Consider the following 63356-nt stretch of genomic DNA (forward strand, 5'->3'; position numbering starts at 1 on the left):
CATATTAGATATTGGATCTCCATCTAATTATTCCTAACTTAACGAGAATTAGATCTCTATCCAATTATCTACTCTAAGCTCTTATTGAGTCTCACCCAATTGATCCAATAAAACAGGGTCTTATTGGATATTACATATCCAATCCTCTATTCGTCGCATCATCCACCATATGTGTGTGACTCTCTAGGTCCAATACCGAGCTGGCCGTGAGTTTATAGACTAATAAATATCATATTCGCATCATCCACCATAGTCGCATCATCCCCTTCTTGTTAAATATCGGGTCGAAAGGATCGAGTATTGCACCAAGAAAATCAGATGTTGTAGGAGGTCAACATGTCGATAGATCGGGTAATACATCGAAGGAAAGGACGATGCATCGAAGGATCAAACGAAGTGCCAGATGAACAGATGACATCCAGATTCATGAAGGAAAGGACGATGCATCGGAGGTTCAAACGAAGTGCTAGATGAACAGATGACATGCCAGATTCATGATTCATGATTGTATTCTTCATCCATAATTATGGGGAAACAATATGCAACAAACTAGATTATTGTTAGATGGTCAGGATTGGTACAAACTCAATACAAATGACTCCTTCCACGAACCATCACAGGGGAGTGGTAAGGCCACCGAAGGCAAAGGTAGCTACTACAATGATGTAGCTACTAACCGTGAAGGGCTGCTAATCTGCAAGGAACAAGACATATGCTGAATACGTGCTGCATTTGTTGCGTCGTGATTGTGAACCTCCATGGCATGGCATGTTTATAATCTCGTGCAAGACATTCTCACTTTTTTTCCTTTTTTTTTTCAGATATAAAATTTTTCATGATTTTTGCAAAGAAAATATATGTGTTAATTCCTTAAGCATTGGTTTTTTTTTTGTTGCTTAGTGAATTAAAAATTTTCTTTTTGGATAAAAAAAAGTCTCAACCACTCACAAACATACGCACTAAATTTCTTCTTTTTACAAAAAAAAAAAGAGTCCCAACTAACTACTCACAAACATAATCTAAACCAAAGATTTTATAAATCGATGCATTGTTTTGCTATATTTGTCGATTGTTTTGAAGTTCTTTAACACTTAAATTAGGCACAAATAAGCATTAATTTTCAACAAAATATTGAAAACAAAAAGGAACCCACCCTTCGCACAATCATATTTTGTTATTCGAATTGTTGAAACAGATTTAATTAAATCATTAATTAATATTGTGAGCATAAAAAACTGTAATTATGCTAAATCAATTATGCGGAATTAACCTATATGCCAAGATTGAAATTCAATACATAGATCTAATTATACGATGCATACTTTTGATGCCATCCGTTCAGAGATCTTGTTTGATCTGCTCAGCACCGTGATCCAAGATTGTTGCAGGCTCCGTCTTTAATCCGATCGCACTGCGGAATCTGCAGGGAGTGCGAAGAGTAGACCCTTTCTCCTCTCTTCCTATCCTTTCACAGGATCACACAGATTGATGGATTTGGGGAGAGGGTTTTGGGGAGAGAGTCGAGGAGAATAACTAAATTCATACGTGTCAACGTCGAGATCTCAGAAGATTTCCTCCCATCAAAATATCTCCGAGGAATCGTTCCGTAATGGACTTAGTCTATATTGGCTAAAATATCGCAACGGAACCCAATTAGTTATTCTATCTTATTCAATTATAAAGGGCCACATATTCTAACATTCTCCCACTTGGCCCATTAATTGATAAGATATAAAAGAGATACAAAATCAAAACAAACAAAACAAAATTTGTTTGAAAACAATTTTACCTAATTGGATTCCAAAAAAATTTGAAAAAACATTTTATACATGGCCATGTTTTAAAATAAGCCAATAAGTCCAATAATCACAATAATACTATATTAAGTCCAACTATCAATGCGAGTCATAGCGGTTGTATTTCATCAATGTCATACTCCCTTCTATGTACCACAATATTGTTAGTCTTTCCTAACATAGTCCATAATGACCCCTGTAATTTGTCTTGTCAAGACAATCCTGTTATTACATTCAACCATAATATGCATAAACATAAATGTAAACAGGATAGCAGAAACAGATAACTTTAATTAAATAAATGTCAATAATAGCATCCACATAAACATGCATCACCATATCCTTTATGACTTGCTCACAAGCCCCATTCTAAGAACATGTTCTTTGAATATTTTGCACTGTAAGGCTTTTGTCAATGGATCAGCAATCATCATAGTGGTGCTCAAAGTTCTCAATTGACACTTGTTATTTCTGGACTCTTTCTCAAACCACCAAGTACTTTATCTCAATGTGCTTGGAACCACTAGAGTACTTGCCATTCTTAAAGAAGAAAACTGCTGCGGTGTTATCACAAAATATCTTCAGCGGCTTGGCAATTGAGTCGACCACACCAAGTCCTGAGATAAAATTTCGCAGCCATAAAGCTTGATTTGTGGCCTCAAAGCATGCCACAAATTCAGCTTCCATTGTTGATGATGCAATAAGCGATTGCTTTGCACTTTTCCAAGAAATTGCCCCACCAGCTAACATAAATACAAATCCTGAAGTGGACTTCCTGCTGTCGAGGCAATTTGCAAAATCAGCATCTGAATATCCATTTACTTCAAGCTGATCAGATCTCCTATATGTGAGTATATAATCTTTTGTCCCTTGTAGATATCTCATTACTTTCTTTGCAGCTTTCCAATGTTCCATTCCTGGGTTGCTTTGATATCTTCCCAGCATTGCAACTGCAAAACTGATATCTGGTCTTGTACAGGTTTGAGCATATAATAGACTTCCAACTGCGCATCCATAAGGAATATTTTTCATTTGATTCTTTTCTAAGTCATTTCTTGGACACTAGTTTTGACTGAATTTTTCACCTTTAGTAATAGGTACATCATTGGTTGAGCAAAGCTGCATATTAAATCTCTCCAAGATACGATCAATATATCCTTTCTGAGACAATCCTAATAATCCTTGAGATCTATCCCTGAATATCTCAATGCCAATGACGTAGGATGCCTTATTCATATCAACCATCTTAAAGTTCTTGTTGAGAAATATTTTGGTTTCGTGCAATAAACCAAGATCACTATTGGCAAGTAAAATATCATCCACATATAAGCCCAATATAATAAACTTGCTCCCACTTACCTTTAGGTATATACATTGATCAACAGTATTTTCCTTAAATCCGAAGGAAGTAATGGTATTATGAAACTTTATATACCATTGTCTGGAAGCTTGTTTAAGGCCATAAATGGATTTCTTAAGTTTACAAGCCCAACTTTCTTTTCCCTTTTCTATGAATCCTTCAGGTTGTTCCATATAGATTTCCTCATCCAGATCCCCATTCAGAAATGCTGTTTTCACATCCATCTGATGCAACTCAAGATCATAATGAGCTACTAATGCCATAACGATTCTCAATGAGTCCTTTTTAGAAACAGGAGAAAAAGTCTCATTATAATCGATGCCTTCCTTCTGAGAAAAACCTTTGGCCACAAGTATGGCTTTATATCGTTCAATATTCCCCGTTGAGTCACGTTTTGTCTTAAAGACCCATTTACAACCGACTCTTTTACAATCATTGGGCAATTCAACGAGATCCCAGACATCATTCTGTACCATTGATTTTAACTCTTCTTTCATTGCATCATACCATTTTTCAGAATCGTTACTTTCTATGGCTTGTGAAAACGATAAGGGGTCTCTTTTTATTCCTATATCATAATCTGATTCTTGTAGATATACAACATAATCATCAGAAATGGCATGTTTCCTTTTCCTTTGAGATCTTCTCAAATCTGCCAATTGTGATTGTTCTACAAGATCATCAGCGGCGACATCAACATCATGTGAGAGTTCTTGGATGTTATTTTGTTGTTCACCCTCATCAATACGGGAACAACAATCTCTCGGACAGGAGATGATATGGGAGAATTAACCTGAATCTCCTCAATATCAAAATTAACCCTTCGAGATTTTTCACTCCCACTGATTTCGCCATTTTCTAGGAATTTTGCATTACCAGATTCTACTATTCTCATACTATGATTAGGGCAATAAAATCTGTATCCCTTGGATTTTTCTGGATAACCAATAAAATATCCTGAAATAGTTCTTGGCTCCAATTTCTTTTCATGTGGATTGAATACTCTTATCTCTGCAGGACATCCCCAAATATGTAAATGTCTCAGACTGGGCTTCCTACTAGTCCATAACTCAAATGGAGTCGATGAAACTGACTTGCTAGGAACCCTGTTCAAGATGTACATAGCTGTCCTAAGAGCTTCACCCCACATCGACTCAGGTACAGAGGAATAACTCATCATGCTCCTAACCATATCCATCAGAGTACGATTTCGCCTTTCAGCAACACCGTTCTGCTGTGGCACACCTGGTAATGCATATTGAGCACAAATACCCCGTTGTTCTAGGAATCTAGCAAAAGGACCAATATTCTGACTAGATCCATCATATCTGCCATAAAATTCACCACCTCTGTCAGATCTGACAATTTTAACTTTTCTATCTAATTGTCTCTCAACCTCATTTATGTATACTTCAAGAGTATCAACGGCTTGAGACTTTTCATGTATTAGATAAACTTTGCCATATCTGGACAGATCATCTATAAATGTGATGAAATATTTTTCTCCACTAAAACAAGGAATATGGAGTGGTCCGCAGATATCAGTATGAATAATCTCAAGGAGTTCTTTACTTCTTGTGACATTTTTCTTTATTTGTTTAGTTTGCTTTCCCTTAATGCAATCTATACAAATATCAAAATCAGTGAAGTCTAAATGTTTCAAAATATTATCCTTCACTAATCTTTCAATTCTTTCCTTGGAGATATGCCCCAATCGTCTATGCCACAATATAGAAGATCTTTCATTATTGAAACTACGTTTCAATCCAACATTTGATTGTAGGGTCATTAGTGTCTTTGCAAACTCAAGATCCAAATTAATTCTGTACAAACCATCACACAGAATTCCAGAACCAACTTTTATTGAATCATAAAATATGCTAAGTTTGCCACTACCAAAAGAAATACAATATCCCAACTCATCAATTCTAGAAAGAGAAATCAAATTTCTAGAAATTGTAGGGACATAACATGTGTCAACAAGATCCATCAAGTGACCCGTCTTTAAGCGTAGACGATAAGTTCCCATTGATATCACTTTCGCTTTAAGACGATTTCCCATAATGATGAATCTTTCATGTTCTTTTGGTTTCTGAATTGAATGGAATCCCTGCATGTTATTTGTAACATGAGTTGAAGCACCGGAATCAATCCACCAAGTGTTAGAAGGAACTTCTGTAATGTTTGATTCGAAACATACAAAGGTCGAGTTAATACCTTTCTTTTCGAACCAAGTCTTGCGTTTAATGCAATACTTCTTCACATGTCCTTTCTTGCCACAAAAGAAGCACTTTACATAAAGGCTTTCTTTTCATTAGTCTGTTTAACATTTCCAGACTTAGCAAATCTCTTTGATGGATGATGCTTCAACTTTCTTTTCTTATTACCACCTCCTTGAGTAGTCGTCATGACATTATATGAATTTTCCTGCCTTAATCTCAATTCTTCCTGAACACACATGCTAGTCAACTCATTCAAGTCCCACTTATCCTTATTTGTATTGTAATGAATCTTGAATGGGCCAAATTGAGAAGGAAGAGAATTGAGAATAAATTGCACAAGGAAGGATTCATCAACATTCATGCCTAATGTTTTAAGTTTTGCAGCTTTGTCAGCCATATTGAGGATATGATCCTGAATTCCTCGAGTACCATCATATTGAGCCGTAGTCAGTTCTTTCATCAATGTGCCAGCCAATGACTTATCAGCAGATTTAAATCTGTCTTCAATAACCTTTAAATATTCCTTTACGGTAGTTGCAATCGGTAATGAAGTCTTTATGTTATTTGCAATTGTCATTCTTATGAACATTAAACTAAGCCTATTAGATCTTTCCCAAGCCTTCATTTCATTAACTTGTTCTGCAGTACTTTCATCAGTCAAGTCTGCAGGTTTTTCAACAAGTAATGCTAGATCAAGATCTAATACACCCAGTGTGAATTGCACATGCTCTAACCATTCTGAATAATTTGATCCAGAAAGTACAGGGACACTTGAAGCATATGAATGTATATGCGGAAGTACCGCTGCAAAAAGATATATAACAACATTAATGCTTTGAGTTTGTCAAAAATTGATGAACTATTGATATCATCTATATTACACCTTTGGGTGAAATATTGACATATCTAGTGTTCACTCAAGAATATTTTTGGAGGACTGATACCATCCTTGAGGAATAGGTATTGTTACCTTTGGGTATACAACCCTAAACTGCAAAGATATCTAAAATAGTATCATCCTACCCCATCACATAATTATTTGAATTAGATTCTCCTTTGAGATTATCTAAATCTCATAATTATATGTGCCATTATGAATATTATTTCTTTAATATCATTTAGGACTAATTCTTTAATATTATTTTATAAGTCATTAGTCCATGTCACTTTGGTGGCTACAAGACTAATGCCATGATATAAAATAAAATGTCCTATAAATGATAAAACTTTTATTATAATTCATATCACAAAAGTCTATCATCCTAGGCCACTTTGGCAACTACTAGTCAGATAAAACTTAAGGAAATAAATTACAAATAATATTCATCAATATTTCTTTAATTTTGCTAAGCAGTTCAATAATAAAAATAACAATAATAATTATTGAACATTTATGTAAAGCAGTTCAATAATAAATAACCATAACAATTACTGAATATTAATGCAAAGCAATTCAATAATAAATAACAATAATAATTATTGAAATTTAATGCAAAATAGTTCAATAATAAATAACCATAATAATTATTGAACAATAATGCAAAACAGTTCAATAATAAAAATAACAATAATAATTATTGAACATTATGCAAAACAATTCAATAATAAAATAACCATAATAATTATTGAATATTAATACAAAACAGTTCAATAATAAATAACCATAATAATTATTGAACATTAATAAAACTCATATGATAATTTCAAGCATATACATGTGAATAAATAAATAAAAAATTCCAAAAACAATAATTGGATTTTAATTTTATTTACCACATATATAATGAATAATTCATATGAGAAAACCATAAAATAAACCATAATTTATAGTTTTTTTTTAATCAAAATTAAATCCAATCAAATAATCAAAAATTATAATCATGATTAAAATTAATCATAATTATAATAAATGATATTTATCAATTTTATAATTGAGAATTTAACCTAAATTTCTCAATTTTATAATGATAAAAAAAACGGAAATATTTGATAAGATATAAATCGAAAATATGCGAATGGCAGAACTGTAATTTGGCAGAAATTAGACTCGAGGGCAAAACCGTAAATATGTTGATAGAACATAAACTGTAATTACGATATTTGCAAAGCGTAAAACTGTAATTTTCAAAACCCTAGCCTCAATGGTAAAAACGTAAATATGCCAAAACCCTAATCTGCCATCGTCGCCGCCGCCGCCTGCGCGAGCGGCGCTGCCGCTGCTGCCTGCGGCCTGGCCGCCTGTACGCGGCTGCGGGTTGCCGCCTGTGCGCGGCTGCTGCCTGTACGCGGCTGCGGGCTACCGCCTGTGCGCGGCTGCCAGCGATAGATCTAGCCTGCGCATGGCCACTGCCGCCACGGCGCTGCCGCCGCGGGGCATACTGCTCATGCGCGGCCACTGCCGCTGCGGCGGTTCCTGCCCACGGTTGGCTGCTGCCAGCACGCGGCCGTCGCCTGTGCACGGCCTACTCACGCATGGCCGCCTCCTGGGCTGTCTGCCTGCGTGCGGCCGACCGTCGCATGGACAGATTCTGGCTGTGTGCGACCGGGGTTCTGTGATGCCGTCGCACGGACGGGGTTCGGTTATGTGATGCCGTCGCACGGACGGAGTTCTGTGATGCCGTCGCACGGACAGAGTTCTGTGATGCCGTCGCACGGACGGAGTTCTGTGATGCCGTCACGTGGACGGGGTTCTGTGATGTCCACATATGGGACGAGTTCTGTAATGTCCGCATATGGGACGAGTTCTGTAATGCTCGCATATGGGACGAGTTCTGTAATGCCCGCATATGGGACGAGTTCTGTAATGCGTACGCTACTCGGCGTAACCGCAGATTTGCAGCGAGGTCGACGGTGACCATTACTGCTTAGCAGTTCTTGGAAGATAAAGGTAATTATGCATCGTAAATTAATTTACAGATCTAATGCATGATTTCAAAAACTGGGCTCTGATACCAATTGTGAGCATAAAAAACTGTAATTATGCTAAATCAATTATGCGGAATTAACCTATATGCCAGGATTGAAATTCAATACATAGATCTAATTATACGATGCGTACCTTTTGATGCCATCCGTTCAGAGATCTTGTTTGATCTGCTCAGTACCGTGATCCAAGATTGCTGCAGGCTCCGTCTTTAATCCGATCGCGCTGCGGAATCTGTAGGGAGTGCGAAGAGTAGACCCTTTCTCCTCTCTTCCTATCCTTTCACAGGATCACACAGATTGATGGATTTGGGGAGAGGGTTTTGGGGAGAGAGTCGAGGAGAATAACTAAATTCCTCAACGGAGAGATGTCTATACGTGTCAACGTTATGACGCTCTAACACTCTAACACACTGACATACCCTCAAGAGTAGAGGGAGATGAGATCTCCGAGAATCGTTCCGTAGTGGACTTAGTGGCTAAAATATCGCAACGGAACCCAATTAGTTATTCTATCTTATTCAATTATAAAGGACCACATATTCTAACACTTTAACACTTAAATTAGGCACAAATAAGCATTAATTTTCAACAAAATATTGAAAACAAAAAGGAACCCACCCTTTGCACAATCATATTTTGTTATTCGAATTGTTGAAACAGATTTAATTAAATCATTAATTAATATTAGGTCTTGAAACACAAAAGGGTGAGATATCGGTCCTCAAACAAGATTACATGTCTCCTAATTTAATTACGTAGTATGCGTGTTATTTTGATCAATCAGATCTGCATATTTTATGTCGAGTTGGTGGCATGGAAGTCAACGGGGGACGTTCTATCGAATCCCACAAGCAGACTAACATGGAAGCCTACCCTCGTATCTCGAATGTTGACACGCTGCAACTCGTGTTTTCGGAGAACGTTGGCATGCTGCAACTCTGTATCTCGAATGCCCCACCCATCATCAGCCGAGGGAGGACCTTCCCAAGTGCACCTTCCGCTCGACGGAGCTTCACTTCAAGAAATTTGTCATGTACCTACCCGTGGCTCACCACCGCTGAGGAGCTGTCTTAAGGGGGAGATCAATTGGCACATCATTCAACATATTCCAGCCGTCGGTATCATAATCCAAGCCACCGACGGTACCATGCAAGCGTAGCAGGTTCATCATCCCCCTTCCTCTCCTCCAATAGCTTATTGCTGCGGACGCTTTAGCTTCTCCAGCTTCTGCAGCATCAATCAAATTTCTCTGTCGTCAAGTGTTTGTTTTACCTTCGTCGGGCTTGGACTTGGACAGTCAGTCCAAATCTGCTTTATTAAAAAAAAATTAAAAAGAAAGAAAAAGAGACGTGTGCACTTGAGGGCAGCGAGCGAACTGTGCATACAGTGAACGGTGGCGGCGCACAACGAGAGAGAAAAAGAGAGAAAGAAATAGGATTTTAAAGAGACGTGTGCAGTCGACGATGAGTGATCAAATTTGGTCAGTTTTAATTCAAATTATACGTGAAATGTTATTCTTTTAAGTCTTATTATTATTATGATCTTTTTATTATTTTAGAGAAGATTTATTATAAACTTATTATTATTAATAGTGATAGTGAAAGTTTAAGGTAGATTACGGTCCCGTAATTTTTTTCACATTGGGTTTTTCATGTTAAAAATTTGATCTCACTTTGTGATTGATTCATTGTTCTACTGTTTATGTTGTTCTGGTTCATATGTGTTTTTGATATCAAGTTGGTATTTTGATGAGAAATCCATTTTGATATACAAAGAGAGAAAAGAATTATTTCGTTTTAACAGATTTTTCCCAACAGTAGTATCAGAGCTTACAGGTTGTTTGGTGCTAGATTTTCTTATGTAATTGAAATGGATGAGTCAGATGTTATGATTAAATTGAACTCATCAAATTATTCCATTTGAAGGCGTATGATGAAAGATTTACTTTATTACAAAGATTTATATAAGCCCATTAAAATTAAAGATAAACCTTCTACTATGGATGATGAAGAATGAGAAGTTCAATATAGATTTGAATATAAATTTGAATAAGCATATTTCTGATGAAACCAGAGCTGATATTGTTTGGCAAATATTAGAAAACCTCGTTGCGAAAAAGATAGTGGGAAATAGAATTTCTCTCCTCAAAAGACTTGTAAATTTAAAGTATAAAGATTGTGGTAACATTATTGAGCACATAAACATATTTCAGAGTCTTGCAAATAAGTTGGTTGCTATAAAAATGAATATAGATGATGAGATGCAAGGATTATTACTTCTCAACTATTTACTAGAAAGTTGGGAAACGTATGTGATGACAATTTGTAACTCCATGCTAGAGGGAACTTTAACTATAGATATGGTTAAAGAAAATTTGCTAAATGAAGATGCCAGAAGAAAAAAAAAACAGAGAGAATCTTCTTTTGGTGCATTTGTTACTGAAAAATAAGAAAGACATGGAAGAAGTCATAGTAGAAATTTATATAGTTATAGAGGAAAATCCAAATCTAGAAGAGATATCAAATGTTTTCACTATAACGGGCTAGGTCACACGAAGAAAGAGTGAATATTTTAGAAGTGAGAACAGAATGAAAGGAAGAAAAATGAGAAAGAGACCAATACATTTGCTGCTAAAGGTGATATCATTATTGTTTGTGATGACGGTTGTGTTAGTCTTGCAGCTTAGGATAGTAATTGGGTAATTGACTCTGGTGTTTCATTTCATGTCACTTCTTATGGTGATTTCTTCAGATCTTATATTACTGGTGATTTTGGTAATGTTAAAATGAGAAACAGTGATACATCTAAGATTGTGGGTATTAGAGATATTTGCTTGAGATCAGTATTGGGAGTAAATTGATACTAAAGATGTCAAACATGTTCTAGATATTCGTCTTAACTTGATATCTACAAGTAGACTTGATGATAAGATATTTACATACTATTTTGGTGAAAGTAAATGGAAACTCACTAAAGGTTCTCTAATTGTGGTAAGAGGAAAGAAGCTTAACCCTTTTTATATCATGGAAGCTAAGCAACACAAAGGAGAGATTAATGCAATTCAGAATAGCGAAAGTATAGAACTTTAGCATAAGAGGCTTGGTCATATCAGTGAGAATGGACTTCAAACTATTGCTAGAAAGCAATTCTTATAAGAGTTGCAAAGTACATCTCTTAAAACTTGTGATCATTGCTTAGTTGGAAAAACACATAAAGTTGCATTTCATACATATCCATCATCTAGAAGATCAGATATTATTGATTTAGTTCATACTGATATTTGTACTATATAAACTAGAACTCTTGGAGGTGCTTTTTTATTTGTTACTTTTATTGATGACCATTCTAGAAAAGTTTAGGCGTTTGCTTTGAAATCTAAAGACTAGGTACTCGATGTTTTCAAAGAAATTTTGTATCATTGTTAAAAGAGAAACTAGCAAAAAGCTAAAAGTGTATTCGAGCAGATAATGGTGGCGAGTACAAGGGTCCTTTCTAAAACTCCAACGGTGTGCAGAAATGATGAACATAACCATTGAAGAAAGGATTATGTGTATCCTTTCCTACTCCAAGTTACCTAAGTCATTTTAGGGGGAGGCTATGAGAACTACAATAGACTTGATATATCTTTCTTCATCAGTTCCTCTGAAAGGTGATGTTCCAAAGAGAGTTTAGAAAGGAAAAGATATATCTTATAATCACTTGAGAGTCTTTGGGTATAAAGCATTTATTCATATTCCCAAAGATGAGAAGTCCAAGCTTGATAATAAGAGAAAAGCATGTATTTTCTTGGGATATGATCATGAAGAGTTTGAGTATAGATTATGAGATCTAGTGAACAAGAAGATTAATAGAAGCAGAGATGTTATGTTTCTTGAAGATCAATTGTTTGATGATGGTGATAATGTTGAGAAGTCAAAAACCTCTTTTTATATTCCTTAGAGTTTGGGTCCAATTCCTTCACCTGTAGTTCATGATGATCATGGGGAAGATGAACAAAAAGATTATGGTAAGAATGCTAGTGATGATACTCCTACAGTTGATGATATTGAACCAACTGAATAAGTACCTCCACCACCAGTCGAGATTCCATTGAGAATATCCACAAGAGAGCGACAACCATATACTATATATCCTCTATATGAGTATGTTATGCTTACTAACAAGGAAGAACTAAAAACTTACCAAAAAGCTATTCTACATGAGTATAAGAATGAGTGGGTTAAAGCTATATAAGAAAAGATGAGATCCTTCCTTGAGAACCATACCTATGACTTGGTAAAATTGCCTAAAGACAAGAAAGCTCTAAAAAATAAATGAGTTTACAAATTGAAAACTAAAAATAATAACTCACAACAAAGATACAAGGTAGGACTAGTTATGAAAGGATTCAATAAAAAAAAAGGTATTAACTTTGAAAAAATATTTTCTCTTGTAGTGAAAATGTCCTCTATTCGAGTTGTTTTTGGTTTGACTGTCCGCTTAAATTTAGAAGTTGAATAACTTGATGTGAAAACAATATTTTTTCAGGGTGACTTAGAATAAGAAATTAAATAGAGCAACCAGAATATTTTAAAGTCAAGGAAAAAGAAAATATGGTGTGTAAGCTTAGGAAAATCTTATATAAACTCAAACAGGCACCTAGATAGTGGTATAAGAAATTTGATTCATTTATGATGAGCCAAGGGTATAATAGAACCACATCTGATCATTGTGTATTTATGAAAAAAGTTTTCAGGTGATGATTTCATTATTTTCTTGCTATATTTGATGATATGTTGATTGTTGGCCATGATGCTGGTAAAATTAAAAAACTTAAAAGAGAGCAAAATAAGTCTTTTGCCATGAAAGATTTGGGATTGGTGAAACAAATACTTGGCATGAAGATTCTTTGTGATAGGAAGAAAAGGAAGGTTTGGCTATCTTAGGAGACTTACATTGAAAATGTTCTTGAAAGATTCAACATGAGTAAAGCCAAAGTAGTTTGTTCTCTACTTGAAGGTCTTTTAAAGCTTAGTTTGAAACAATATCCTACAAGTCATAAAGAAAAAGAAGAAATATCCAAAGTGCCTTACTCATTTGTAATAGATAGTTTGATATAATGCTATGGTTTGTATTAGGCCAGATATAGCTTATGCAATTGAAGTTGTCAACCGATTTATCTCTAATCCTGGTAAGAAACATTGGGCAACAATGAAATAAATATTAAGATATTTAAAAGGTACTTCCAGGTTATGTTTATATTTTAGTAGTGATGAACCTATGCTAGAAGGATATACAGATGTAGACATGACAGGTGATATTGATTCCAAGAAGTCCACTTCGGGATTTTTGATAACATGTACAGGGGGAGCTGTCTCTTGGCAGTCTAAGTTATAGAATTGTATTGCTCTATCAACCACAAAAAGCAGAATATATGACAATTACTAAAACTTGTAAGGAAACTTTATGGATGAAAAAATTTCTATAGGAATTGGGATTAAAACATGAAGGATATATTATTTATTGTGATAGTCAGAGTGTTATTCACCTCTCCAAGAATTCAACATAACATTCTAAATCCAAACATATTGATGCGAGACATCACTGAGTTTGTGATGTGCTTGAGATGAAGGAATTACAATTAGAAAAGATGCATATCAAGGAGAATAAATCAGATATATTGATAAAATTTTTGCTTTGAAACATGTAGGCGAAGAGCGGGTTTAATATAACCCACCATATGAGTTGGAGAGGGAGAATTATTGAGTCCATAGAGGGGGAGAATTATTGGGTCTAGCTCACATGTGAACTTGGACTAGATAATTTAAATCTGATTTATTTAAAAAAAGAAAAAGAAAAAGAAAGAGACGTGCGCAGTTGAGGGCAGCTAGCTAACTATGTGTGCAGAAATGGTGGCAGCCCATAGTGAGAGAAAAGAGGGGAGAGAAAAATAGGATTTTAAATTTTTTTTACTTAATGATCAATGGTCAAATTTGATCAGTTTTAACCCAAATTATGTGTGAAGAATCCTTACAATAAATTTTATAATCCTAACGGTGCTATCTATAGTTTACTCTTTTTGAGGTATTTTTTTGCTATACTTGATTGGTGAGACTTAAACTTTTCTTTTAATGAGATCCGATATGTTATTATTGAGTTAAGACATTTGGTATTGACGTGATCATCTTATTATTTTAAAGAAGATTTATTGTAAATCTGTTGTTAGTGGAAGTTTAAGGTGGATTACGGTCCCATGATTTTTCCTACATTGAATTTTTTACGTTAAAAATTTGATCTTACTTTGTGATTAATTTATTGTTCTATTATTTATGTTGTTCTGGTTCATATGTGTTTTTAGTATTAAGTTGATATTTTAACGAGGAATTTATTGATGTACAAAAGAATTATTTCACTAACATTAGGTATATGAGTTCATGTTGTTTTTTTTTTTTTTTTTTTTGGCATCATTGATGTGATCAGGAAAACAGTCAGATGGTGTCACTTTCCAGAAATTGCTATGTATCATTCAGAAAATTGATTTGTATCATTCAGAAAACATGACTTGATCATGAAAACCATATGATTGCCTTCTAATTCAGATTTTTTTTTTGTTTTTTGTTTAGCAGTGAGTTGTAGTCTTTGCTATTACCCCTTTAGATCGTATATTTAATTATTCTTAAAATAAAATATTATGGACAATATTAAAAATATTTTTGTAATAAAATGATACAGAAGAAGAAGAATATATGTATGTTGAGAGGATGAGAAAATAGAAATACAATAGAGTTTTAAGTCTTTTATTCCTATAACGAAGAAGAAGACTTTTAAAATTATTGTATTTGATAATAAGGAAAAAGTGAAGAATATAAATAAATTCAGTCTTTTAAAATTTAAACAATCGAATTAGTTTTCTCGATTCAACCGATTGAATTTAAATTTTATATTTATGGTCGTTGGAATCGATAAATCTTCCTTCCTTGGTTTTTTGTTTTCTCGTGCATTATTTCTTGTCAGATGGAAGGATTCAGCTTGATTTTTTTAAAAATTATTTTCGATATAAAAATTTGTAGTTAATGGTAGTGGGGTCCACAAGGCAAATGATATTTGATGAAATGCCACGTTCACGCATTAAGATACCAAACACTGACAATCATATTATCTACAAGTGACAAATGCGTGTAATTTTTTTTTGGTCATTTTCAATAAATATAACCTCCATCAAATTATACTTTTTACGATGAATTTGAATTCTTGCTTGATTGTCGAAAACCTCCATGAATATTTCTTTTTCTATAATTTATATTTATTCAAATGTTTTGCGTGATTTACGCAATACTTACTATATATATATATGTATATATATATGTACATATATATATACATATATATATATATACATATATACATATATATATATATACATATACATATACATATATATATACATATATATATATATATACATATATACATATATATATAAATATACATATATATACATATATATATATATATACATATATATATATACATATATATATATACATATATATATATATACATATATATATATATATATACATATATATATATATATACATATATATATATATATACATATATATATATATATATATATATTACGCAATACTTACTAATGATATATGGACACAATCTATTTCTTTGAAACAAGGAATAAAACACTTTTTATTTGTTTCAAACTCCCCAACTCCCCAAAAAAAAAACACAAAAAATTCTCCAGGATAGAGTTCGTCTTTCTCTGCCTCCTGTCTTCCGCCGGCCGCGATCCCCAAACGCTGCGTGGAGCGACACAGCCGTGGAGGCGGCGGAGGAGCGATGGTGACCTCGCCGGTGGTGAACACGTACCCACTCTCGAACTACACCTTCGGGACGAAGGAGCCTAAAATGGAGAAGGACACCTCCGTCGCCGATCGCCTTGCCCGCATGAAGGTCAAGTAAGTCGGCTTCCATCTCCATCCCCATCCCAATCCCCATTTGTATCGTCTCCCTGGAACCCTGCCGAAACCCCGGTGTTTACCCTTCCTCTCCTGGTGTTAAACCCTAGTAATATATGACTTGTGGTTCGTGCGCCTTCTTTGTGGATCTACGCTGTAAGATTTGGCGTGAAACCCTAGAACCTCTAATTATGATGTAGAATGATGCAGAGTCCATTATTGGGTCCAATTTTCTGCGCCTTCTGTCGATGGGGATTCGTACTCTCATGTCGAGACTTGGAGGCTAATATACTCATTTTTGTGGTAAATGTATCATCTGTTCGAAAATTTCATCTTTTCTCTTGTGCAAGTGTAAGAGTTTTTGGCATAATCATCTTCAGAGGAATTCGAACTACTTTCCTTGTTGACTTTCTGACAACACACGTTCTGAATTTTCTACTAACGGTTGGAAGTCTGTGTTGCGGGTAATGTATAATTTTTATTCTTGAGAACCATCATGATTATTTTCTTTTATCAGGTTTATTTTGCAGCTCTGTCTATCCATTATTATTTGCATTGTTTTAGCTCAAACCTGCTTGTTGATATTGACTTTGAGATCTGTAGCAGGTTTTATAGCCAAACGGTCTTAGGAATTACTAACTTTTGCAAAGTGATGCTCATCCTTAAAATGATTTCTCTTAATTCTTTTTGTTAGCTGCAAATCGTAGATCGCTTTGAGGACCTAATATATGATACCAGGTCATGCAATTTTTTTTTAATTTTAAAATTAAGGATATGAAAGTTCCAGTGATTTTGGTTCTAACAAGTAGTAACTTAGTAACAAAGAAAAAATGAATAAAGAAGGCATCAAAAGTCAGTGGACAAATATTGATTGAATTGTCAACTGCCACAAAGGCAATTTGCATAACTTGATCTTCTTTATAGTTTTATGGTTTTTTGATTATACATTGTGTATTGATAAACCGTAACTTCTATTTCTCATATACAACTGAGTACCATATTGTCCATAATTTGGTCTCTGGGGCCAATGTATAACTGATAGTTAGTGCTAATACAACTACATTTCTTTTACTTCTTTCTAAATTTGGAACCTACTCTAGGTGAAGGTTGTCTTAACTTAGCATATCTCATGCTCTTATTGAAGATCTCTAATGCAAAGTATACTTTATTGTTTGACTGCTTCCTTTTCTTTTGATTCAGCTATATGAAAGAAGGCATGCGGACAAGTGTTGAAGGAATTTTATTGGTAAGGATCTCCATGGTATACCATTAACGTATAAGCTTTTAGTTATAATTTGTTATCTCAGGTTTGCAGATGATAAAAAAATGTAACTTAGCGTTCACATTTTTCTTTGGAAGAGCGTTAATTATTTTGGAATGTTAAAACATGCGGTTGTTGCAGTGAATTTGTTTGTTATCCTATGATCCCTTGATTCTGATGTAATTTTCTTAGCTGCTAATGTGTACTGGATTTGGCACCGTTTCAAGACAACTGATAGGTGGCCAGTGATGAATCATTGTTAACTTTTTTGATGCAATGTTATTGATATTGGTTTGTGCTTTATAGCAAACCATACATTCATAGGATAAAAACAGGTCATGTACTTGACATTGGAGGTTTCAGTTTCTTTTTTTCTGAAAAATAAAATTTGTAAGCTTAAACCAGTCTGGAACAAAAAGGTCCCTCTTTATCAGAGGGGAAGATATTACAAAATTGGTTTGGCTAGTTTCCTTACCACAAAAAGGTAGTAGCAGTGAATCTTGCAAAAGCATCACCTCCCTATGATTGTGAGTGATTTGTGTCACTTCAAAATTTCTCAATAGTTGCTGAATGCTATTGTAGTCTGTCTTCAATCTCCATATAGGATTTTTCTGTTTGTTAAGGGTGTCCACCAGCAGGGTGGAATCACTTCCAACCAAAATGTGAGTCACTCCTCCTTTGATGGCTGCCTGAATGCCCTCTAGTACCACAAGAACCTCACAAGACTCCCCATCCCCTTTATCAACGTACCTGCAACTGGAAAGTGAACAATTACCAAAAGCATCACTAATAACAAAACCACTGCCCCCTTCTTTGTTTTTCTCAGACCAAGATCCATCTGAATTAAGTTTGAACCATCCTTGGCTAGGTTTCTCTCATCTAATGAAAATTTGAGCTGATCATTATATGCAGACAGTAATTCTTCAGCATAAGAGGCTGTGAGTGCTAAGTCTTTGTGGCAGACATCACTGGGAGTGATCTTGGCATTGTCAACTCTAGCCTCATTCCATGCTTTCCATAAGGCCCACAAGCAATTCGCCATACTGGCCCTCAAAATCAGATAGTTCACTTGATTGTCCTCCTCTCCTTCCTTGAGCCATAGCCCAAGGTGTCCACTGATCCATGTACTTGAATTGAATGTTCAAAAGGGACTGAACAATCTCACAAACATCCCTAGCCATCTTACAATCAGAGAAGATATGTTTCGTAGAATCATTTTGATCATCTCTTCCACAAAGCCAACAATTGTGAGCAGTGGTCAAGTTAAGGGCAGCCAATCTTTCTAAAGTAGGCAATCTTAGAGACCCTATGGGCAGTTGGCAGCTTCCAAAGGTTACCCCTGCTACCTCACAAAGTTTCAGTTCTGTTAGTTCCTCCTTTGAGAAATCTGTAGGCAGACTTGACAGTAGCTTTTCCACTCTCAGTGTGTCTCCAAATCCAATTGTCATCACTAGACTGGTGAGCTATATCAATTTTCCAGATCTTCTGGGAGATAGAAGTGACAAAATTGTTAATAAGAAGCTCCATGTTCCAGACAGTTGATGGTTAGGTCTTTTACAGTGGACAAATTTGAGATTAGGATTAATGTAGGTTGGAGGTTTCAGTTTTAATGTTAAAAGACACAACAGAACTATAACATCAAACATTTGTCCTTTATAAACAGGGATATCATAGTTGTGAAATAAAAAAAAGATTATTTATAGCCTTGACAAGAAGATGCATGTAACTTTTATGAATAATGAGTTGCCTATATTTTGGAGTTATGACAGAAAACATATTGCAAATATGGACAATGAAGTAATTTGATATTATGATTTTAAAATTGAAAAATTACAATTGTTGGGTTCTCCTGAGGGGTTTTGAAGTATCTTGAAGATTCATAATTTGGCCTCCTCCAATACTTAGCTGGATTGAAATACTATTATTGTTTCTAAATTTATTGTCTTTATGATATCCAAAATAGTTTGGAGTAGTGATTGCAAAAGGCGCTCGGGCGCTCGCCTAGGCGCTCGGGCGAGGCGAGGCGAGGCCCGAGCCCCTCGCTAATGTCCCTGGCGGCGCGCTTCAAACAGGCGCCGCCTGGGCGCTCGCCCGAGCCCAGGCGTTGGGCGCTTCGGGCGAGCTCCTGGGTAAACCAAGGCGACCGAACCAGAAGTTTAGGTCTGGTTCGGTCCTGGTTCGGTTGTTAGTTGGTTCAATCGAACCAACTAAACCGATATAACCCCAACCCTAACCCTAACCCTAACCCAACACTAACCTGCTGCCGCTGCTGCTCTCGATCCCGATCCCGATCCCGATCGCGATCTTGTCGCTCGCTGCCGCTGCTCCCGCTACCGCTGCTCGCCGCTGTCGCTGCTCGCGCCTCCCATGAGCCCTCCCGCGAGCCTTCCCGCTGCTCGTGCCTCCCGCGAGCCCTCCCGCTGCTCGCGCCTCCCGCGAGCCCTCTCGCTGCTCGCGTCTCCTGCGAGCCCTCCCGCGAGCCTTCCCGCTGCTCGCGCCTCCCTCGAGCCCTCCCGCTGCTCACGCCTCCCGCGAGCCCTCCCACTGCTCGCGCCTCCCGCGAGCCCTCTCGCCTCCTGCGAGCCCTCCCGCGAGCCTTCCCGCTGCTCGCGCCTCCCTCGAGGCCTCCCGCTGCTCGCGCCTTCCGCTCCCTTTCCCTTTCCCGCTGCCGCTGCCGTCGCTCGCCGCTGCTGCTGCTGCTGCCGCTGCCGCCGCTCGCTGCTGCTGCTGCCATCGCTGCTGCTGCTGCCACTGCTGCTGCCGCCGCTGCTGCCGCCGCTCGCCGCCGCCGCTCGCCACCGCTGCTGCCGCCGCTCGCCGCTGCTTCCTCGTTTCTCCATCAGGCTCAGTATACTCTTAATATTAAGTTTATTTGAATTTTGAAATGATTAATTTTCTGTTAATAGATTAATAATATATTATTTTGATTTTAATGTTGTTAATTTTTATTTATTTGAAATTATTGTTATAATTATATTATATATTTTTATAATTTAGATAATTTTAAATAATTATATTATATATTTTTATAATTATATTATATATTTTTATAATTTAGCGCCTCGCTTCGCTCGGGCGAGCGCCTAGCGCCTCAAGCGTTTGTGGACCTTGGCGCCTTTTGGCGCCTAGCGCTTTTTAAATCACTGGTTTGGAAAATATTTTGTTATTTCTAGTCATTGATATCATAGATTGATGTGAAATGTATTGTTGGTTATCTTAGCTAGGATTGAGCCAGTTCCATATTAGATCTATGATGTGGAATGCATGTTAGGTCGAAGCCATAGGCAAATCGACCTGCTCTAACAAGTTCTCTGAAGTGGAATGCATGTTAGCTCTAAAAGGACAAGTTTGATTGTCATTGGTCACTATTCCTTTCTTCATCTCTTTCTCCTTTTCCTATTTTTGTTGATTCAATTCCTTGATTTTTAATATGCTTTTCATAAATTCAATAATCATATCTTTCTTTGCCCTCCCAATCTCAAGGAATGATTTTCTAGCTTGGCCGTAGCTCAACTATTCACTTGGTAATTCTCTTTGATGTTTCATTCAATCTTTTAAGTGAAAGTGTAAGAGCCTATAAACTAATTATGATTTTCTTTTACATTTTTCTAACTGATATGTCAAAATATAGTGCAAGTCTAAGCCCAACTTAGTTGAAGTATACTAACTTAAAACATTCTGGATTGGTTAATCAGTACTTCTTATTTTAGATCATTGCTTTTCCACTTGATGAGTTACCCTTTTTGCATTGAATTTACTCTTCTTGTCCTACCATTTATCATGTCATGGCACAAAGTTACACAATGTAACAATGAATTATAAATTTTGAACAAAACATAATTTGTATATGTCTATATTCATATACGTGCTTCTACACATCTTGGGATAAGTACATGCCTAATGTACTTTTTACATGATGGAGTTTAACCAAAGCATAAACCTCCTGTAGGGATGTAGGACTAGGCTTATGTTAAGGTTTGTCTGAATGATGAGTCTTGAATGTGGATTAGGTTTTTAGCCTTCAAGTTGCTCATTGTTTTTAGGGTTAAGATTCATTTTAGCCCATGTAGTTTTGGAAATAGATCACTTAAGCCCTTATGATTTACTCGTGTCTAAACTAACCCTTTACATTTTTAAAACGTAGCATATAAGCTCCTCCTGTCAAGTTTGAGTTAACAGACGTTAGAGTTTACTTACGTGACATGTTGACTCATAATAAACTATTAATATAATGTCACGTGTAATTTAAGTTTAAAAAAAAAGGGTCCATTTCACCCTTTGTGGTTTTGGTCATGGACCACTTAAACCTTTATGGTTTTGTTTGTGTCTAATATAATCATTACGGTTTTAAAAATGTAACATATAAGCTCCTCTCGTCAAGTCTAAGTTGACAGACGTTATAATTTGCTTACATGACATGTTGCCTCACAATAAATCATTAATATAATGATACGTATAATTTAAGTTTAAAAAAATATCTATCTTATCGAGGAAGAGGAAGAGGAAGAGGAAGCAGCGTAGGTTATAGTGGCGGACGAAGACGAAGAAGCAGAGGTAGGAGATGCCGAAGGCAGAGGTGATGGAAAGTTGGACCACCACATTGTAGGCACGATGGGTGGGGGCGCAGGAAAGGACGAAGTGGAAGGTGGTGGGACGAAGATGCCCAAGAGGAGGAAGAGGGACCAGGAGACCATTGCATGCCTAACGTCGGACTAGTCGACGCACATCCACCTGAGGCAGGATCGTAAGCTCCTGAGCTTATCGTCAGCGCGGGAGAGGCTGCGTGCATGTGACGCTCTGCTAGGCAGCAGCGGCTTAGTGCTGTTGCTAGTGGTCGCTTCTGCGATAATGCCTCCTCTCGTCATTGATGGTGGTCTCAATTTTTTTAATTTAAATTACACGTGTTACTATATTAATGATTTATTATGAGTCAGCATATCACGTAAGCAGACTTTAATGTTTTTTAACTCAGACTTGACAGGAGGGATTTATATGTTATGTTTTTGAAAATGTAGGGGTTATTTTAGACATGAGCAAAACCATAAGGGTTTAAGTGGTCCATGACCAAAACAACAAGAGCTAAAATAGATTTTTTTAAAAATTTAAATTACACGTGTCATTATATTAATAGTTTATTATGAGTTAGCATGTCACGTAGACAGACTTTAACATCTGTTAACTCAGACTTGACGGGAGGGGTTTATATGCTACGTTTTTAAAAATGTAGGAGTTATTTTAAATACAAGTAAACCATAAAGACTTAAGTGGTCCATGACCAAAACTACATGAACTAAAATGAACCTTAACTCTTGTTTTTATCCTTATGATATATTAATTTTTGATCTACTTAAATATTTGTATGTTGGACTTAGTCCTTTTATGCTATATAGGAGCCTTGGAGCCTTCCTGTTTTATGTCAACCTGTTCTGGAACAGGCTTATCTAACTTGATCTAAAGTCTTAGACAAATAGGCTTTTCTCTAGATTTGTTTTTGTTGCAAAACCTTTTCATATTGCAGGCTAAACATTTTCATCTCTTGGCCTCCATAAAACACTTTAAAGTTGAACCTTTAGGAAACTTTCATTTTGCACTGGTTGACATATAGGCAGATGACTCACTGGTCTTATAAATTTCAACTCAGAATAAAATCTTCAGTAAACTTCTGGTTGACATATAGTCTGATGCCTTGCTGGTCTTAAAATTCCACCCAGAATGATACTCTACAGTATATTCTGTAAGGATTTGACTGTTAACTGGTAGCCTGTCATTATAAAATGATTGATTAGGTTCTTTCTTGTTGTATTATTTTGGCTAATGTAAGTTGCAAATTCTGACTTTCTTTATTGAAGTTCGTTAAACATATATAATACATAATAATAATATGATATGCTTAATATTTGTCTGACTGGGCTAATTTGATGAATTTTGCCTCACAGGGGTTTCCTTTTCTTTCAGCTATCTTATATGCTTAAATTATATTTTCTAAATATCTTGCAATAAAATTTAGCAAATTTAACGGGAGCTGACTGCTAAGTGCTAACCAGATGTTTCCAGAACTAGTAATGATTGCTTCTATGTAGCATGACTAATATGCTGTGGTGTTGCACATGCAAAATATAGAAAAGAATTCTTATCTTGCACAGGTTATCGTTAGTTTGTCATACACCGTGTTATTCATCTGGACATGTGATAGTAATGGTTCTCCTGGGTTCATCTTGTTTTTAGCATATAATATCTATGTTAAATTAAAAAGCTGAATAAAAGTTTAAGTTTCAATTGCATTAATTGTGGAACTCTTTCCTTTTCTTGTAGGTCCAGGAGCACAATCATCCCCATATACTTCTACTGCAAATAGGAAATACTTTTTGTAAACTTCCTGGTGGACGTCTGAAGCCTGGAGAGAATGGTAGGTTTTCATTGTTAGTGGAATTTTATATCCTTACTCCACTCTTTCTGAGCTCGTTAATTGCTCATGACAAATTTTCACACATCGGATCGTGTCTGAGCTGTGTTTATGTGACTACACTCATCAGAAATGGAGGGTCTGAAACGAAAGCTTTGTAGCAAACTTGCTGCAAATTCACCTTCCTTTCAGCCAAACTGGCAGGTACATAATCTCCGCCTTCACTAGATCCACTTTCTAGTTATAGATCAAAGAATTCTATAAAAAGAAAGACTATAAGAATTGAACATAATTCATAAAGCAAAATTTGCTGTTTTGTGTTTGTGGTTAAATCATATTCAAAGAAGCATTCATCATTACAAGAAAAATAATTCATGAACATCAACACAGTGGCCTTCTATATAACCTTAGTCTCAGCAACTTGCATGTTCCACTCCACATTCTATGCCACCAGAGGTGGCAGATGGCTAATTGTTCCCCAGTTTGTTTCTGATTTCCTAAACCATTAACCAGCATGGGTATTCATCTGGAAATTTGTGGTGTTGGAGCAATTATGAGTTCTACTTACAGTTTTCCCTGTTATAATAATTGCAGGAATGCTATCAGATTTCTGTTGTCACTTGTTAGCTTAAGTCCTTCAAAACTTTTACTTTTCTGCATGGGTCAATTTAATTACTTTACCTGTGTCACGAGTTGATAATGAACTGGTTGCTATTTCATTGAATTGTTGCGGTACGCCGGTACATATGTTTACCATGTTGTTCTGTGAATTCTAGCAGTGAACCTCTTATGATGGTGATATTGAATTATTAGTTACATGTTTGCTTTAACCTGCAGATCGGGGAGTGTGTTGCTACCTGGTGGAGGCCGAACTTTGAAACAGCAATGTACCCATACTGTCCACCTCACATAACTAAGCCCAAGGCAAGTTGCATTTGTAGCTTTAGAAGTCGGATGCAATTTAGTGGTGACCAATTTCTGATTCGGAACCTGAATGTTTCTATTTACAGGAATGTAAGAAGCTCTTCCTCGTTCACCTGTCAGAAAGAGAGTATTTTGCTGTTCCAAAAAACTTGAAGCTGCTTGCTGTTCCACTGTTTGAACTCTATGACAATGTTCAGGTACCAGTATTTTCACATGACATTCTAAATATACAGCAGACATCTTAACCGTTGGAAGATCTGCTTTATTACAACAGATGCAGTCAATGGTTTATTCTGTTAAATATTAGTGTTGTGCATTATTTTTTTAATTCCTCGTCCATTATTAAAATTTCTTATAGATAAATATACCAATTTAACTAGATATTAATTTTCAGAGATTAGCCTATATATTCAAAGCATAATATCTTATGTATATTGGAAACTGGTTTTGTGGTCTCAATTATCTGTTAATTTTACCTTATTTGCAATTTTTCTTTCTTTTACCTTATTTGTAATTGTAAGGTCCTAATTCCTAACTGTATTTCATTTTTTGTGATGGTGGACTTACATTGTAATCTACATCACATGGTAAACTAATATTTTTATTGGCCATTTTACTGTTTTTATTGGGTATACCTTGTTTGCTGACTTGAGAAAATCATGGATAAGCTGAACCTGGCTGTTAAAATGAATGCAGAGATATGGTCCTGTTATATCTACAATTCCGCAACAATTGTCAAGGTTCCAGTTCAACATGGTTACATCCTAAAGCTGGTGGAGCTAATGTGGTTACTTTCAAGGTAGTTTGCATGGGTAGAAAATTGCTGAAGCCAATTCAATCAAACTTGATCTTGTCTGATACACAACAAGTATCTTAGTTTTTTCTTTTCTTCCTTTGGGTTTGGTTGTATGAACCTGTAAGTCAGCTTACAAGCAACACTTTATGTATCCTTCGATTGAAGTCGGCTCTTCCTTGCAGCTCACTCACTGTCACTGACTTTGCTTATTTGGGGGCAAGATATACAAGAAAAAAAAAAACTTGGCAGCTTCTCATGGTGAAATTTATTAAGTTTGCGATGAAACATGTAGTTAGTTTGGTGGAAGATAGCGTAAGATTTAAAGGTGGTTTGTGGGTGGTTTAGCTCATTCTGTGCATTGTTGTTCATCATGTACCAAAGATCTAATTATATAGGACCTTTGTATGTCTATCCCAAGTCATAATGCAATGATAAAGATGGTGGTGGTGTTGATTCTGATGCTGATGATTTCTTGGAGCTAAATGTTAGGAAATGTACACTGTACAAAATCTAGAGTTGAAAGGAATTCAGAAGAGAAAGAGCTGCCAAGAGCTAATGTTCTTTACCAGAGACGTAGCATCATCCATATTGAGGTATTTAGCGTTTGTGCTTAGCCCCCTGCGTTTGACGCATGGGTACATGAGTCAGATTTATATTGATAGTTAATCGGATTCAGAAATTAAAAGGGAGTAAAATTCAAGCCAACAAGAGATAAGGCGATGATTGTAGTTGGGACAAGAGAATGGCTGGTCAGCCACGTAGTTGGTACAAGAGGATGGAAAGGAAGATGATAGTAGTTGGTACAAGAGGATGGAAAGGAAGATGATAGTAGTTGGTACAAGAGGATGGAAAGGAAGATGATAGTAGTTGGTACAAGAGGATGGAAAGGAAGATGATAATAGTTCGTACAAGAGGATGGAAAGGAAGATGATAGTAGTTGGTACAAGAGGATGGAAAGGAAGATGATAATAGTTCGTACAAGAGGATGGAAAGGAAGATGATAGTAGTTGGTACAAGAGGATGGAAAGGAAGATGATAGTAGTTGGTACAAGAGGATGGAAAGGAAGATGATAGTAGTTGGTACAAGAGGATGGAAAGGAAGATGATAATAGTTCGTACAAGAGGATGGAAAGGAAGATGATAGTAGTTGGTACAAGAGGATGGAAAGGAAGATGATAATAGTTCGTACAAGAGGATGGAAAGGAAGATGATAGTAGTTGGTACAAGAGGATGGAAAGGAAGATGATAGTAGTTGGTACAAGAGGATGGAAAGGAAGATGATAGTAGTTGGTACAAGAGGATGGAAAGGAAGATGATAGTAGTTGGTACAAGAGGATGGAAGGAAGGAAGGAAGAAAGGAAGCAAGAGCGCTTATATTATTTTTGAACGGGTCAAAGCAATGCCAAATGGGTTCTGATCTGTTCACCACACCATGGCAGGCAGGCTCAGAAGCAATGTTAGTACCTAAGGAACAACCATCGGCTAACTTCATATCATTCATTGAAATTTCCTAAAGACCATGTGTCCCAGTCCATGGCCGATTGATACATATCGGTCGATATAGGATCAAAAGTGGAATTTATTTTTATTTATTTTGGAGCCATTGAGAAAGAACTCAGTCTGCAATGGTCTTTGGTAGAAGAAAGTTTAGGTGTAGAAACTCTACAGATTTGAGCAGAGTTAAATTTAAGATAGCAGCATTATGTGTATATGCTTCTACTATCAAACTAAATAACGAGACTCCAATCAATCAATGGATTGGTGTTCTCAATGTCTCCATATTTTGTAGGTGTGTTGGACCAAAGCTTAAAACTATTTCCATGATATATTATGTATGTAAGTTATTGATGTGGCAATAGTTGTTGCCTCATCGTTATCAACAATTCGGAGCTTCCTAAGGTAAGTACGACCATGGCATACAGGGATGTAGAGGTTGAAGTGCAATAGTGCTATGATTATCATCACTCAACTATTGCTTTGTCATATAAGAATATTATGACGAACTATCTATTGACCATGAGATTCTTCGTACTATGAAGGTTGTGAATTGACATCATAGAAGCTTTGTCGTATCCGTTAAAAGTCAATGACTTTCTTCTTCTTCTTTCCTTTATCCTCCTTTACCATCAACGAGATGTTTGATCATCGAGCTCAGGAATATGAATGTTGGTTAGTATGTGTAAAATATTGCTCATCCGTCTATGCTCCCGAGCCTAAGTAGTCCAAATAATCAATTGATTATCGCTCCTATCCATGGATCTCAAGGAACATGGACTACGAGCGAGAAGGTGCCTCGTCATCATGTTGCTCGTCAATCATATTTGAAGGATTAGCCGATGTTGTTGCCTTCCCCTTCTTCAAAATGCTGGGGGACGCTTATGATTGTGACTTGTCATGACTCCTATTAAACTAACTCCTTGATTACCATCGCCATGCCTATCATAGAGCTCCTCTTCTTACGAGCCACGTTGTTCCTCTTCTTCAACATCTTGTTGATGAAATGAGATCAAGTGTTGCTCTCCTTTCATGTCCTCTATGGGATCCTGTAATCCACCTTATCTCATACTACATATCTTGTCCAATCGAGTAGCAGTTAGTTGTCTCATACCAGTATTCCTACCCACTCTCTATGACATGATAGAGATTCTTGTTGTAGATGATCCATTGTCATCGACTAAAGGTCGAGGCTCATATCATCATCGTGACCCTTGTACTCATCATACATTGATGTCTCGAGAGTGTACCTGTGCCTTGCTTCCTATTCGGATTACTTCTATAAATTTTTATTTTTTTCTTATCAAATTCTACTCGAAAGGCTCTTCTTATCTCTTGAGGAACCTTCGTGCATTATGTGACATTGAGAAGTTCACCAATTATATGTTGGTCTTGATGAGTTATTCTACTATCATGACTGATATGACCAGAATGATACACTGCCAATGATAATAATGCTTTAAATGACGAACGTGATTTTATGCCAGATCATAAAGTTAGTGCTCTGGGTTCATTGGCCTACAAAACATGTCAATGGAATAAATTATCTCTAGTTAGCCCTTAATTATGTTATAAACATGCTGTAATTAATAATAAATTATCCCCAATGACCCCTAAATTGGATCTAAATTGACGAAAAAAATTCTTAATTAGCTCCAATTACCCTTAATTCATATGTAAATGGAAGAATATACCTTTAATCCACAAACAATTTCATAATCAAGCAAGAATAAGCATACTATTATTAGCTCTAAATTGTTAGCATCATAACACTAAGATGGGTGAATTAATATTATTTATAAATTTAAAATCAACTTTACATTTCAATTGAGGGGCAGGAAAATATTGAAAACAATATAAGCAATAAGCATGAATAAGAAATGAAAACTAGAGAAAAAGAGGCACAAGATTTATAGTGGTTCGATTTTTCCAATCAAATTTCAGTCTTGATTCTTCGATCTTCAAAGCCATGATATCCACCAACAATCTTTCCTTTAATAGGTAAATATCAACTATCCTTTATCCTTTTACAAGCTTCTTCTTTTTAAGACTTAAAAGAGAATCTTACACTTAAATCTTTTATAAAGAACTCCCATTTTCTACAATGTAAAATCATAACTTAAGATAGAGAAAAATCAAACAAAGCATAGAGAAAGCTACAATACCTACAAACTCAAGGATTGGATATTTTTATCAGCCAAACCCGAATGATCAATTTATAGACCCCAAAAAATCTCATGAATAGAGCCAAAACTTTCACTTTCATGTAATTTTGAGGTATAAGCAATACTGTCATTACATCACACTGATATAACTTTTTACATGGTGGTGTTATCGTGATACTACTATATAATGTTTGACAAAACACCAAAACACCAAAGGCAGTATAGCACAATATGTTTGGTCCAACCCAATTTCAAACCCAATAATTATTTCAATAAATTGTGACTATTATAGCCTAATAACAAGGCAATTTGGCCTAAAATAAATTTGACCAAGACTATTAATTATCAATGGTTCATTTGACACAATCGAATCTTTTGATTTATTATCACAACTTCAACATGTCATGGTAACTTTTAATGTTATCAAATCTTTGGGCACATTATCAAATCTTCTGATATATCATCCTATCCTATCCTTTGACACGATATCCAATTCTTAGCATATCGACCAATCCTTTAGCCTTATGTTCAATTTCTTGACTTGATGATCTTTAGACACAATGACCAACTCTCCATCCGGATATTCGACCTTGCAGTGACTTGAATCCTTAATCAAAATATTTCTTATGTCATTTATCTTCTTTAAACTTATCAATTGATATCATTATTAAAATCTATGATTCATCATAAATTACTCTTGATTAACTCCAAATTGGGTCTTAATGTAAGAAAACGACCCAAATTAATCAAAGACTAAATCCACATAGATCATGACTTATTACAAAAATAAATAGTTAATAACATGCTAATAAGGCTTTACTTAAGATTAATCTTTTGAACCATGCAAGAATAAGCCTTTAATTAGCTAGAAAATGCAGTATAATATACTCTTAAATCATGTAAGAAGTGGACAAATGATATCATTGAGCTTAATTTACTTAATTACCACTATTTAGAAGTTAATTAATCCTAATCGACCTAAACATGAATTACTAAGACTTTAATTAGACATTAAACATAGTAGAATGAACTCTTAAATCATACAAGAAGTTGAAACATGATCAGCTCATTATGCTAATTACCCCTAATTACGTCTGGATCAATCATTAATCCTTAATCAATGAAGAATTATCAATAATCATTAGGCTAATTATATAAAATGATGAAAAAAATACATAGAGATCACCTAAATATCTTAAATTGAAGACAAATTTCAGCCACTCGAGAGATTTATAAAGCCTCTTTTATCTAAACCAACATCCACTAATCGTGCTTTGAAATCTAAAATCATCAAGAGAGTGATCGAGTAAGAGTGAAAAACAAAATGAGAGGAGGCAGCCAAGAGAGGTCAAATAACCTAACAAACGGGGCTAATAGGATTAAATTCGACTTTTAACAATATTATACCGATTAAAATTGAATCGTTACCGATCGATACTACTGTTGCCAATGTGCACTGATCGATATTACTGTTGCCAATGTGCACCAATTAAAAAATTGGATCATCACGGGCTGATAGTACTACCATTCGGTATTGATCGGTGACGATCAAAATTCTTGACTCTACCGCTCGATACACTTTATACCCTGAAATTACGATCAATAACTTTGATAGAGTTAAGGTGATAGAAAAATATTTGCATGACTCTACCATCTGACCCCGTAGGGGTAGAGGAAATGGAAAATGCCTATTGAATGGGTGTAACAATATGGTGCAGTAAAAAGGAAGAAAAATACATGAAGTTATCCACTGGTTTCAATGTTAGCCCAAACACTACCATGTTATTTTAAATCTCACCACTACAAATAAATGACATAAAAGCACGTGTGTCATCCATCTCTATGGAGATATTCAATGGGTTTGGAGTCATTTAATCTCACCGCTTCCATATCATTTAATTTCACTAGTAGACTTCGACTAAAAATGAAATATTAAACTAAAACTGGACTGCTTCTACACGGTGCTACTTCTGATTTTGGATTCATCCATTCTCGTTTCAAAACCTCTGGTTTCAAATGATACAAATACATATATATATATATATATATATATATATATATATATATATATATATATATATATATATATATATATATATATATATATATATACATAAACATACATATACATATATATATATATACATATACATATGTATACATATATGTATATATACACGTACATATACACATATATATATGTATATACACATACATATATAAATATATATATATGTATATATATATGTATATATATATATACATATATATATGTATATATATATATATACATATATATACATATATATATGTATATATATATATATACATATATATACATATATATATGTATATATATATATATACATATATATACATATATATATGTATATATATATATATATACATATATATATATATATATATACATATATATATATATATTTTTTTGTTTCCTCTCTCTCTCTGACAGGGAAAGAATCCTATTGATGTCTTGATGCTTAACCACCTTCTTGATTACCCATATGGGCTTCTGACATTTTTCTTTTAACTTCTGACTCCCATGACTTCTTTCCTCCCTTCTTAGGCTGTTCGTCCCGATCATTCTCTTCCTTCTTAACCTCCCTTGTTAACATAGTTTTGAGCAAACAGAAACAGGTTAGAGCAAGTTCCACGTCACCATGAAATGTGGTACTGAAGTATTAGTAGTTCTAATATTTAACAAGCTAGTTTAGGCTACAACAGTGATTTAAAAAGTATTAGGCGTCAAAAGACGTTAAGATCCAAAAACGCCCAAGGTGCAAGACGCTCGTCCGAGCGAAACGAGACGCTAAAATATAAAAATATATAATATAATTAATATAAATTATTTAAATAAAAAATATATTATTAAATTAAGAAAATTGGGTACAAAATCATAATATCATATTAATAAAAAGTCTTAAAAATCAAAACAATAAAATTTTACATCAAATCTATTGAGTTGCTCTATACACTTGCCATTTATTCTGAAACTTAACAATAATTTTAAATAAATAAAAATTAATAATATTAAAATTAAAATAATATATTATTAATCTAATAAATAAAAATACTATTATTAGTATACAGTAAGCAGGATACTGTTAATATATTGTTAACAGTATAGTGAGAAGAGTGTGAGAAGATCAAGGCTGTTGAGGCAACAACAACGGTAGCTGGAGCGGGAGCTACGCGTGGCAACTACAGTGAGAGCTGCGAGCGATAGCGGGAGTAAGAGCGACGAGCGACGACAGTAGTGACGAGCGACGATTGTGGCAGTGGTGAGAAGTCGGCGAGCAGCGATTGTGGCAGCAACGACTAGCGACAGCGGTAGCGGCAGTAGAGAGCAGCGAAAGCGGAGAAGAAATCTCGATGGCAAAATCGCGAGTGTTAGGGTTGGGGAAGTCGAGGAAATCGCGAGTGTTAGGGTTGGGGAAGTCAAGGAAATCGCGAGAGGGAGCCTATCAATGATTTAGTTGGTTCGATTGAACCAACTAAAGCACCGAAGATCGAACCAGACGTAAAACATTGGTTCGATCGCCTGGTTTAACCTGGGCACTCGCCCGAAGCGCCCGGCGCCTGGGCTCGGGCGAACGCCTAGGCGGCGCCTCGTTGAAGCGAGGCGCTTGGACATGAAGCGAGGCACTCGGGCCTCGCCTCGCCTCGCCCGAGCGCCTAGGCGAGCGCCCGAGTGCCTATTGAAATCACTGGGCTACAACAGGTTAAATGACACAAATGCCAGGTGATGGATCCAGACATTCATTACAATGCTATCAGAATAACACAGTGATGTCAGATATAGGCTAACAAGTGTGTTACATAAAGATTATTTTATATTAATGTTTCTGGTATAAAAGCAAGATAGCTAAATATTTAGCATGCCTATTTAGGGCCACAAGATCAACTGCTATCTCTCTAGGGCTGCAGTGTCACCAGAACCAATGGCAATTAACAAGTTAACTGCTCAGCAATTCAGTAAAATTTTAGCAGAATAATAAACATAGTTGACAGTCAAATAAACCAAGATTATGAATTGGGTACCATGTACAATCAATCCGGACATTGGTTATTGCAGAATCGCTCCGCACAGGTTTTTCTGTCAGAAAGTTTATCAAAAGTTTCGCCAGTTCATAAGCAAAAGGATAACGATCAGTAGCAACTATTGGATGATGAAGTGCAGGAACTTACACTGAGATGACGCATATTTTAAATATGGAAAGTCCATATTCTCATGGAGTTCAGTTTTTATTAGCACTTGTAACTTCAAATTTTGGACTGCAAAATGGTGTCTCCTTGCAAATATCTTCGGTGGAGTTCAGTTTCTCATCTGAGTCTAAATCCTGTGTTTCCAAAGATTCCATATGAGGACCATGAGATAAGTAAAAATACTACTAAAGTTTATTGACAAAGTACAGCAAACAGGATGCCGATTTTGACATTATGTCAAATTTAGCTGGCATTGGTGCACAAATGAACCTGCAGCACATTTAGATAAAAGGAGGGGTGTGAAGGAAAAGTCACATCACTTTAATTAACATGATTACAAGTATCAACAAATGGTGAATTTTGGTGCCTTTGTAAGATTGCTCCACTACATGTCAAGGACTCATATGTTGGGCCATTTTATATATGTTTCAGCAAAACATAAACGAGTGCTTGGAAAAAGCCAACTCTCATTACACAAAGAAACTCATGATAGTGTTGTTATATGTCTACCATGCAGGTATTTATGCACTTATGCAGTGGTTCATAAGAGTATATCATCAGTAGATAATTTTTTCTGATTTCTTGTGAAACTTGACTTGTTCCATGCAGTCGCACGATATGAAAAGCAACATGAAATCAATGGTTTTTCGACATAACGAAGCATATGTTATGCCATGTTCTGGAAGGAATCTGAATTTTCAAACCTTGATGGTAAAAAATTTCTCGTGTCACTAGGAAAATGGTTATTAAAGTTTTCTTGATCCCTGGGAATCTAGCTTAAGTAGTCAGCAAAAATGTAGCAATATACATGTTCGAATATGACTAATTTTAAACATCCTATGACAAACAATTCTTGTATATTCTTAGAAGTTAGAACTATCTTATTTGGTGTTCTTTGGAGCTACGTAGCCTTTTCTAGTTCATTTATTTCTCCAATCACCTCGAAGACCTACCCAGATCATATAATAATGTCAACAAGCTTATGGCAGATTGCTGCCTTGCCCATATAGGAGCACATTATCTCCATGAACTAGAGTAGCAAGCATCCATATACATCCAGGATCTGTTCTAGCCTAGTGCTTGATTGGTGTACACTTGGCATGACACCATGTAGTATTGTCCAAGCCAAAAGGTGCACAGTGATCCTTTGTTTCATGCATCTCAATTTATTTGCATATATTTCAAATTCAAGACACTTGTATTATTTCATACTCAGCCTGACAAATTCTTTTAAGCAAATATTATGCACTATTTCAAAGGATTCAACCATATCATATGTAAGTCACTACTAACAGAAATCATTCGAATAAGAAACTTATGGACAAGAATACCACATACTCCAAACTTGAACCCAAGATCGTTGTTACATAAGATAAGAACTGCTGAAATACAGGAAGCAGATGTGTAACATTCATAAACTGGGAAGCATAGTGCCACGAGGCACATGAAATAAACAAGGAACTAGGAACCCAGTATACTTACAAGGAAATCTTGTTCGAAAGCAAGGATCTTGCAGACACTGTTTATATTTGGTTTAAAGGCATGTTTACTCAATACTCCATGCTCAATATAGCATATGCAATCCTTAAGGGTTCGAAATACATATCCACTTTCTGGATCAGTGTAATACTGCAGCAAAGATGATATTGTCATCAAAGCAGTTCTCTACTTAACATAATAAACGAAAATGAGAAGTAAACTAGACATGAGCGAGAAGGGAAAATAGCAATGTCAAGAAACATACCGTAGGAGTGCTACTAATAGCACTATCAAAAACACTATGACTAATAGCTAAAGACAGTTAAAGTTAAAAGAGGCATGATTTAAGATTTACAATTGAAGCATCAGAATGACAGAATGACTGTTCCAATAGGATAACAAAGAGTAAGTTTCGATATTTAAGACATAAGAACATTCTTCGCAGTAACAGATATAGGACAATGAGATTTATGTTTGTGCATGTTGGTTCTAGCCCAAGCTTAGTTTAAAGTTGCACATTTCTGCACCTCAAATTGTATGTCACAATGAAAATATGTTTCGAAGAATGAGTAAACAAACCTAGTGATCAGTTCTCCTATGGCTACTATGTGAAGAAGGGCTGGAACATAGACTGATGGTAGAATGAACACTTTCATCAAAACATGGAACATGAGATCAGTGCAGGTGGGAAAAATGACCTGAATCATTGTGGTGTTTAAGTGCTTTTCGACGTGTATTACTATTGAGTGGCATAATTTATGCTTTTCTTAGATTATTTTGTTTCTTCTAGTAAGTGGCTTGCACGTGTCACTGTTGCTTCTGTATTAGTCCAGCATCATCCTAGGTGTAGAACGTAAAGTACAGACCAATGTGCTGATACTGTGCTTTTGCATCATCAACTAGCACTAGTCAGCATTACTAGCAAGTTCAATCCTTAGTTTACATACAGCAAGATTTCCTCTCTTGTATTTTCCAGTTTTCTTTATTTTTACATTTTGTGATTAAACTAACACTACAACTTGAAGCTGAACATTGCTATGGAACTCTAAATCCAAACCAAAAAAAAGGAATTTAACAGAGCACAAAAGGAGGAAACTATATAGGCTGTTTTGCATCTTTACTTATCTGAGTAAATAAATAATGGTAACAAGCATTTTTAGAGACTCAAGATTGCTGGGATCACAACCATCCATGCAAGAGAAATGCACTATGTTGAATCAATGACTTGTTGCCAAGCATGCTTTCGAAAGCGTATGAATATATATATATATATATATATATATATATATGGTCATGCACAGAATTATTGGATACAATGCTCATGGCTATCTCAAGCCAAATCCATTCATAGAAAACACAGCTGATATGTCATTCCTCACCAGAATTTATGAACTACACTAAGGACATACAGGGAAGTTGCATGTGAAAGAGCCATCCTATGGCTTTCTAAACCCAAGATTAAATAAATAGGTTGATGTGTAGTAGGACAAGCTGAAACCACACCTAAAACACTAAAAAGAATTAGAGATTGTTGTTCGGATGACTCAGGTTAAGTAATCAATAAGTCTAGAGAAAAAATATCATGACCCATAGGTTAATTGGCTTATCAACTTCGTTTGACCCAAACCACTTGTCAAAATATTTAACTTGAAGTTGATAATAGTGTACTCATCAAACCCTTATAAGTCAATCTTAATCTTGTCCACTTTTAATGTGAGACTAATTGGGGTGTTATAATTTTCCCCACTCAAGGGCTTGACGTCCTCGTTAAGGCCCAGCATAGCTCAAATCAAATCCTAGCATGGTGCATGTAAGGTGTAGCCTAGTGGTGGCTTCACATCGTGACGAGTCCTCTAACTCCATCTACGGGTAGCCCTTTCTTACTCGAGCCCTCTCACCATGCCTAAATACTAGGTCAGCTCTATTACCAAATGTCATGATGTAAGCCTAATGGGCCAATTGGCCTATCAACTTTGTTTGGTCAAAACCACTAGCCAAAATGCTTAAGCTGAATTTGATAGTAGTGCACTCATCAAACTCTTATAAGTCAATTTTTGTCTTGTCCACTTCTGATGTGAGACTAATCGGAGTATTACAAAAATAGCACCTAAATTGTTATCTCATGTATTCTAATAAAGATTTGCCACTCTTGGGTGGAATCACATTGGATCAACTGATCTAAACACTGATCTAAACTGAGTTGATCACAATGTTTTTAAAAGTGATAGGCACCAAGGTTTCAAAATGCTCGAGGTCCTAGGCGCTCACCTAGGCACCCGTTTAAGCGAAGCGAGACACTTTAGAATATTAAAATTTTAAATATATATATAACGATTGAAACCTATGCTAAATAGTGTTTTCAATATGATGCTAAAGAGTTCTAACTCTAACAGAAATATAGTGCACCATAAGGTTTGCAATACTGAATGATACCGCTCGTATCGGGAGGTACATACCGGTCTGCAAGTAGACCGATACACGGACCGCTCACTACCGAGCGGTACTGTTGATTGGGGCTTATTGATGCTGTTTTTGCTCCGTTATCATCCTAAATCGAACGGTTATCGAGGGAGAAGAAAGAAGAGGGCGAAGGGGAAGAAAGTCAAGGGAGAAAAAGAGAAGAACCTGAAGATCGACGTCGCTCTCCTCCTCGTCTGTCGACGATTTCTCATTCGCGCGTGGCGAGAAGAATCATCGGTGTCGAGGGGAGAAGAGAGCGATGCCTCGACGAAAACCTTATATATATATATGTGTATATATATATATATGTGTGTGTATATATATATATATATATATATATATATATATATATATATATATATATATATATATATATATATATATATATATGCATGGGGAGAAGAGAGGCGATGTCGTAGATTTTTTTTTTTTTCTGCGACGTCGCCCCGCATGGGGAGAAGAGAGGTGACGTCGTAGAAACTATATATATATATATATCGCCTGGTATACAGTACCGTACCGAGCAAATGTCGAAATTCTGGTATAGTACGAAATTTCAATCCTTGGTACACCATAGGTTAATTAAAATGAGAAATAATGGACTGAGAAGAGGAGTAACCAATGGCTATGGAGGAAGGTAAGGGTAGGAGAGGGAGGCAGACGAAGCTTAGAACGAAGGCGATGTAGGCAGAGGAAACTGCGGAGGAAGGCAATGTTGGTAGAGGAAGCTACAGACAAAGGCAAAGGTGGAGGAAGTTGGGGACGAAGGTAGTAGCAACAATTGTAGACGAAGCTGCGAACAAAGGCGACAGTAGCGAATGGAGATACGGATAAAGGCAGTAGCGGCGGACGAAGGTAGTAGCGATGAACATAGGGTTTCACTTTGAAGACAAATTATGTCGGGCATGGGGGGCGAGGGTTGTGAGCTTTGTGTTAGGGCAAATTATTTGGTTCGATTGAACCAACTTTCTTGTTCAATCGAACCAAGCATAAACCCAGACCCATCTTCACTCGAGCACTCGCTCGAGGCACTCGGTGCTTGGGCTTAAGCGAGCGCTCGGGTAGCCCTTCATTGAAACATCTCACCTAGAGGTTTTACAAGGTACTCGGGCCTCACCTTGCCTCGCTCGGTGGTTTTACAAGGCACTTAGGCCTCATCTCACCTCGCTCGAGCGCCTTTTTGCTCGAGCGCCAATGCCTCGCTCGGAGGTTTTGTGAGGCGCTCGAGCCTCACCTGAGCATCTGCTTGCTCGAGCGCTTTTTGAAAACACTAGTTGATGAATCTACACCAATCACATAACTCTCATGTGTTGCATGCCACTTGTTGCAATGCACCACCTTTAAATTTTAATTGTTTGAGACTTAAATCCTCCACTAACTATGAGCCTCCTTGGATCATTTATATAATAAGAAAAATCCTCTAATACAAGCAACATACTTTTTGCATTTTGATGATAACTCTTTGGTTTCAATATTCTAGAATTATCATGCCTTGTATTGATAATTATTGATAACATTTGAATGTTGCCTAGAGTTCACTCTAATATTAAATCATGCAGTTTTAGCTTCCTTTCCATAAAAAAAGAATTTTTTGAACTTATTGAAATTGAACAGATCTCTCTCATTGATGTATTGTTTCATCAACAGTCATATCATGATGTAATATATTTTTTCAATGCGTCTTTACAAAGTTCTTTGTCCTAGACTATCACTAATTATCTTGTCTTACATTTTGTCAAAATTCCTATTGCATTATAAAACTGTTTTTGAAATCATTCTATGGTGAAATATCACTAAGGCAATCAGAAATGGGAGAACTTGCCTGAACTAAATCCAATAACCTTCCAGAACCAATCCCAACCTTTAAAAACCCTCCAAACCATGCCTCTAAACAAGCAATCCAAAGGTGCATATCAGAGATTTCTTACTCTTTCTTTTGGAGGGAACCAAACAATTTTTACATTAATCCTTAAAATGAAACATACTTCATGATGCAATTCTTCACTTTGATGAAAACCTGCACAACTTCAGTGGCCAGTTCCATTTCTAAGCCAAAACTTCAAGTTCCTATTAGACTTCTCTTACAACGTGGCATGAATTTTCAAATACACACTGACTTAGATTTAACTTGTTTTGTCTGCTCTATTTTGCAGAGCCCATAGGAAGCTCCATATTCAAGGGATTATTTAAAGGCTGTTTGCACTTTGCAGTGCTGCCACACATTTTATCAGCAAAAATACACGAATACTTTTAATCCACTTTTTGGTGATAAATCTCAGAAAAAGTACCAGCTAATAAATATTTCGTTGCATTTCCCCAGTAGTTTTTTTCAACATTTAACAGTTTGGAAGATTTTTAGATTTATCCATGGACAAGAACATGAAAATTCTAGTATTCAAGCAGTACAATGTTGAGCAATGAAAACAAAACTTAATTACTCGAAACAGATTACTGATCATAAAAAGTATTATTTACCGTAAAGACATCAAGTTAGTAGCTAAAGTTTTGTAAACAACATGGACTTATTTTCAATGTACGTACTGCATCCTGTTTGGTTGGGCTCTTCTTATCCTTGTTCCTTCTGAATCTGATTTCTTTGATCCATCCATCAGGTAAACCATCTGGGGAATATTCAATTCGGTATAAGACCTATTTGGAAAAAGAAGAAATAGATTTCTATCAATCATCAATTGCAGTGAATTTTTAGCAAGGAAAGGCATGAGATATAGGGTGCAATAAAAGAGTTTCAACAAAACCCATACAAGGTCACCGGATTTATTCCTGCAGCGTCTCTTCCGAGAGGACGTGGGGGGACCACATGCATTCCCTGACTCAATAAACTGAAGTACTTCTTCCTTTGAATAGAAAACAGTTCCAGTCGATTGATGCAAGTAGCACTAAAATGATACAAGCATACAATTCATGTAAACACCCTTTTGATTGCCATTCAAAAATTCAGAATTTTACAAATATATCAACTATTTATCAGTATATCTATATCACATTCTTTCTAATGCATCCAGGATAAGAAGTTTCTAGGATTTCCATATGCATGAGGTTCAATCTTTGTTCATCATACATCAAAAATTCATTGTGAAGTAATGTTGTTCTCTCAAAAGAACAAAAATCGGCTGGCTATTCATTCACACTACCTATTTTCTTAAATTTTATATCGCCACTATTCATCTGCATAACTTCCAAAACCCTATGATTTTACACCCAAATCTACTGCATATACCACAAAATTTACGAAAATATGCTCACAACTCTAGAAATACACTCATCTCATCATGCTAAACATCCTATAGCAGATGTTCTTGAACAATGAGCATGATAAGTATTCCTGGGAAGAAAGTACAACTAGACTATAATTTATCAAACTACAAACCAAGTGGACATAGCAAAGACCTGCCTGTATTTGAGAGAAAATAAATCAATTCTACAAGCCAGATGGACAACCTGAGTTCAACACGAAAGTTCAATCACCTATAAAAATCTAGCAAATACATAACCAAATAGTGGTGCCGAAAAGATATGGCAGATAAGAATGGCAGATTAAGAAATTTCACAAGCATAGTCTTGCTGCTGAATACTTCTATCATTTGCTACTAAGACTCACAGGGATAAAGCCCCATTTGGAGCCTCTTGCTTGAACAAAATTGATGTATGGTTTCTTGACCCTAATGGGGTTAGGTTTGTGTGGGCTACATTCTGACTAGTTTGGCATTCTTGTGCAGGTGTGATTCAGATCTAAGGAGATGTGGCTACAGGTGCAGAGGCCATTGCTACAATGGAAGGGATCTATGAAGTAAATATACATCAACTGAAAAATATGATTGAATCAGACCCCCTAATCCAAGCTGTCTCTGGAAAGTGAAGAATCAAAATGTGGAGCTAACAATCAGTATTTTGCTCAAGTGATTTGTCAATCTCAAATTGTGCATATCTATAGAGAAACTAGTGGATATGCTGATTATCCTCCTAAACTAATGTGTTAATTGTCTTGCTAATTTAATTTGTATGGTTTGAAAAACTTGATGAGTTCTCTTCTCCCCATTTAGATATATGCAAAGCTGATGTATCTAGATCTTCTATTTCAAGGGTAATATAAGGCTTATAATCCTTTGCTCTTTCATACCAAAAGAAGAATCAGGATCTAGACTTATAGAGAAGATGCCATATTACATCTACATTTGGTAATGGAAAATCATTATATCCTTAGACTGTTGAGAAATATCCATTATATAGCAATACTTTCATATGTTTATATATGTCCATATATCCTAATTATCATCTTTCATATATAATAATAAAAGTACATGCAGGGTAGAAAAAATAAAGGTGCAAACTCATAAATATGTGCATACACCATCTTGACAAGATGCATGCCAATGTTTACCACATATATCCCAAATGAATTTTCTTGCAAGAACAATAAGAAGCCACAGTTCCCAACTATTTCGGACTGGATGCATGGATCATTTTCTTCCATTAAGATTTGCTGAGAGCAATATCGATTGTCAAATGAACCATTAAAATTTAGGGCCAGCTCTATAGATATAATTGTCTTTAGCAATGTTTCTCAGGACTTTCTTCACCTGTCCTTGTGCTGCTAATCTGAAATGGCTTACCTTGCTTAAGGATTGCACTCATAAGTCTCCTTTAACATGTCCTGATTACCTTACGTGGTTTTCCCTCAACTTATGCTTGTTTGAGGCTGTCCCAATAGTTTATGAATGCAAATATCTTCTGTTGAATCATTTCTAGTGATCCCACACATCTCTGTCTCAACATCATCATCTCATCAACAACATTAACTTTCTGGATATATCTTTTTTCTAGCTAGCCAACTTAAATCTACAAAATATGCGGACCTTTTATATACTTCACACACAAAAATCATACAACATTCGTGGCACCAGTCTCCACTTTAACCATCCCTCTTCAACTCTACAAAACATAGAATAAGAATAAACACTATAGGTTGCAGTAGATAAAATGATCTCATAAAGATAAAGATGCAGCTCCAAAAGAAAACGAAATAGATACTATACTTCATTATGTATGTGATACCTTGTACCTCTCTTCTGCTTCTGCACCAATTTTTCGAGTTCTAATCTCCATGATCCACCCACGAGGCAACCACTTGAGTGAATCTTTTACTTTATGTACAAGCTAATAATCAATAAAATCAGCAAAACATTATTATAAGTCCCAAATATGCAACTAAAAGCACAAAAAACTTGAAGAGAGGAACTCTTACTTGCTGATCTTCATCTCCAAAACATTCTGTATCCTCAGATGCATGGGATGCAGCTGCTACAATGTTGAGATAGTGGATAACTTCCTCTTTTGAACAGAATGTGTACTCAGATATGGGACATGTGTAATACTGCAATAGAAAACAAAAATCAAAGGCTTGCTTGTCATGCTTACAGGGGTTCTTTTTTCATTCATAACCTATGGCATGTTCTTCATTTCACAAAAATTCAGCATCAGGAGCACATATAAATCTTCAAGGACATATAATGAATATCAATAATACAAAAAATGGCTATCATTATGAGCATTTGAGTAAAAGGGGATGAAAAGAACTGCAATAAAGAACACGGTTCGATGGAAATGGAAATAGCACATTAAATATCGAATCATGCTTTCTAACCTTATTAAATAAAGGCTATTAGAAGATGCATGCTGTTGGGTCCAGCCCATATGTGGGCTTGGACCGGATGATTTAGGCACCGAGCCCAAATCTGATGTATTAAAAAGAAAAAAAGGAAAGAGACGTGCGCGACATGAGCGAGGGCAGCGAACAGAGGCGTGCATGCAGCGAACAGTGACGGCGCTGAGAAAAGGAACAGAGAGAGAAAAGGAGAGAAAAAGTTAAGGTTTTTGGGGCTTTTGCTAGATGATCGAGCAGTTAAACTTCGTTGGTTTTGGTTCAAATTTTATGTGAATAATCCTTGCAACAAGCTTTACAATCTTAATGGAACCAATCTACAGTTTATCCTATTTAAGGTGCTTTCCTGCTATATTCACTTTGTGGGACCTAAAATTTTTCTTTTATGAAATCCATCTGTGGTGATGATGATATGTTATGGTTGAGCCAAGATCTGTGTTCTTGATGTTATTATGATCCTTTGATTATTCTGGAGATGGTGATAGTGAAAGTTTGAAGTGGACTACGGTCCCGTGGTTTTTCCCGCATTGGGTTTTCCACGTAAAAATTTTAGTGTCTCACTTTGTGATTGATTTATTGTTCTACTGTTTATATTGCTCTGGTTAATATTTTTTTTTGATAACAAGTTGGTATTTTGAATGAGGAACCAATTTTGATACACAAAAAGGGAAAAAAATTATTCCGCTATAATAGTTTTTCCCAACACATGCTTAGAAGTTACCTTTCTAATAGTAATTTTTCATATCAAGAAGAACCAATTGTACTGCCTGAATAAATAGAACTAAATTATGATTGGGATGACAATATTCCTTGACTTTAGCATAGTAGCCATGAAAATGTAGTTAAAATCCTATGCCCTATCTAAAATCAGAAAAGAAAAACCACCATCACAAATGAATGTCTGCATTTGATGTGGAAGATGGGAAAAGCAAGCAACGAGCTAAAATTAACCTATAAAGGGAAAAGGTGTTTGGATGATTCTGCTATAATTAATAGACCATAAAAAAAAATAACTGAAGCCAACAATATGCATAGAGATTTTGTGGTGTATAATTGCAAGTTCTAATTTCAAAAAATTAACCAAGATGTGAACCTGAATGCAGATCATTTCGGCATATATTGAATTACCAGCAACATCTCACAGTCAATAAAGCAGGACAGATTTTTTGATGCAGGGACTGAGTCATCAGTCACAATATACTACATGAAAGTGATGATGCAAATAAGTTGTTCCATTATGAAAAATGGCAGGTATTGATGAACATCTATTTATTAACATCAAAGATCCAGTTTATGCAAGCATGTTGCAACAGCCAAAGTGCTGAACCATCTTGAAATGTATCCAATAGTAAAAAAAGAAATTCAATGGTTCATGATCAACTGTAGCCTGTTTTGTGACAAGATCAGAAAAGAAAATTAGATGTTTCAATGAACAGGTGGATTCCTTATGATTTTTTCCAAAACAATGTTTGCTAAGAGTAGCCCGTTTAGCAAAACAGATCAAGCTACTTCCACAAAAACCACCATTTCTTCTTACTTATATGACCAACCTAACATTGAGAGTTTTAAAATAGAACCTAAGGTTTGAAGTTGCCAAAGAATGGTTTTCACTAAATTTTCAACACCTCTCATGTTCAGTTCCGTCCTCTTTTTTTATGGCATGATTCGTTAAACATGTCAATTCATGTTTCAGACTGAACCTTACAAACAACAAGAATAGACCAAGACGTTGGTGTCTTTCAGCACAAGTTCAAATATAGTATTACCAAGTTTGCATGATATGCACATGGCATAAATGCCCTTCAAATATAATATTTCCAAGTTTTCATGATGACTAAATTAATCATATGGGTTTTACATGCAAAGTATACATGGATATGCCATAAAGCCTATTATACTGTCAAATTGAGCCATCCAAATTGATGATTTTCAACACCACTAAGATTCCAGAAAAAAAAAAACGAGTGTTTGAGCTTTAACCAGAAACTGAATCAAGTGTAACGAATCAACATTTCTCAGTCCGAATTAGAAACTCTCGTTTGCTCAAAAGTCAAAACCACTGAAATCATTAGCAGGCTCGATGAAAACCACCAAATTTCAGAAACCATAAAAAAAAGCACCAATCCCGTTAATTTCTTTACATTGAAATCTCTTTTCAGTGACCCTGTCTTGGGGAAACTGCCAATCTCAATTCAGATCAATCAAGAACTTCCAAAGCTGTGAAAACCAACAAATTTGCAAAATTGTGCAATGGAAACTCTTTCCTTGGAGTTGAAACTGAAATTATAACTGACACTAAATCCCTGCAGGAAATCATTTATTTGATCGTCTCTCCAAGTATGGTTAGCAAATCAACCAAATATTTGAAATCTTATTTATGATATCTGAGATCACGATGAAACAGTGGTTAAAAGTCATGAATATTGACTGTGTGCTTTTAGTAACACAAAGTTAACACTAAACTATCTTTAACAAGTGCCCAATGTGAAGTAGATACTTAATTCAGTTCAGCCACACAAATTCTAAGTACAACTGCACTTAATTTGGAATCCTTCTCAAACTGGTAATAAGCTAAAGAGTGGAAGTTGTTAGGCCAGAGTGAAGCAACGAACTTCCTGACTTCATCTTCCTGCAACAATTGTGGCTACCATTCAGCTATTATTGATCGTTGAGAATAGAAGAGGTTTTTGCAATGATTCCCGTCACGTAGCCCTTCCTCACCAAAACCGACGAGTAAAGAACCGGATTCAGGAGCAAACCGAGATGACCGCGGAAGAGGAACAAACAGAAGATGAAAATTACATAGTATCACCAGATGAACGGCTAGAACAGGAAAACGATCCGTTCAAGAAAGGAGAGAAGTGGTGGGGTTACTCGATAGGTGAAGCCCTTCTTCCCCCTCCGGACCTCCATGATCCATCCGTCCGGCAGCCAATCCGGCGGCTTCTCCTCCGACATTCCCTGAATGTATGTCTTCCGCTTCTATGCCGCGATGATCACCCACCGGCGATTCTCGGGTCGGCAGCAGCGGCAGGCACTCACTCTTGCTGACGCTCTCTCCTCGGGAGTCACCTAAGGGACAAACGACGATTGTGGAGGTACCCGCCTCGAGATGCGGGAAGAACGCATCATCAGGATGGCGATGGGATTGGGGATTTTTTTTTTTTGACACTTCTACAGTTTTGATTGAAGGCAATTTATCGAATAAAAACCATAATGATCATTTTTAGGAAGTTTAAATTGGCAATCCCATTATAATTCTACTTCTAAAATTTTTATTATTTTTTAAATATTCCTCTATAAATATTTTTAATTTATCATTTAATAAATATTAAAGAGAAGAAGGTAAAAAATATTTTTTTGTATTTATTAAATTGATTTAATATTTTTAGGACTTAAGAGATATAGTATTGTAAACCTAAAAGATGATATTTTAAGTGTTTATGTAATAGATTGAAAGACATAATAATATGAGCTGTCATATTCCAAACCAATGAAGGGATTGTGAGAAATAAAGAATATAATTAGTAATTAAGAGATTATAGTTAGTAAAATTATATTTTATTATTTTTAAAATAATTATAACATGTATTCAATAATAAAAAAAGAGATGTCAATTAATAAAACATTAACCACACTTATGAATTCACAAGTATAAGAGTTTATAGAATTACAACTCCAACTATTTACCATAAGTTCATATAATTATAGGCTAAACTTAACATTCCAAAATTTCAAATATGATAGGTCTTTTAAAATTTTTACACAATATATCAATTCAAATGAGTTGACAACATTATTACATACAAAATATATGCTTATACAACAATCACAATATATCAACCAAGAAAGACTTATCCAAAATCTGAATAGCTTTCTATTACCTCAACTCAATTCAAACATCTTAGTATGTGATAAGTTAACCTAAAAAATTTATATATAGCAACGGAATGAACTACAAAGTTGAGCAAGTAATAAATATATCCAGGACAATAGGAGAAGTTTCAAGTAAGCTTGGTATCAAAATGCAAAGCAAGTATATAAGTATATAAGAGTTCATAGATATCATATCATTATATGCAGAATCGTAACTGTCATTTCATTCAAAATATATTTGGATTATAACAAATGGAGTTAAGAGTAATTGAAGCATATTAATGACATAGAAGCATTTCGGGGCATATCAATACCATATGAAATATTTTGAAATATATCAATGACATATGAAATGTTTCGGAGCATATCAATGGTGTATAAAATGTTTTGGAGCATATCGTTGACGTATGAAATATTTCCAAACATATCAATGGCATATAAAATGTTTCGGAGCATATCAATGACATATAAAATATTTTGGAGCATATTAATTATATATAAAATGTTTTGGAGCATATGAAAGAATAAATATGAAACAAAAGCTCAAATGTCTTTGACGTTACATTCATTTCATTCTTATCCAAAACACACATAAAAACACATAACCAAAACTTTGGATATCATATCAAACACATAGAAGATGAAGTGGGATCATAGACAAAATATGGTTAATTTATTTCTGGATGACCACTAGATAGAAGTTTTTCATGTTTGGGAGTGTAACATCTCTCATTTTTAAAATGTAAGGGTCTATTTGTAATGTAGGGACTTAAATATAAATATTAAAAATATGATATAATTTGTGAAAGATTCATATTAGGTTTTTTTTTAAAATAATGGGCATGTGTCACTAGCTAACCTAAGGTTGGTGCCACCTAAGTTTATTCTATAGATGACATATAAGCCTCTTTCCTTGCCACCTTGTAATTCTTATATTAGTCAAATCTAATCTATTAGAGGAGAAACTAAAGGAGAAAAACCTGCTGCATCCAACATATGATTGAGAAGAGAAGGGAAGAGGAATTGAAGTAGGAAGAAAGCTTTGCTTTGGCTTGATGCAAAGCAAGTGTTCTAACCCCTTCCTATAGAAATATTGATATTTGATTTCATCTTAATTCTGAAAACTTTAGAAGATTTTGGCTTCATACATCATATTTCTATTGTTTAGGAATAAAACTATAAATCTGAAATTTTTTTGAGATTTGACCTTTCTGTATTATTCTAGCTGTAACTTTATGCATCGATTTTGGATTTAGGAGAAATAAATTCATCCAAAAATGACTCAAAGCTTTTTCTTTTGACACCAGAATGGTAAATTTGGAGTCTACTTACCTATCCAAACTATTATTTCAACTGACCCTATGAAATCTGTAAAACAGAGATTATCGGTTTTGACATTTCAGTACTCTCTTGCATATAATTCTCTATTGAAAACTCTGATTTATACAAAACATGATTTATCAGAGGCTAGACTCATAAACCTTTCTGTGCATATCTGATTTGAAAGATTTACAAAATAGAGATAATGTTCTCTGACCTTTAGTTACTAAATTATTTATAACTCCTTGTTGGAAACTCCTATTCATACAAAACATGATTTATCTAAAACTAGATTGATATATCTTTCAAATGACCTATATTTTATATAAATTAGAGTATAATTGGTTATCCAATAATTTATGAAATATGCCTCTCAAATTCTGTCAGAATCGAGCTTTGATTGATTTCGCTTATTCTTGTTTTATCTCTTTAGAAATTGATTTCAACTAAAATCCTTACTTCAGTTGAGCTTTACATTATTGCTTTAAAATCCTGTATACTTTTGTCCTTCAGTTATTTGCATACCCGAATCTATTATGTAAAGTTCATGTTTATATCGCAATGTTTCGTATAGGCACATGCATTCTGTTGTTCCGTATACATTTCCGATATGTCCCAATTTATTGTTCACAATACCCTTTATACTATGGTGTTTGTGGGATAATATGAAACTTTACTAGAAATGATAAATGGATTATTTGGACCTTTGCCAGAAATGGTAAAGGATATGTGCCTAGAGCTTGCGATGCTCTAGATTACGTTTGATGGTCATTCAGAAATAGATGGACCATATTATGTTATGATCTTACTTCACCATCTATGTATTTGATATAATATCCAAAGCTTTGGTTATGTGCTTTGGATAAGAATAAAATGTATCTAACGTCAAATGCGACGTTTAAGCTTCTATTTTGTATTTGTTCTTTGATATGCTCTGAAATGCTTCCTATATTATTGATATACTCTAAAATGTTTCATTTGTTATTGATATACTCCGAAACATTTCATACGCTATTGATTTGCTTCGAAATATTTCATATGCCATTGATATATTTTGAAACATTTCATACGCTATTGATATGCTACGAAATATCTCATATGTTATTGTTATGCTCCGAAATGTTTCGTCTACCATTGATATGCTCTAAAATGCTTCATATGCCATTGATATATTCCGAAGCATTTCATACGCCATTGATATGTTTTGAAATATTTCATCCACTATTGATATACTTTGAAATATTTCATCCACCATTGATATGCTCTGAAATGTTTCATATGCTATTGATATACTACGAAATGTTTCATATGCCATTGATATTTTCTGAAATATTTTATCCGCCATTGATATACTTTAAAATATTTCATAGGCTATTAATATGCCCCGAAATACTCCTTACATCAATGATTTGCTCCAACTAATTTTTACTCAATTATTATGAACAAAATATGCTTAAAGTGAGATGACATTGTAATTCTACATTCGTTAAGTGGCTATCTATAAACTCTTGTATCCCTACCTTGTATTTAGTAACTTATTTATTTGAAAATATCATCTTTCACCATGAATTTGTTAGTTGCTTGCTGAGCTTTATATGCTCACCCTGTTGCTATATAAATTTTTTAAGATAGCTTGTTGCTCGCTAGAATGTTTAAATTGGGCTGAGGTAGTGAAAAGCTAGAAGACTTTGGGCAAAGCTTTAGTGAATGATATATTTTTATTGTATAAGTATACTTAGTGTCTAATGGAATATTGATGGTAAATATGAACTTACGAGTTTTGTAAAAGTTAAAATAACCTCTCATGTTTAGAACTTTGGATTGTTAAGTTAATTTATGCAATAATATGAAACATATAGTAAATATTAGTTTTGTAATTATGTAGAATCCCACACTTATAGATTTATGGGGTGGCTATTGTCTTAGTGAGTTAGTTTCAGATTTTATGATTCATCGAGTGATGTGGTATATGATTTTAAACTACATAGATTTTATGAATTATAGAATTATGGATATGAATAACTTAAATGTTTTCTCAGTATCTTCAAATGTGTGTTTGGATCCTGGAATGTATTGTTCAATTATAATATTACCAATTTGGGGGCCGTGATAGGGAGCTCCATCCACCCATATATGGGTGAAGTCAAAAGGGCCCCAACAGAGCATAACTTTCTTTTTAATTTCTAGTAAAGGTTCACATTATCCCACAAATACCAAAGTACAAAAGGACATTATGAATAATAAAATTGGCGCATATCGGAAGTGTAGGAAAATCTAGGGGCGACATCTTATGCGCAACGGAAAAACAAAATACAAAAATCCTAGATTTCCTAAAAAGGTATTTATCATCGTACGAAGATTGGTACGTAAAAACTCACAAAACTTAAAACTACGAGATCGTATATCTCTAAAATCCTACAAATCTATGAGAGAGAATGAAGGAGGTCAAATATCCTCTCTAATGGTGCTCCATACGGTAGGGGCTACGAAGATGCTTCTTAAATCGCTATCCAAATATCCATATCTGTTGGCTGAGGAAGAGAAGGGGAAAGGAGAATAGAAGGTGGCAGCCAATAAGGACTAGCCTATAGACCTTTGGTTCCCTCATATTTATAGAAGTCCCTTGTCAACTTAACCATAATGGATTCTACCCTATTGGGTACTATATCATTATCCAACTACATAAGCATATTAGATTAGTGGATCTATATCTAATAATCTCTTATTGGATCTCATATATAGGATCTAATAATTCATGGGCTTATTGGATTTCCAATAAGATAGGGCCTCCGGTAGATATTTCACATTCGAACCTCTATTCGTCGCAACACCTACCATATGTGTGTGACCTTCTAGGCCTAATATCGAGTTAGTCATGAGTCATATACTTGTCAAAACTCCTTTTGGCTCAGTGAATTATTATTTTCATAATAACTCACTTGACTCATTGACTACGGACATACTAGACCACTATGTCATAGTTCCCAAACGATATAAGAGAATCCAATTTATTGGACATGTCCATCATCTATCTAATATCCTGGAGACTGTATACCAGGTATGGTGCTATCAAGCCCATACAGTTTTTACTCGAGTCTCGCTCTAATGATATTCTCCAGGAGTACTCTTTTTCTCTTAATCTAAATAACTCTAGCCAAGGATTTGTTTAAACAAGAATACATGAGATATTTCTCTCATGATACAAAGAACGGATGATCCTCTATTGACATTCAATAGCTCTTGTAAGGTTGATTGTCACTCCTGATGACTGGTTGTGTTAGATCTAAAACTTGCAAATCTATAAGTCCAATATCAAAGAATGAAATACTCATATAGGTCATCTTTAGTATCTCAAGTCTAAGGATTAGATACACCACTAAGATGATGAAATTACTATTTGACAATGAGGCATCATCAACCATCCAACATTCTGTAAGCGAATTAATTAGTTAATTCATTCTCCAATGAGCACCTACATTGTATTCCTAGTGTCCCCACATGAGTAGCTATGAGATCAGTCGCCTTCATCATATAGATGGGTATACAGTATATTAGTCTGCCTAGTTATCTCGATGTCCCTTTAGAGTAATATATGCCCGGGATTATTTATGGTCTATGTTTAAAGGTGAATCAGTCTTATTATCATAATCTCATCGTAATATGATTCCCATTACATAAATCCACGAACATCATAATATACGCAGTATATAAGATAAAGTGATAAAATATCAAATAATATAATAAGCAAAAAGAATGTGTATCATGTCACATATGTTATCACTCATGTGATTGGCTTATAGGGTACCTATGACTATCAAGAAGCACATGCAAAATAATGAAATATATATATGCATTTATGAGTCAATACAATGCAAACATAATCTTTCACAAATGTATTCAAATTTGAAAAAAAATTAGAGCAAGAGCATACAGCAATCATATATATCTCAATTGAAGAAAAATGCTAAATGAATTCAATGTCTAAAGAGATAAAACTAGTATAGGCATATTTGACGAAAGTTCTATTCAAGTAGATTCTATGAGGAACATTGTATAAATAATTCAAACTATTAATCGAACTCTAATTTACTCAAGAAAGTTATCATTGGAAAGATATTTCAATTTACTTTCAGATAAAATAAGTTTTATATGAATTGAACTTTCCAATAGAGAGTTATAAATAGTTCGGTAACCAAAGGTCAGAGGACAAAATCTCTATTTTTGCAAACTCTATAGGATCGAATTCGATAGATGATTAGGTAAGTTATTAAGCTCTAACTCTTTCAATTAAGTACTAAAAGATAGATCTATGAGTCTAGTTTTCAATAAAGTATGTTTTGTATAAATTAGAGTTTCCAATAGGGAGTTATAAGTAGTTTAGTATCAAAAGATCAGAAACTTCAATCCCTTGTTTTACTAAATTTATAGGGTTGATTCATTTAGATGTTTGGGTTAGCAAATTGACTCCAAATCCTTCAAATAAGCTATTAAAAGAAACTTTTATAAGTCTATATTCAGATTAAATAAGTTTTATCTCAATTAAAAATCAGTGCATAGATTTATAGCTAAAACAAGATAGAAGAGTCAGAATCTTGATATTTGCAAGGCTAGAACTATTTAAATTTTCTTATAGTCAAGGCAAAAGCAACGATAAAATTATAGCAGAATTGGATTAGAATACTTTCCTTTCAAAGATTTTGATCCATATAAGTTTTAATCTCAAATCCTTCTTCTACTGTACCTCCTCCTCTTCTCCCAGTTTTCCTATCTTCTTTCTTCCTCTACGGCTACAGCTCATGCATAACATAGAGAGGCACGGTTGCCTGCTCTCTCGTCTTCTCCTTGTGTAGTGGACATCTTCTCCTTGCGTGGTCCCGATGGTCATCTAGATTCCATGGGGTACATGCAGTTGCCATAGAAGCCTTCCTGCGGGAGCAGCTGGCGTATGAGGTGGTGAGTGTTGCCACCCTTTCTAGTCACCCATTGCTCTCTGAACTGCATCGATTGCAGTTCTTCTTCAACGATCCTCCTCAAGAATGAAGGAACTGGGATGATTATTGGTTCTTGGCCGCCGACCGATCTGCACTGGTTGTAGCCAACCCTTCGTTGCCATTGCTCTTTGAACTGCATCAATTGCAATTCTTCTTCAACGATCCTCCTCTAGGAACGAAGGAATTGGGATGAGCATCATTCTGCCACACTTCCTCCTCTCTTCACCCCTACGGGCTCCAATTGGCTCGGAGTCGCAGTAGTCTCCTCTACTGCAGCCTCTAACATCCCAAGGACGCTGCGACATCTCCATAATCGCTTCTCGGCCTGCAACAGCCGCAACAGCTTCCTCTACCATAGTAGCTTCCTCTGCCTCAACAACCCTCTCTACCGTAGCAGCCACAGCAATCCTCTCTACCACAGTAGCTGCAGCAGCCCTCTCTACCGCAACAGCAACGATATGCTCTTCTCCCAAGCCTCCTCCCTCCCTCCTCCATCTTATGTGAAGATCACTATTTAAAAAATAAAAAATAAAACAAAACAAAAAAAAAGAAAAAAAAAGTCTGGGATGTCTTCATTATCTTCTTCTAATATTCCAGTTACTATTTATGCAGGGACTCATAGTATTTCTCCTACAGGGCTTATCTCCATCAATGTTGTCACGCTAATCCCTTTTAAGTTATCGAAAGGTGGCAATTATACATCCTAGCGGGCTCAATTTTCTAATCTCTTATTTTGATACGACTTGCTAGGCTACATTGACGGCTCCTTCAGTTATCTGCTAATGATCAACATCCTCAGAGAATCCAGTCCAATACCAAATCCAGCTCACAAACTATGGCTGCGTTAAGATCGTCTCATTCTCTAAGCTATTCAAGCTTCAATTGTTGGATCCGTCGCTCCATTGATATCTTCATATGGGACTGCTATCGAAGCGTTGTCTAAACTACAAACAACCTTGGTGAATCATTTGCATACTCGCAAGCTTAGTCTTCTGTTCAAGCTAATAGTGATAAAACAAGAGGGAAGTACTATCACTGATTATCTATAAACTATCAAAGTTATCATCGATGATTTGGCTTTGATAGGTCATTCCCTATATGACAAAGAGATTATCATCCATACCCTTAATGGTCTCAAAAACGATTACAAGGGATTGACAACTGCAATTCGGGCACGCGACATGCCAGTATCATTTGAAGACCTCTATGATAAGTTGACTGATTATGAGACGTATTTCAAGCGTAAGGACTAGCTACCTAGACTGACTATCATAGTTCAAGTCAATCACAAGTCTAAGCGGAAGGGTACTCAGTACCCTACAAACATCTCCAAAGGTTTGGCCAATACACATCTTGATCCCATGGGTCCCATGCGAAACCCCCCTTATCCTCCTAATCATAACTTCTCGCAAAGTGATAACTCCAATAATCATCTATCTTGGCATTCTGCCGCACTAAACCAACAAAGACGGGTTGCCTGTCAACTGTGTGATAAAATAAGATACTCCGCTAAAGTTTATCGGTCTCAACCCCGCCTCCCTACACTGTCACACTAGCCTCAAGTAAATCTCCTAACTACTCCGACGACTAGCCAGTCTAACCGGATTATCGACTCTAGTGCCTCTCATCACATTACCGTTGATCTTTAGAATTTGTCTCTTCATAGCCCTTATGGCGACGATGAAGATATCATCATCGGTGATGATAAAGGACTTCCTATAACTCATACTGGTTCCACAACGCTTAATTCTGATTCTACTACATTTACACTCGATGATGTTTTATGCGCCTCTCATATTAAACACAACCTCATTTATGTTTCTCAATTTTATAAATATAACAATACTTCAATTGAATTTTTTCCTAATTTCTTTCTTGTTAAGGACTTAAGTATGGGGCATCCTTGGTCTAAGGCCCGAATAGAGGCAATATTTACAAATGACCATCAACTCCCAAATAACCCAGCCCACTATTCATTCTTTCGTTGCAACTCCAATTGATGTGTAGCATCGTCGTCTTGGTCATCCCTTGTCCCTTATTTAACAGAAATTATTTTCTCATTACTCTCTTCCTATTTTTAAACCTAATAGTTCTATAATGCATTGTGATGTATGTTTTAGTAATAAAAGTTATCAATAGCCCTTTGGCTCATCTTCTATTTCCTCCTCTAAACCATTTGAATTATTTATACCAATGTTTGGGGTCCTGCTTCAATCCTATCTTTTGATAAATTCAAATTTTATGTCATTTTTGTATATCACTTTACTAAGTACACATGGTTATATCCTCTTCACCATAAATTTAATGTTTCCACCATCTTTCCCACCTTTCGAAAGTTGGTCGAAAACTACTTTTAGTCTACAATCAAAACGATCTACTCTGATGGTGATGGTGAATATCAAGCCCCGGCATCCTATCTCTCAACTTGTGGAATCCAACACCATAAGTCTCCCCCGAATACTCCTCAGCTAGTTGGCTCCGCCGAACGCAAACATCGGCATATAGTAGAAACTAGGCTCACACTTCTACATCAGGCTTCTATGCCTTCGATCTTTTGGACAGTCCTACAATACTAGTCCCCCTTTGACATACTATTTCACAAACTCCCAAACATTCATAAACTCAGAGTATTCGGTTGTCTATGTTATCCATGGTTATATCCCTATGCATATCATAAGTTAACATCAAGATCTAATCCTTGTATCTTTATAGGTTACTCTCTTGAACATAATGCTTTCCGCTGCTATAATCTTCACACTCACAAAGTCTTTATCTCACGTAATGTTATTTTCGTTGAGTCTATCTTTCCTTCCAAAACCATAACTATCCCACCATGTGGACCACATCACTAACCATTCCTCACTAGAGTATACCTCCGATCCAACCGGACGAGCCTTCCATGACATCGTCCAATTCCTCCCTTCATGATCCACACTATACTACTCCTCTAGTTTAGCAATTGCCCATTCCCTCCAATCCTACTCCACTTATTTCTTCTCAAATTGATGGGATAATAAGTTCAGAAATATAACTATTATCTTTACCTCCTTCTTGACCAAGTGATACTTACGTGTCTCCACTTGACCCAGCTTGTGTCACTGACCCTCAACCGCTTATTCCAACAACACAACCTCACGATCTCATAGTCTCCAACCATCCTATGACCATACGCTCTAAGAGTGGTATTTTCAAACAACGTAAAGTCCTTGACCTATATGCTATCATGGATTCCTCATCCACCACCGTTGAACTTACCACCTTTACTCAAGCCCAAAAATCTTCGCATTAGAATATCGTCATGTGTGAGGAATATAATGCCTTCCTCCATAACTCAATGTGGGATCTAGTACCCTTTCATCATTCACAAAACATCATCGGGTGTAAGTGGGTCTTTCGAATTAAGCGGAACCCAGATGGCTCTGTTGCCCGATATAAGGTATGCCTCGTTGCCAAAGGGTTTCATCAACGACCTAGAGTTGATTTCACTTAGACGTTTAGTCCCGTTGTTAAGCCCACTATAATCCAGCTTATCCTGAGTCTGGCCATCACTAAAGGTTAGCAATTACGACAATTGGATGTTAATAATGCCTTTTTATAAGGGTCTCTAACCGAAGATATTTTTATGCAACAACCTCCTAGTTTCACTCATCCCTAGTATCCAAAGCATGTTTGCAAACTTCGAAAAGCTATTTATGGACTTCGTCAGGCTCCAAGAGCTTGGTACACTGAACTTAGCTCTTTTTTTACTTTGCTTTTTCAACTCTAAATCTAACACCTCGTTATTTCTACGACAACACCATAGAGACACAATATATATTATTATATATATGGATGACATTACTGTCACAGGCAACAATCCCATAAAAATCAAAGCGTTCATCAAATAATTAGCAAATCGATTCTCGCTTAAAGATCTAGGACCCTTGAACTACTTTTTGGGCGTGGAAGATATATTCACATCTTTAGGTCTCTTTTTATCACAACAAAAGTACATTCAAGATTTGTTATTAAAGATAAACATGCAGGATGCAAATGCGGTTACAACCCCTCTCTCTACTAATGGTTCTCTCAAATTATCTGATAGAAGTCCTACTACAGAACCCACTAAATACCGCCAAGTTGTTGGCTCTTTACAGTACTTAGCTCTCACCCGTCCAGACATATCCTTTGCAGTCAATAAATTATTACAGTTTATGAATAGGTCATCTACTATGCATTGGTCTGCGGTCAAACGAATTCTGTGATATCTTAAAGGGACCCTCAATCATGGTCTCTTTCTTCGTAAACACTCTCCACTTCATCTTCATGCCTTTGCCGATGCTGATTGGACAAATAACTTTGATGATAGAACACCTACATCGGGGTATATGGTCTTCCTTAGCGCTAATCCAATCAGTTAGAGTTTTAAGAAGAAAAAGACAGTCACACGGTTGACAACTGAAGCTGAATACTGTGTCATTCCCACTATCACTACAGAACTTAATTGGATCACAAATATACTCCAGGAACTTAACATTAATTATACTCTTAAATATATTGTGATAATGTCAGAGCTACCTATCTGTACACTAATCTAGTGTTCCATTCCCGCATAAAACATATTGCTATCGACTTCCACTTTGTACGAGATCAAGTTGTTTGTCGTTAATTTCGTGTTTCTCATATCAATACGACTGATCAATTAGTCAACTTACTCACGAAGCCTCTCACTTGTAAACTTTTTACATTACATCGATCCAAGATTGGTATCCTTGATAGGAGCACCATCTTGTAAGGGCATGATAGTAGATAAATAGGAATGGACATGTCACACAGCTGTAGTCCCTTCTTTCCCTTTTCTTCTTTCTCTCCTCTTCTTCCTTTCTCTTCTTCACTCCCAAGTATAGCTACCATAGTTGCAACCACAACCTCTTCTTTCCCTTTTCTTCTTTTTCTCATTCTCTTCTTGTTTCCCAACTGCAACTGCCACAGCCACAGCCTCCTTCCTCCTCCTTCTTCCCTCTTCTTCTTCTCTTCCTCTCCTCTTCTTCCCTTCTCCTCCCTGATGTACCGCACCTCCTATATTTCCTCTTGCGGGAAATAGAAGTGTCGCAGCCCTAGCCGTAGCCTCCTTCCTCTCTTCTCCCTCCCTTCTCCTCACTGATGCACCACACCTCCTCTATTTCCTTATATGGGAAGCAGAGATACGTAGGAGGCGGTGGGATAAAAATCATTATTTTATATATTTTTTAATTTTAACGGTTTAATTTTTAAAATTTTTAATTTACAAATAGATCTTTCAATTTACAAATAGATCCTTATATAAATTTCAAAAATAAAAAATATTATAATTGTATTATGACCAAAGTGCATAAATTGTATGGGAACTCGGTGTTTTCAATATGGTGATTGTCACTTCTCACTGAGATTACATGACATTAAGGTGAGGTGAGGACTTATTGTACCCTACTTTGATAACTTTTATCTAATTAAATTGTGATCTTAAAATATATATTCTGACTATATATAACTTATAGAGATTATAGATGGTTGTCGATTAATCTGAAAGAAGAATGCCCGGAGATTGTTAAATGTATAAAGAACCCATTCTTTTTTACACTCATAGTAAATTAAACTTGTAATAGATTACAATTGTGAAAGTTATTTGGTGTCTTTGTTTAGTATATGATATGTACACATATTCATATCGTACATAAAATACTATGTTGTTGTTGTAAAAGTTGTTCGATATGTGTATGGTATGTCGATACGATTTTTAACTCTTGATAGTTATATCATATATAAGTCATATTTTACATAGTATGTTATATTAACTAATGTATTTTAGTTTATTTTCAATGGTATGGGTCAATTTCTATCATACTAACTCAAATTTCTTCATATCTTTCCAACATCATTAGTACTATTTTTTTATTTTTATAAAATTTAAAATAATTAATTATGAAAATTTAAAATTTTTAGTATAGGTCATGTCAATGAGTGTCTTTAGTTAACTTTCACAAAATAAATTTAAATTTTCATAAATGTATTAGAAAATTATTTTAACACCATGAGTATCATTTTTTTATTATTACAGTATTTTAGAATGATTAATCATAAAATTTTAAATTTTTAGAATAGGTTCTCTAAACGAGTGTAACCTAGTCAACGATCACTAAATCATCTAAAAATTCCAAAAATGCACTAATACATCATTCTAAAATCATCTATACATTTTTTTTGTATTTTTATACTGTTTACAATAATTGATTTTGATTCTTAGAATTTTATGAACGAGTATATTTTAACTTATTTTTTAGTATAATTGTGTGAACTTCTACCAAACTATCTCAAAACTAATCAACTAAGACTAATATCATCAGAAATTAAAAATTAATGACCAATTCATGAAATTTAAGATAATTAATGATCGATCATATTATTAATATAATTTTTTTAGTATAATTGGGTCAACTTCTACTAAACTATCTTAATCTTTTACCGATCCACTAGGACATCAATCTACATCATCAATATTATTTTTTATATCTTTGTAAGATTTTAGGATAATTAATGATAGATTTATGAAATTTTTAGTATAGGTTGTATGAACGAGTGTATCTTAGCTTATTTTCAAATATACATAGGTCTAACTTCTATCAAACCAACTTAGCCTTTCACAAACACATAAGAATATTATTCTAACATCATCTGTACCATGTTTTCTATTTTTAAAATATAGTAAAATAATTTATTATCAAAATTGAAGATTTTTTTTATTAGGTTCAACGAACGAATATATTTTAATTTATTTTTTAGTGTAATATTGTGTATCTCAAACTGTTACTAATCCACTAGGATATCAATCAGTCAGGATTAATATTTTTTATTTATAGAGAATTTTAGGATAATTAATTATCACTTTATGAAATATTTAGGATAAGTAAGTTCTATGAATGAATATATTTTAATTTATTTTCTAGTATAATTGGATCAACTTCCATCAAGCCAATTCAAACTTTTACAAAACATTAAGACATTATTCTACCATCACTAATATCAATTTTATATATTTTTAAAAATATTTTAGGATAACTAATTATGAAAAATATATTTTTTTAAATAGAAGAGAAGACGGAGGTAGATGAGGAAAAAGAAAAGGAAAGCTGAGTTAGGGGTTTAGAAATTTTATCCAGAATATAGATTAGATGATAAAAGCAGTTGAATTAATCAAGCAAAAATCCTAATAAAAATAAGTTGAAAAAGACCGTAGAATAGGATAAATGTCTCGGATCCTAAAACTATTATTATCTTACAATAAAAAGAGGAATAATTAAAAATATTTTTATAAATATAAATAAATAAGAAAATGAATAAGTAATATTAACTTCAATGGATGTTAAAATAGAAGTCGTTGAATCTCGTATTTTGATGATGAAACCAATTGATATGTGCTTATGATTTAATCTGTGTTGAGTGACACAGGATGCTTCGATCAGGATGAGACAATAAAAGAAGGAAAAATCATGTTGGGTCGGAGGAACATATCAGAAGATTGGACGTCGGGCCGGTGGATAGATCGACGTATCGATAGAAGGCTTCGGGCCATGGATTCGGGCATCGGGCCAAGAAGAGCAGGTATTGCGCCAAGGATATTGGAGTTGCGGAGTTAACTGGCCGATTGGGCAATAGGCCGCAAGAGAGGACGATGCACCGAAGAGTTGGACGAAGCGTCGAGGGACCAATGACATACCGGAGAACTTGATTAATTGCTTAGGATTAATTGTCTAGATCGAAGTGTGTTTTACATGTGCACGATTAACTACGATAGCAAGACATGAAGCAAAATGAAGTCCCGGAGTCAAGATTGAGATCACTTTGGGAGTTCGAGAGTTCGTCGGAAGTCCGAACGTTCGTCGGAAGTTCTATGGGAACTAGCCGAGAAGTCGCGGAGCTTGCCAGAGAAGCTCATCGGAACTCGTCAAAAAGATCGTTGTGAAGTCCAGGAGTTTGTTGGGAGTCCACCGGAACATTGCCGAGAGTTCGTCGGAGGTTCGTCGGAAGAATTGATATAGGGATTTGTTTAGCTTAGAATATGTCTTAGGAATCATAGTTAGCACGTAATTGGGATTAGATTTGGGCCAACCCAATTAGGGGCCAACTAGGCCCATGTAAGAATTGTGTTCGGCCCAATAAGAGGCCCAAACAATGCCCCAAGAAGACTCACCGTCATGACATAGTCTTCAAGACTATGTCAGGCGGTGGTACCGTCAGTCTGAGCGATGGTACCGCCCAGCACTGGCCCCCAGGCGGTGGTACCACTAGACTTGGGTGGTGGTACCACCCAGGACTGTGTCAATCAAACTAACACTGGGCGGTGGTACCGCCCGTGCTTGGGGAACCTAGGATGGGAGAGTTTTAGGCTCCAAGTTTGAATCAACTTGAAGCCTATAAATACCCCTCCCATCACTGGTTAAAGACAACAAGCACAGAGAGTTTAAAAGTGAAGAATTGCTGCTGCAATCTCTTGAGAAATCCCTCCTCTAGCTTAAACATAGATTTCTGTTTAGAGATGAGTGAGTGAGTGCTTGTAAGGGTTATTTCCTAAACCTGGTAAAAGGAGAAGAGAGGTGTAAAAGGTGATTAACCTTCGCTTATTGAAGGAAAGCCTCTAGTGAACATCGATGACCTTGTTGGAGGAGGAAGCCGAAAGTGGATGTAGGTCATGTTTGGCTGAACCACTCTAAAACTCTGGTTTGCATTTACTTATTGCTATTACCTTACTAGAAACCCCTTCAATAGCTTACTGCCTTCAATACTTTTCCGTACGCTTTCAATCTAAGCATATTTTCAGAATCGATTTTCAATGTACGAAGAAATCTCTTAAATCGAGTTATTTTACCACTGCAATAATTCACCCCCCCTCTTAGTACCGACCCTGATCCTAACAATTGGTATCAGAGCATCATTTTCTATTTTGGTTTAACACCCAAATAGAAATGGCTCTTTTTGGCTTTCAAGAGGGTCACTCTCTCATTCGTCCTCCCTTTTTCAATGGGATGGACTACACTTATTGGAAAACTCGAATGAGAGTTTTCTTGCTTTCACTAAATCTCGATTTATGGCACATTGTCGAATCCGACTTTAAAATGTCTTCTCTTCCAATGAAAGATTGGAATGATTTGGAGAAGAAGACTTTTTCTTTGAATGCTAGAGCTATGAATGCTCTATTTTGCGCCTTAGATAAAACGAAGTTTAATCGGGTTTCTTTGTGCGAAATGGCTTTCGAAATTTGGCATACTCTCGAAATCACACATAAAGGCACTAAAAATGTTAAAGATTCAAAAATTAATTTTTTAATGTATGATTTTGAACTTTTTCATATGAAACCAAGCGAATCCATTGTTGACATGTAGACCCATTTTACGGATGTTGTCAATAGTTTAAAAGTACTTGGCAGAAGTTTTTCGGATTTTGAACTTGTGAACAAGATTTTGCATTCTCTTTCCAAGAAGTGAGATTCAAAAGTAACGGCTTTACAAGAAACAAAAGATATAAATATTTTTCCACTTAAAGAACTTATCGGTACATTGATGACATATGAAATGGTACACAATGCACTTGATGAACATTATGAACAAAACTACCTTCCAAAGAATAGGAAGAATTTGGGATATAGAACGTTTGAAGACCACTCGAGCATAAGCTCAAGTGATGGTGAACTTAAACTACAAATGAAACAAAAATTAAAAAGCAAAAAAGAATGGAACTACTTGCTTTGAGCACAATAAGAAGAACAAAAATTGAGATAAATCAAGCTCCTCCGAAGATGAGGAGAAAATCAAGAAAGGCGAGGTGGCAAACTACGCCTTAACTGCTTTCAATGTTGAGGTAATCGAAATCCCTCTAATTTACTTTGAAATTACATAATACTTTTCATGATGCATTTTTTTTTTGTAATTTAGTTTTGAATTAATTTTCTTAAAAATTAAATATTTTTAAAAAATAAAAATGTAAAAAATTATGATCATGCTAGTAATTTC

General features: G+C 35.5%; 2 protein-coding genes across 4 annotated transcripts; one reads left to right on the forward strand and one right to left on the reverse strand.

Moving 5' to 3' along the window:
* The first annotated feature begins 15987 nt into the window (after positions 1-15987).
* LOC103998508 (pre-mRNA cleavage factor Im 25 kDa subunit 2) lies at positions 15988-25893 on the forward strand. 2 transcript variants are annotated; one of them, XM_018831180.2, is made up of 8 exons: positions 15988-16258; positions 16469-16561; positions 17459-17504; positions 23832-23925; positions 24053-24126; positions 24760-24846; positions 24933-25043; positions 25543-25893. In XM_018831180.2, exons 1-8 carry the CDS (start codon positions 16140-16142, stop codon positions 25612-25614), a joined length of 696 nt encoding a protein of 231 aa, XP_018686725.2. In that variant the 5' UTR covers positions 15988-16139; the 3' UTR covers positions 25615-25893. The 2 variants fall into 2 exon arrangements, with proteins under 2 accessions (XP_018686725.2, XP_009418269.1); XM_009419994.3 differs by lacking the exon at positions 16469-16561 and having other exon boundaries at positions 15990-16258.
* Positions 25894-33510: 7617 nt separating this feature from the next.
* Positions 33511-46257, reverse strand: LOC135593504 (uncharacterized). 2 transcript variants are annotated; one of them, XM_065083602.1, is made up of 7 exons: positions 46022-46257; positions 42731-42859; positions 42541-42642; positions 40230-40364; positions 40009-40116; positions 35011-35157; positions 33511-33662 (listed from the first exon to the last, which is right to left on the reverse strand). In XM_065083602.1, exons 1-7 carry the CDS (start codon positions 46103-46105, stop codon positions 33561-33563), a joined length of 807 nt encoding a protein of 268 aa, XP_064939674.1. In that variant the 5' UTR covers positions 46106-46257; the 3' UTR covers positions 33511-33560. The 2 variants fall into 2 exon arrangements, with proteins under 2 accessions (XP_064939674.1, XP_064939675.1); XM_065083603.1 differs by lacking the exon at positions 40230-40364 and having other exon boundaries at positions 46022-46242.
* Positions 46258-63356: the final 17099 nt, after the last annotated feature.

This window comes from Musa acuminata, chromosome BXJ1-9 (genome assembly GCF_036884655.1).
Source record: "Musa acuminata AAA Group cultivar baxijiao chromosome BXJ1-9, Cavendish_Baxijiao_AAA, whole genome shotgun sequence".
Taxonomy (NCBI): Eukaryota; Viridiplantae; Streptophyta; class Magnoliopsida; order Zingiberales; family Musaceae; genus Musa; species Musa acuminata.

Bases quoted from the DNA above. Each gene is read 5' to 3' on its own strand.
- LOC103998508 (XM_018831180.2), top strand. From the start codon at position 16,140: ATGGTGACCTCGCCGGTGGTGAACACGTACCCACTCTCGAACTACACC. The intron at 16,562-17,458 runs GTAAATGTATCA...CTTTTGATTCAG, and splicing joins CTAATATACTCATTTTTGTG to CTATATGAAAGAAGGCATGC. The intron at 17,505-23,831 runs GTAAGGATCTCC...CTTTTCTTGTAG, and splicing joins GTGTTGAAGGAATTTTATTG to GTCCAGGAGCACAATCATCC.
- LOC135593504 (XM_065083602.1), bottom strand. From the start codon at position 46,105: ATGTCGGAGGAGAAGCCGCCGGATTGGCTGCCGGACGGATGGATCATG. The intron at 42,643-42,730 runs GTAAGAGTTCCT...ATTGATTATTAG, and splicing joins TTGGAGATGAAGATCAGCAA to CTTGTACATAAAGTAAAAGA. The intron at 35,158-40,008 runs GTACGTACATTG...TCTTTGCTGCAG, and splicing joins GCCCAACCAAACAGGATGCA to TATTACACTGATCCAGAAAG.